We start from the raw sequence: 71,137 nt of genomic DNA, 5'->3' as shown, positions 1-71,137 counted from the left end.
CAACCTATTTAATAAACACATTATATAGTTATGTCATGTCATCTTGTTTACATAGTCTCATATTTTGAACTATGTCTTTCCATCTTTTTTAGTTAGCCATCATAATGTGAAATTGTGTCATGCTATCCTGTTTAGTTAGCCATCATATATGTGAAATTGTGTCATGCTATCCTGTTTGGTTAGACAACATAAATATGAATTATTTCATGGCCTCTTTTATTCCCCACTATCCATTGCACCTGTCTATCATACAATGTCCATACTTTCAATTACTTTTCTTGTTTATCAGCCATTTGAATTGGAGAGCGTGATGGAAGTATCTAAGGGAGTAACAACACGGTCTTCAGAAAATATAGTGCTACCAGTTGATGCAGATAGAACCACGGTTGTACTTTCCCAAGGACCAGATCCACCACACATAACCCAGACTCTCGCAGATTGTACCCCTACCCAGTTGGACAGAGAACCAGCTACACCCCTTCTAACCCCAACCCCGGCAGATAGTAACCCAGTTCCAGTTGACACAGCACCGTCTCCACCACAGAGCACCCAAACACGAGCAGTTAGTAAGGGAACTGCAGTTCCCAAAGCACGAGGACCACCACTCCGAATCCCAACTCAACGCTTAAAGGAGAAGAAGATTTGTTCTCAGGTCAGGTTCTGTAGCTATGGTTCATACTCCTTTGCTCTTGCATTACTGTATTTACTCATAACAACTATTTTCAAATTTGAAGGATGGAATTGAAACTCCAATGGCGCAACAGGTATGTTTTAAACCTGTTTCTTTAACTGGTTTGCTGTTATAACCTGCTCTATGTTGATTTCAGTTTCAATTGAATAAACAGTTATGTTCTCATGTCATGCACATTACAAGTGTTATTATTGCTCTATAGTTACCCACACTTATATTCTGTCTATTCTGCTTTGTCTTGAACAAATATTATTTGAACTGTGTCTCTATCTTGATTTGGCAACAAAAACTAGAATGATATAGACCATAAAGTGACCATGGTACATATATATATGTTTGTTTCATGCTGTTATCCTGTCCACTTTACTACTGAACTCATTTACCAAAATGAGTTTCATATACAACATGGTAAACATGTGATGTGTCTGCTTGTTTCTCTTTTAGAATGCGGACACAATATTGGAGAACAGTACCGCGTTATCCAATGGTAAAGGAAGTAATGCAGATAAGGTTCAAGATAGTGAGACATCCCTGTTGGTCTCCAAGAAAGCTGATAAAAACTATCTTGACGACAGTGAGGGAACCCAAAAGTCCTGTCTTGATGTACTGTTCGAGTTACTGGCCACTACTGCTGGCACAAGCTCTTCGAACTCGCAGCCTGAATCAGTTCATCTTCTTGAGTCTCAACTTCAAGTTGAAAGACATTGATCAGATGTGCTGCGACAGGAAGCTGAAGGACTGAGGAAGTCCCTGCAGAATTCAGATGCATATTTTCTGGTGCAACAGCAAGCGTTGGAGGATTTAAGCGCCAAACAAGAAAAAGTTAATAAGCTTGCTAAGCATCTTGCCAGCATTATGGGTACCCAGGATATTGTTTCTTGAGATCTTCTGAAGTGGTTTCAGTTCTGGATTTGTTTTGCTGCGGCGTTTATTTGCGCTGGTCGCCAACTTTGACAACCAGTGTATATGATATGCTACTTTGTTCCCTATATTTGCACTGGTGGCGAACTTCGATGCCCAGTGGATGTAATATGTGTAATAGCCGTGATAGCCTAGCGTTAGTTACTTGCTTATTTATTTCCTTGTTGTCTTGTTTATTTGTTTGCTTGTAGTCATTGCAGTTCTTTTTCCGCGGTTAGCTAGTGGCTGCAATAACCTATTTTTTAAAACTAGGCCACAATAACCATGGGCTAATATTTACTGTAGTGACACTGGGCCTCCTACTGGTCGTAGAAACAGTGGGCCTTCTACGGGCCGTAGAAACAATGGGCCTTCTACGGGCCATAGAAACAATGGGCCTTCTGCGGGCCGTATCATCAATGGGCCTTATACGGGCCGTATGATCGATTGGCCAAACATGGGCCAAACAGACCGCATTATGGTCGTAAACGGGCTAGAGTTGGAATCGTCCGTTCATGGGCCGGCCATAACGGGCCATCGTTAATAGCCGTATTTGGTGATGCTATGAAAATGGCCCAACAGACTAACGGTCCACAAACGGGCCGATTGTAACGACGGGCTGAATTTGGCCCACAAGCAGAAAATGGTAGTAACGGGCCGTAAGTAACCGAATGCTGCAAATGAGCCCAAGAATAAATGGGCCCTCAGAAGGCCGAAAGTTAACTTGGGCTGGAAACGCCCAACGAAATAATGGGCCGTTAATGGGTATAAAGTGATACACTGTTCATTACGAGCCAGTTTCACCACGGGCCGTTAATGGGTGTAAAGTAATACACTATTCATTACGGGCCAGTTTCAGCACGGGCCGCTAATGGGCCAAGAGTTACAAAGGGCCTCATATGGGCCGAAAGACGTCATGGGCTATACATGGGCCAGAAGTGAAAACAGGCTGGAATCATATTGGATGGCCCAGATGACGCTACTGGGCCTAATTCGGATAGGGCGTAACGGGGCTTGGGTTAGCGGGTTGTAAATGGGCTATATGCGAACAGGTCGTTAACAGGCTTTCTATGGGCCGGCCCGCCAGCTTTTGACCAAGTCAAACGGGCCGGCCTTTTCACAGGAATGGGCCACTGTTGGGCCGTGCCACGTGTCGACGTATCATAGGTGCCTTCTGTCCAGTGAGTGGATGACATCTGTCCCAATGATGAGCCGACACATGTTTCCTCTAGCCAATGATGATTTTACACGTGGAAAATCCCCATTGGTCGGGGCTGTTAACGGGTTATCGGATCCAAACCCGACCCGATAGCTTAACGGCGTTCCGTTACGGTGGATGCCACGTGTCGGTCACCCTTGACGAAAGCACTTCTGTGACGCGCGATTTATCGTCATGGAAGTGGACACTTCCGTGATGATAATTTTGGTAATGTCATGGAACACTTCTACGACAGCACAAGTATGACTATCTTGATTCTGTCATAAATTTGTCATGGATGTACATGCATGACAAAAAACGCGACCTACTGTGACAAACACGTATCATCACGGAAGTGTATTTTTTTGTAGTGTATGCATGTGAGGTGTTCGATGAAATGCCCGAGCCACACTAGTTAAGCTTTCTCCTCTTGAAGCTCGACCTCCGAGCTCCATTTTTTTCCGAGATTTGTCTAGGTTTAGCGGTCCGTCACGCTCCGTCCTCGTCTTCACCGCCGTCGATCGCCCGCGCCGATCTCGTCGCCGGCACCACCGTGGTGAGCCTCTTGTTCTTATCTTCTTTCTGAAAGAAAAAAAATCTTACTTTAGATAGATACTTGTCTAATTTTATTACTTTTGACACACATAATTATATATAATTCACGCAGATGAACCGGCAATGGATGTACGGTGACAGACACACCTCTGAGTACATTAAGGGTGTGCATAATTTTCTCGAAGTGGCTGAGGCAAACAAGCAGAATGGTTTTATGTGTTGTCCATGCCCTAATTGTGGGAATACGAGGTCTTACTCTGACAAGAAAATCCTTCACACCCACCTGCTTTATAAGGGTTTCATGCCACACTATAATGTTTGGACGAAGCACGGAGAAATAGGGGTTATGCTGGAAGACAGCGAAGAAGAAGAGGACGATGACAACTATGTGCCCCCTGAATACGGTGATGCTGCAACGGGGGAAGCTGAAGATCAAGAGGAAGCTGAAGATCCAGAGGAACCACACGATCTGCCCGATGATGATCTCCGCCGGGTCATTGTTGATGCAAGGGAAAAGTGCGAAAGTGAAAAGGAGAAGCTGAAGTTCGATCGCATGTTAGAGGATCACAAAAAAGGGTTGTACCCCAATTGCGAAGATGGCAACACAAAGCTCGGTACCATACTGGAATTGCTACAGTGGAAGGCACAGAATGTTGTGCCTGACAAAGGATTTGAGAAGCTACTGGAAATATTGAAGAAGAAGCTTCCAAAGGATAACAAATTGCCCGACAGTACGTAAGCAGCAAAGAAGGTCGTATGCCCTCTAGGATTGGAGGTGGAGAAGATACATGCATGCCCTAATGACTGCATCCTCTACCGCGGTGCGTACAAGGATTTGAACGCATGCCCGGTATGCGGTGCATTGCGGTATAAGATCAGACGAGATGACCCTGGTGATGTTGAGGGCGAGCCCCACAGGAAGAGGGTCCCTGCGAAGGTGATGTGGTATGCTCCTATAATACCACGGTTGAAACGACTGTTCAGAAACAAAGAGCATGACAAGTTGATGCGATGGCACAGTGAGTGTGACGCCCCTGATTCAACCGTACACTAATCATACACGCAAACTTGTACGATCAAGATCAGGGACTCACGGGAAGATATCACAACACAACTCTAAAAATAAAAAAAGTCATACAAGCATTATAATACAAGCCAGGGGCCTCGTGGGATCCAATACAAGTGCTCGATCATAGACGAGTCAGCGGAAGCAACAATATCTGAGTGCAGACATAAGTTAAACAAGTTTGCCTTAAGAAGGCTAGCACAAACTGGGATACAAATCGAAAGAGGCGCAGGCCTCCTGCCTGGGATCCTCCTAAACTACTCCTGGTCGTCGTCAGCGGCCTGCACGTAGTAGTAGGCACCTCCGGTGTAGTAGGAGTCATCGTCGATGATGGCGTCTGGCTCCTGGGCTCCGTCATCTGGTCGCGACAACCAGGTAGAAGGGAAAGGGGGAAAAGAGGGAGAAAAGCAACTGTGAGTACTCATCCAAAGTACTCGCAAGCAAGGAGCTACACTACATATGCATGGGTATATGTGTAAAGGGCCATATCGGTGACTGAACTGCAGAATGCCAGAATAAAAGGGGGATAGCTAATCCTGTCGAAGACTACGCTTCAGGCCACCTCCATCTTGTAGCATGTAGAAGAGAGTAGATGGTAAGTTCGCCAAGTAGCATCGCATAGCATAAAACCTACCCGGCAATCCCCTCCTCGTCGCCCTGTTAGAGAGCGATCACTGGGTTATATCTGGCACTTGGAAGGGTGTGTTTTATTAAGTATCCGGTTCTAGTTGTCATAAGGTCAAGGTACAACTCCAAGTCGTCCTGTTACCGAAGATCACGGCTATTCGAATAGATAAACTTCCCTGCAGGGGTGCACCACATAACCCAACACGCTCAATCCCATTTGGCCGGACACACTTTCCTAGGTCATGCCCGGCCTCGGAAGATCAACATGTCGCAGCCCTACCTAGGCACAACAGAGAGGTTAGCATGCCAGTCTAAATCCTATGGCGCAGGGGTCTGGGCCCATCGCCCATTGCACACCTGCACGTTGCGAGGGCGGCCGGAAGCAGACCTAGCCTAGCAAGCGTTCCAGTCCAATCCGGCGCGCGTCGCTCAGTCGCTGAAGTCATGAAGGCTTTGGTTGATATCACGACGTCGAGTGCCCATAACTGTTCCCGCGTAGTTGGTTAGTGCGTATAGACCAAATGGTCAGACTCGGATCAAATACCAAGAACTCGTTAAGCGTGTTATTTTGAAGTAACCGCGGACGCCGACCAGGGCCAGGGCCAGGCCCACCTCTCACCTAGGTGGTCTCAACCTGCCCTGTCGCTCCGCCACAAAGTAACAGTCGGGGGCCGTCGGGGACCCAGGCCCACCTCTACCGGGATGGAGTCACCTGCCCCTTCGGCCCCCATCTCCGAACAGTATCATAAGTAATGTAATAGTAATGATGGTGACATGGCAGCATTAGCAGGGGATTACTGTAGCTTAATTATCCGGGCTTCACAGTGAGGACCGTAAGAAAGACGGGAAGTTGAGAGCACCCGCTGACGGGTCGCAGTGGAGAAAAATCGAGAGAAAGTTCTGGGCTGAGTTTGCAAGTGACCCAAGGAACATATGGTTTGCTTTAAGCGCGGATGGCATTAATCCTTTCGGGGAGCAGAGCAGCAATCACAACACCTGGCCCATGACTCTATGTATGTATAACCTTCCTCCTTGGATGTGCATGAAGCGGAAGTTCATTATGATGCCAATTCTCATCCAAGGCCCTAAGCAACCCGGCAACAACATTGATGTGTACCTAAGGCCATTAGTTGAAGAACTCTTACAGCTGTGGAATGGAACAGGTGTACGTGCGTGGGATGAGCACATAGGGGAAGAATTTGACCTAAAGGCGTTGCTGTTCGTGACCATCAATGATTGGCCCTCTCTCAGTTCAGGACAGACAAACAAGGGATACCACGCATGCACGCACTGTTTAGCTGACACCGAAAGTATATACCAGGACAGATGCAGGAAGAATGTGTACATGGGCCATCGTCGATTTCTCCTGACCAACCATCAATGTCGAAAGAAAGGCAAGCATTTCAAAGGCGAGGCAGATCACCGGAAGAAGCCTGCCATGCGTACCGGTGATCACGTACTTGCTATGGTCTCTAATTTACACGTAATATTTGGAAAGGGTCCCGGCGGACTAGCTGTTCCGAATGACGCTGAGGGACGCGCACCCATGTGGAAGAAGAAATCTATATTTTGGGACCTACCCTACTGGAAAGAGCTAGAGGTACGCTCTTCAATCGACGTGGCACGTGACGAAGAACCTTTGCGTGAACCTGGTAGGCTTCTTGGGCATGTATGGGAAGACAAAAGATACACCTGAGGCACGGGAGGACCTGCAACGTTTGCACGAAAAAGACGGCATGCCTCCAAAGCAGTATGAAGGTCTTGCCAGCTACGCTCTTACCAAAGAAGAGAAGGAAATCTTTTTTGAATGCATGCTCAGTATGAAGGTCCCGACTGGCTTCTCATCGAATATAAAGGGAATAATAAATATTCCAGAGAAAAAGTTCCAGAACCTAAAGTCTCATGACTGCCACGTGATTATGACGCAACTGCTTTCGGTTGCATTGAGGGAGCTTCTACCGAAAAACGTCCGATTAGCCATTGTAAAGCTATGTGCATTCCTCAATGCAATCTCTCAGAAGGTGATCGATCCAGAAATCATACCAAGGCTAAGGAGTGATGTGGCGCAATGTCTTGTCAGTTTTGAGCTGGTTTTCCCACCATCCTTCTTCAATATCATGACGCGCATCCTAGTTCATCTAGTTGACGAGATTGTCATTCTGGGCCCCGTATTTCTACACAATATGTTCCCCTTTGAGAGGTTCATGGGAGTCCTAAAGAAATATGTCTGTAACCATGCTAGGCCAGAAGGAAGCATCTCCATGGGCCATCAAACAGAGGATGTCATTAGGTTTTGTGTTGACTTCATTCCTGGCCTTAAGAAGATAGGTCTCCCTAACTCGCGGTATGATGGGAGACTGACTGGAAAAGGCACGCTAGGAGCAGACTCAATAATATGCAGGGACGGGCATTCTTGGTCTCAAGCACACTACACAGTTCTACAGAACTCTACCTTGGTGACCCCATATGTCGATGAACACAAGAACAGTCTGCGCTCCAAACACCCGGAGCAGTGTGACGACTGGATTACGTATGAACACATCAGGACTTTCAGCAGTTGGTTGGAAACACGTCTCAGAGGTGACAACACTGTTTGTGATGAGTTGTACTCGTTGTCCAGGGGACCATCTTCGACTGTATTGACTTACAAAGGATACGAGATAAATGAGAATACATTTTACACGATCGCCCAAGATCAAAAGAGCACCAACCAAAACAGCGGTGTCCGCTTTGATGCAGTAACCGAGAGGGGAAAGGACACATATTATGGTTACATAATGGACATATGGGAACTTGACTATGGACATGATTTTAAGGTCCCTTTATTTAAGTGCAAATGGGTCAATCTGTCAGGAGGCGGGGTACAGGTAGACCCACAGTACGGAATGACAACAGTGGATCTGAACAATCTTGGGTACACTGACGAACCGTTCGTCCTAGCCAATGATGTGGCACAGGTTATCTATGTGAAGGACATGTCTACCAAACCGAGAAAAAGAAAAGATAAGGAAGCGAATACATCATACTATGAGCCAAAGCGCCACATAGTTCTTTCAGGAAAAAGGGACATCGTGGGAGTGGAGGGCAAGACAGACATGTCTTCAGATTATGAAAAGTTTCATGAAATTCCTCCCTTCAAAGTCAAGGCGGACCCAAGCATCCTGATAAACGATGAAGATTATCCATGGTTATGGCGCAATAAGCAATTCACACAAGCGAAAAAAAAGTGAAGACTTTCTCTCCACAACTATTATGATGATACCATGCCAACTTTCAACCTTTTCGTAGTTCATTTGAAACGCCTGTTGTAACAGACGAGTTTTCGTATGAAATCCTGATACTTTGAAACAGATTGTCCGTTTTGTACACGAAGTGCATCCAGTTTTTGCCGTAACCCTCCCTACTTTCTTGCACATGCTATGTGGGTGAAATGATGATACCATGCCAACTTTCAACCTTTTCAGAGTTCATTTGTAGTGCTTTTCAATTTCATGGTCTTATAGCTCAAAATAATCAGTAAATGCATGGAAAATAACAAATGAAGTCAGAAAGGGTTGAAAATTGATGATGTGGCTTTGAATGGTGCATTTTGAACACAGAAAAACTATGGAGTTCAAATAAGTTCAAAAAAATGAAATCCCTTTGTAACAGACGAGCTTTCGTCCGAAACCCTGATACTTCGAAAGTGATTGTCCGTTTTGTACACGAAGTGCATCTAGTTTTTGCCGTAACCCTCTCTACTTTCTTGCACATGCTATGTGGGTGAAATGATGATACCATGCCAACTTTCAACCTTTTCAGAGTTCATTTGTAGTGCTTTTCAATTTCAGGGTCTTATAGCTCAAAATAATCAGTAAATGCATGGAAAATAACAAATATCATAAAATAAAATAAATAAGTAATTAGAAATAGAATAAAATAAACTTTAATAAAATATATAAGTAGAAACAAAATAAAATAAACTTTAATAACACAAATAAAATTTATGAAACTAAAATTATCAACGTATTTTCTGTTCAAAACATTATAAGCAACCTCTAGTATTATTGAAACTAAAATTATATAAAATTGATGCAACTAAAATTATCAAAGTTTTTTCTGTTCAAAATCATTTAAAGGAAAAAGAATTTTCATAAAGAACTTTTTTTGTTAGAAACTTTAATAGCAAAAAGAATTATCATAAAATAAAATAAATAAGTAATTAGAAACAAAATAAAATAAAATAAATAAGTATTTTGTTGTAAGTAGAAACAAAATAAAATAAATAAAGCAAAAAAGAAAAGAAATAAACTGGGAAAATATAATAAAAAACCACCTACTGGGCCACCACGGCCTGAATACGACTAGAAACCCACCCATGGGCCAGGATTCAGGCCCGTAGAAGGCCCAATACAGATACAGTGTGTTTAGGCCCGAAAGCCTGCATTTGAGAGGAGCTCGAGAGGGCAGCAGGAGTGGGGCTTATAAACCACTCTCGAGCTCCCTCAACTAGCGAGGTGGGACTAAACTTTTGTGCCGCGACGCGGGCAGCACAAGGCCTTTAGTCTCGGTTGATGGCACCAACCGGGACTAAAGGTATGCATTGGTACCGGTTCATGGTACCAACCGGAACCAATGCCCACCCTTTAGTCCCGGTTGGTGCCACCAACCGGGACCAAAGGCGTCTGCTTCCCGCCCTTTGGGCTGCTGAAAAGAGACCTTTGGTCCCGGTTGGTGGCACCAACCGGGACTAAAGGTGGGCATTGGTCCCGGTTTGAGGCATGAACCGGGACCAATGCTCTGTCTATATAATCAACACTTGTGAAAATTTCCGTTCAGTTCTTCGATCCCGCCCCTCTGCCTCGCCGTCACCATCGTCGCCGCGCGCCATCCCACGCCCCTCCGACGCTGTCCCGCGCCGCCCCGACGCCGTCGCCGCCCCGCGCCACCCCTGCCCCGACGTGGCCGCCCTCTGCCCCGACCTCGCCGTCGACGCCCTCTGCCCCGACCTCGCCGTCGCCGCCCTCTGCCGCGCCTCGTCGTCGCCGCCCAGTGAGCCCCTTCCCTTCCCCCGCGTCGCCGCCCCTGCCTGCTCTACTTGCCGCGCGCCGCCGCCACCGCCCCGGCCTGCTCTGCTTTGCCGCGCGCCGCCGCCGCCGCCCCGGCCTGCTCTCTGGTTTTTTTTCATACACCTTTTTGTTCATTGATGTATGTATATATATATGGATGTTGTATGTATATGTATATATATGCAGATGTATGTATGATCCATGGATGTGTATGCATTGATATATGATTTTTTTTTCTTCATAGATTTTTTTTGTCAATTTATGTATATATATGTGCATATTTAGAAAAAAAATTGTGTTGCAAAAGTTACATTTAAGGTTAGTTGATTTAGTGCATTTTTGGTTATTAGTTCTACTGTTAGTGCATTTTAGGATAGTAGATTCTAGGTTAGTGGATCGGAGAGGAGAGGAAAAAGGAAAATAAGAAGACGAAGAAGGAGAAGAAGAAGGAGAAGAAGAGGAGAGGAAGAAGTGGAGAAATAAATAAGAAGAGGAAAAAAGAAGAAAAAAATGAGGACAAGAAGAAAGGAATAGGACAAGACTCTATTCCTTTCTTCTTCTCCTCTTTTTTTTCTTCTTTTTTTTCTTCAATCTTCTCCTCTGTTCCTTTCTTCTTCTCCTCTTTTTCTTCTTCTTCTTCCTCTTCTTACTTTTTATCGGGTATGTCGTTGTCGATATACCCCCTCCCCGATAACTTCGACATGAGGGGGGGGGGGTCGATAAATAATAGAACTAGATAAACTAGTTTATTTTTAGTAAGTACTACTTTATTTTATTTATAGTAAGTGCTTAGTAGTTGAACTAGTTGATTTAATAAAAACTACTTTATTTTACTATAGAAGTAGTTTATTTTTAGAAAGTACTACTTTATTTTATTTATAGTAAGTGCTTAGTAGTTGAACTAGTTGATTTAATAAAACTACTTTATTTTACTATATATATAAGTGGTTTATTTTTAGTAAGTACTACTTTCTTTTATTTATAGTAAGTGCTTAATTAGTAGTTGAACTAGTTGATTTAATAAAACTACTTTATTTTACTATAGAAGTAGTTTATTTTTAGCAAGACAATTAATAGAACTAGTTTATTTTTTTAGTTCAAGCAATTATTCCCGCATCGACGTCGACGATGCCTATCCCGCATCCTCGTCGTCGACTCGGCGGAGGAGGCCGGCTTGATCAAAGGGGCCATGTCCGGGACTGGGCTCCGCCGGGCTGGTATTGGGAGGTGCTGTTGAAAATATGCCCTAGAGACAATAATAAATGGTTATTATTATATTTCCTTGTTCATGATAATTGTCTATTGTTCATGCTTTAATTGTGTTATCCGGAAATCATAATACATGTGTGAATACATAGACCATAACATGTCCCTAGTGAGCCTCTAGTTGACTAGCTCGTTGATCAATAGATGGTTACGGTTTCCTGACCATGGACATTGGATGTCATTGATAACGGGATCACATCATTAGGAGAATGATGTGATGGACAAGACCCAATCCTAAGCATAACACTAGATCGTGTAGTTTGTTTGCTAAAGCTTTTCTAATGTCAAGTATCATTTCCTTAGACCATGAGATCGTGCAACTCCCGGATACCGTAGGAATGCTTTGGGTGTACCAAACGTCACAACGTAACTGGGTGGCTATAAAGGTGCACTACAGGTATCTCCGAAAGTGTCTGTTGGGTTGGCTCGGATCGAGACTGGGATTTGTCACTCCGTATGACGGAGAGGTATCTCTGGGCCCACTCGGTATTGCATCATCATAATGAGCTCAATGTGACTAAGTAGTTAGTCACGGGATCATGCATTACGGAATGAGTAAAGTGACTTGCCGGTAATGAGATTGAACGAGGTATTGGGATACCGACGATCGAATCTCGGGCAAGTAAAGTACCGATTGACAAAGGGAATTGTATACGAGATTGCTTGAATCCTCGACATCGTGGTTAATCCGATGAGATCATCGTGGAACATGTGGGAGCCAACATGGGTATCCAGATCCCGCTGTTGGTTATTGGCTAGAGAGGTGTCTCGGTCATGTCTGCATGATTCCCGAACCTGTAGGGTCTACACACTTAAGGTTCGATGACGCTAGGGTTATAAGGAAGGTTTGTATGTGATTACCGAATGTTGTTCGGAGTCCCGGATGAGATCCCAGACGTCATGAGGAGTTCCGGAATGGTCCGGAGGTAAAGATTTATATATGGGAAGTCACCATACGGTCATCGGAAATATTCGGGGGTATACCGGTATTGTACCGGGACCACCAGAGGGGTTCCGGGGGTCCACCGGGAGGGTCCACCTGCCCAGGAGGGCCTTATGGGCTGTAGGTGGAAGGGAACCAGCCCTTAGTGGGCTGGGCGCCAACCCCCCTAGGGCCCATGCACCTAGGGTTTGGGGGAACCCTAAAGGTGGGGCGCCCCCCTTGCTTGGGGGGCAAGCTCCCTCCCCCCTTGGCCGCCGCCCCCCCTCTAGATCTCATCTAGAGGGGCCGGCCCCCTTCCCCCTTCTCCCTATAAATAGAGGGGTGAGGGGAGGGCTGCATCACCACATCCAAGGCGCAGCCCCTCCCCTCCCCAACACCTCTCCTCCTCCGCGTGTGCTTGGCGAAGCCCTGCCGGAGAACTGTCACTCCACCACCACCACGCCGTCGTGCTGCTGTTGGAGCCTTCTTCCTCAACCTCTCCCTCCTCCTTGCTGGATCAAGGCGTGGGAGACGTCACCGCTCCGTACGTGTGTTGAACGCGGAGGTGCCGTCCGTTCGGCGCTTGGATCATCGGTGATTTGGATCACGACGAGTACGACTCCATCAACCCCGTTCTCTTGAACGCTTCCGCTCGCGATCTACAAGGGTATGTAGATGCACTCCTCCCCTCTCGTTGCTAGTAAACTCCATAGATTGATCTTGGTGATGCGTAGAAATTTTTTAATTTTTGCAACGATCATCAACACTGGTATCAGAGCCAGGTTTATGCGTAGTTTCTATGCACGAGTAGAACACAAGTTGTTGTGGGCGTCGATTTTGTCAATTTACTTGCCGTTACTAGTCTTATCTTGATTCGGCGGCATCATGGGATGAAGCGGCCCGGACCGACCTTACACGTACGCTTACGTGAGACAGGTTCCACCGACTGACATGCACTAGTTGCATAAGGTGGCTAGCGGGTGTCTGTCTCTCCCACTTTAGTCGGATCGGATTCGATGAAAAGGGTCCTTATGAAGGGTAAATAGAAATTGGCATATCACGTTGTGGTTTTGGCATAGGTAAGAATCGTTCTTGCTAGAAACCTATAGCAGCCACGTAAAAGTTTGCAACAACAATTAGAGGACGTCTAACTTGTTTTTGCAGCAAGTGTCATGTGATGTGATATGGCCAGAAGGATGTGATGAATGATATATGTGATGTATGAGATTGATCATGTTCTTGTAATAGGAATCACGACTTGCATGTCGATGAGTATGACAACCGGCAGGAGCCCTAGGAGTTGTCTTAATTTATTTATGACCTGCGTGTCAACTGGAACGTCATGTAATTACTTTACTTTATTGCTAACCGTTAGCCATAGTAGTAGAAGTAATAGTTGGCGAGACAACTTCATGAAGACACGATGATGGAGATCATGATGATGGAGATCATGGTGTCATGCCGGTGACGATGATGAACATGGCGCCCCGAAGATGGAGATCAAAAGGAGCAAAATGATATTGGCCATATCATGTCACTATTTGATTGCATGTGATGTTTATCATGTTTTATATCTTATTTGCTTAGAACGACGGTAGCATAAATAAGATGATCCCTCGCTAAAATTTTAAGAAAGTGTTCCCCCTAACTGTGCACTGTTGCGAAGGTTCGTTGTTTCGAAGCACCACGTGATGATCGAGTGTGATAGGTTCTAACGTTCGCATACAACGGGTGTAAGCCAGATTTACACACGCAATACACTTAGGTTGACTTGACGAGCCTAGCATGTACAGACATGGCCTCGGAACACAAGAGACCGAAAGGTCGAGCATGAGTCGTATAGCAGATACGATCAACATGAAGATGTTCACCCATGATGACTAGTCCGTCTCACGTGATGATCAGACACGGCCTAGTTGACTCGGATCATGTATCACTTAGATGACTAGAGGGATGTCTGTATGAGTGGGAGTTCATTAATAATTTGATTAGATGAACTTAATTATCATGAACTTAGTCTAAAATCTTTACAATATGTCTTGTAGATCAAATGGCCCACGCTAATGTTGCCCTCAACTTCAACGCGTTCCTAGAGAAAACCAAGCTGAAAGACGATGGTAGCAACTACACGGACTGGGTCCGTAACCTGAGGATTATCCTCATAGCTACCAAGAAAGCATATGTCCTTGAAGCACCGCTAGGTGATGCACCTATTTTCCCAGCAACTCAAGACGTTCTGAACGCCTGGCAGTCACGTAGTGATGATTACTCCCTGGTTCAGTGCGGCATGCTTTACAGGTTAGAACCGGGGCTCCAAAAGCGTTTTGAGCAGCACGTAGCATATGAGATGTTCCAAGAGCTGAAAATGGTTTTCCAAGCTCATGCCCGGGTCGAGAGATATGAAGTCTCCGACAAGTTCTACAGTTGTAAGATGGAGGAGAATAGTTCCGTCAGCGAACACATACTCAAAATGTCTGGGTTGCACAACTGCTTGTCTCAGCTGGGAGTTAATCTCCCGGACGACGCGGTCGTTGACAGAATCCTTCAGTCGCTCCCACCTAGCTACAAGAGCTTTGTGATGAACTTCAATATGCAGGGGATGGAAAAGACCATTCCTGAGGTATATTCAATGCTGAAATCAGCGGAGGTGGAGATCAAAAAGGAACATCAAGTGTTGATGGTGAATAAGACCACTAAGTTCAAGAAAGACAAGGGTAAGAAGAACTTCAAGAAAGACGGCAAGGGAGTTGCCGCGCCCGGTAAGCAAGCTGCCGGGAAGAAGACAAAGAATGGACCCAAGCCTGAGACTGAGTGCTTTTATTGCAAGGGAAACGGTCACTGGAAGCGGAACTGCCCCAAGTACTTAGCGGATAAGAAGGCCGGCAATACCAAAGGTATATGTGATATACATGTTATTGATGTGTACCTAACCAGCGCTTGTAGTAGCTCCTGGGTATTTGATACCGGTGCGGTTGCTCATATTTGTAACTCAAAGCAGGAGCTGCGGAATAAGCGGAGACTGGCAAAGGACGAGGTGACGATGCGCGTCGGGAATGGTTCCAAGGTCGATGTGATCGCCGTCGGCACGCTACCTCTACATTTACCTACGGGATTAGTTTTAAACCTCAATAATTGTTATTTAGTGCCAGCTTTGAGCATGAACATTGTATCTGGATCTCGTTTAATGCGAGGTGGCTACTCATTTAAATCCGAGAATAATGGTTGTTCTATTTATATGAGAGATATGTTTTATGGTCATGCCCCGCTGGTCAATGGTTTATTCTTAATGAATCTCGAACGTGATGTTACACATATTCATAGTGTGAATGCCAAGAAATGTAAGGTTCATAATGATAGTCCCACATACTTGTGGCACTGCCGCCTTGGTCACATTGGTGTCAAACGCATGAAGAAACTCCATGCAGATGGACTTTTGCAGTCTCTTGATTATGAATCATTTGACACGTGCGAACCATGCCTCATGGGCAAAATGACAAAGACTCCGTTCTCCGGAACAATGGAGCGAGCAACCAACTTATTGGAAATCATACATACTGATGTGTGCGGTCCAATGAGCGTTGAGGCTCGCGGTGGCTATCGTTATGTTCTCACCCTCACTGATGACTTGAGTAGATATGGGTATGTCTACATAATGAAACACAAGTCTGAGACCTTTGAAAAGTTCAAGGAATTTCAGAGTGAGGTTGAGAATCAACGTGACAGGAAAATAAAGTTCTTACGATCAGATCGTGGAGGGGAATATTTGAGTCACGAATTTGGCACACACTTAAGGAAATGTGGAATTGTTTCACAACTCACGCCGCCTAGAACACCTTAGCGTAATGGTGTGTCCGAACGTCGTAATCGCACTCTATTGGATATGGTGCGATCTATGATGTCTCTTACCGATCTACCGCTATCATTCTGGGGTTATGCTTTAGAGACTGCCGCATTCACTTTAAATAGGGCTCCGTCAAAATCCGTTGAGACGACACCGTATGAATTATGGTTTGGAAAGAAACCTAAGCTGTCGTTTCTTAAAGTTTGGGGATGCGATGCTTATGTCAAGAAACTTCAACCTGAAAAGCTCGAACCCAAGTCAGAAAAATGCGTCTTCATAGGATACCCTAAGGAAACCATTGGGTATACCTTCTACCTCAGATCCGAAGGCAAGATCTTCGTTGCCAAGAACGGGTCCTTTCTGGAGAAAGAGTTTCTCTCGAAAGAAGTAAGTGGGAGGAAAGTGGAACTTGATGAGATGACCCCTCTCGAACCAGAAAGTAGCGCAGCACAAGAAAATGTTTCTGTGGTGCCTGCACCGACTAGAGAGGAAGTTAATGATGATGATCATCATCAAGTTACCACTGAACTTCGTAGGTCCACAAGGACACGTTCCGCACCAGAGTGGTACGGCAACCCTGTCCTGGAAATCATGTTGTTGGACAACAGTGAACCTTCGAACTATGAAGAAGCAATGGCGGGTCCAGATTCCAACAAATGGCTTGAAGCCATGCAATCCGAGATAGGATCCATGTATGAAAACAAAGTATGGACTTTGACAGACTTGCCCGATGATCGGTGAGCGATAGAAAATAAATGGATCTTTAAGAAGAAGACGGACGCGGATGGAAATGTTACCATCTATAAAGCTCGACTTGTCGCTAAGGGTTATCGACAAGTTCAAGGAGTTGACTACGATGAGACCTTCTCACCCGTAGCGAAGCTGAAGTCCGTCCGAATCATGTTAGCAATTGCCGCATTCTACGATTATGAAATATGGCAAATGGACATCAAAACGGCATTCCTTAACGGCTTCCTTAAGGAAGAATTGTATATGATGCAGCCGGAAGGTTTTGTCGATCCTAAGAATGCTGACAAAGTATGCAAGCTCCAGCGCTCAATCTATGGGCTAGTGCAGGCATCTCGGAGTTGGAACATTCGCTTTGATGAGATGATCAAAGCGTTTGGGTTTACACAGACTTATGGAGAAGCCTGTGTTTACAAGAAAGTGAGTGGGAGCTCTGTAGCATTTCTCGTATTATATGTGGATGACATACTATTGATGGAAAATGATATAGAATTCTTGGAAAGTATAAAGGCCTACTTGAATAAGTGTTTTTCAATGAAGGACCTTGGAGAAGCTGCTTACATATTAGGCATCAAGATCTATAGAGATAGATCGAGATGCCTCATAGGTCTTTCACAAAGCACATACCTTGACAAGATATTGAAGAAGTTCAATATGGATCGGTCCAAGAAGGGGTTCTTGCCTGTATTGCAAGGTGTGAGATTGAGCACGGCTCAATGCCCAACCACGGCAGAAGATAGAGAAAAGATGAGTGTCGTCCCCTATGCCTCGGCCATAGGGTCTATTATGTATGCCATGCTTTGTACCAGACCTGATGTAAACCTTGCCGTAAGTTTGGTAGGAAGGTACCAAAGTAATCCCGGCATGGAACACTGGACAGCGGTCAAGAACATCCTGAAGTACCTGAAAAGGACTAAGGATATGTTTCTCGTTTATGGAGGTGACGAAGAGCTCGTCGTAAAGGGTTACGTCGATGCTAGCTTCGACACAGATCTGGATGACTCTAAGTCACAAACCGGATACGTGTACATTTTGAATGGTGGGGCAGTCAGCTGGTGCAGTTGCAAGCAAAGCGTCGTGGCGGGATCTACATGTGAAGCAGAGTACATGGCAGCCTCGGAGGCAGCACATGAAGCAATCTGGATGAAGGAGTTCCTTGCCGACCTAGGAGTTATTCCCAATCCATCGGGGCCGATGACTCTCTTCTGTGACAACACAGGAGCTATTGCCCTTGCCAAGGAGCCCAGGTTTCACAAGAAGACCAGGCACATCAAGCGTCGCTTCAACTCCATTCGTGAAAATGTTCAAAATGGAGACATAGATATTTGTAAAGTGCATACGGATTTGAATGTCGCAGATCCGTTGACTAAACCTCTTCCACGAGCAAAACATGATCAACACCAGAACTCTATGGGTGTACGATTCATCACAATGTAACTAGATTATTGACTCTAGTGCAAGTGGGAGACTGTTGGAAATATGCCCTAGCGGCAATAATAAAATGGTTATTATTATATTTCCTTGTTCATGATAATTGTCTATTGTTCATGCTTTAATTGTGTTATCCGGAAATCGTAATACATGTGTGAATACATAGACCATAACGTGTCCCTAGTGATCCTCTAGTTGACTAGCTCGTTGATCAATAGATGGTTACGGTTTCCTGACCATGGACATTGGATGTCATTGATAACGGGATCACATCATTAGGAGAATGATGTGATGGACAAGACCCAATCCTAAGCATAGCACTAGATCGTGTAGCTCGTTTGCTAAAGCTTTTCTAATGTCAAGTATCATTTCCTTAGACCATGAGATCGTGCAACTCCCGGATACCGTAGGAATGCTTTGGGTGTACCAAACGTCACAACGTAACTGGGTGGCTATAAAGGTGCACTACAGGTATCTCCGAAAGTGTCTGTTGGGTTGGCTCGGATCGAGACTGGGATTTGTCACTCCGTATGACGGAGAGGTATCTCTGGGCCCACTCGGTATTGCATCATCATAATGAGCTCAATGTGACTAAGTAGTTAGTCACGGGATCATGCATTACGGAACGAGTAAAGTGACTTGCCGGTAACGAGATTGAACGAGGTATTGGGATACCGACGATCGAATCTTGGGCAAGTAAAGTACCGATTGACAAAGGGAATTGTATACGGGATTGCTTGAATCCTCGACATCGTGGTTCATCCGATGAGATCATCGTGGAACATGTGGGAGCCAACATGGGTATCCAGATCCCGCTGTTGGTTATTGGCTAGAGAGGTGTCTCGGTCATGTCTGCATGATTCCCGAACCCGTAGGGTCTACACACTTAAGGTTCGATGACGCTAGGGTTATAAGGAAGGTTTGTATGTGATTACTGAATGTTGTTCGGAGTCCCGAATGAGATCCCGGACGTCACGAGGAGTTCCGGAATGGTCCGGAGGTAAAGATTTATATATGGGAAGTCACCATACGGTCACCGGAAATATTCGGGGGTATACCGGTATTGTACCGGGACCACCGGAGGGGTTCCGGGGGTCCACCGGGAGGGTCCACCTGCCCCGGAGGGCCTTATGGGCTGTAGGTGGAAGGGAACCAGCCCTTAGTGGGCTGGGCGCCAACCCCCCTAGGGCCCATGCGCCTAGGGTTTGGGGGGAACCCTAAAGGGGGGGGCGCCCCCCCTTGCTTGGGGGGCAAGCTCCCTCCCCCTTGGCCGCCGCCCTTCCCCCCCCCCCTCTAGATCTCATCTAGATGGGCTGGCCCCCTTCCCCCTTCTCCCTATAAATAGAGGGGTGAGGGGAGGGCTGCAGCACCACATCCAAGGCGCAGCCCCTCCCCTCCCCAACACCTCTCCTCCTCCGCATGTGCTTGGCGAAGCCCTGCCGGAGAACTGTCACTCCACCACCACCACGCCGTCGTGCTGCTGTTGGATCCTTCTTCCTCAACCTCTCCCTCCTCCTTGCTGGATCAAGGCGTGGGAGACGTCACCGCTCCGTACGTGTGATGAACGCGGAGGTGCCATCCGTTCGGCGCTTGGATCATCGGTGATTTGGATCACGACGAGTACGACTCCATCAACCCCGTTCTCTTGAATGCTTCCGCTCGCGATCTACAAGGGTATGTAATGCACTCCTCCCCTCTCATTGCTAGTAAACTCCATAGATGATCTTGGTGATGCGTAGAAATTTTTAATTTCTGCAACGATCCCCAACAGTGCTACCTTCCGAGGGGCGTAGGTTTGGTGAGGAGCCAGCCCGTCGTTGACCCGATCCTTGTTTGTGGCGGTCGCGTGGGCCAGTGACGGTGCCTAGGCGTTCCGGACACCGCGGAGGTGGTACGTCACTGTGTCAGCGAGGAGGACGAGCAGCGTCCGTCGCTACATGGTTGTGTGGAGGCAGGTTCGAACAATACCTGGCAGGTTCTTCAGGGATCCTCACTGGAGCTATGATCCTGTGAGGTTCCTTCGCCTTTGGCGTGTCCACCGCCCCGCGCCGATACCCGTCGGCGCTACGGTTCTAACTGTACTAGCGATGCTATATATATGTATGATAGTATTACGAGGGTGTTATTTAGTTGATATATTCGACGATGTAGCGGACGAGAGATGATTAGTAGTTTTGCTTATAATTGAATGCATGCTAATTTGAATACTACCCTTTACTTTACGATTTTGGTTTTGCTTATTTGAATGCTCAAATTGGAAACTTTACCTCCCCTTACTTTGGGGAATGCTAAATTGGAGAGCACTATGCAAGGTGTATGCATATGATTAGTTGATAGCTTATAGGGTTTTTGTTGTCACAGAACTCTAGGAGCCCCCTCCATTCATACCCCGCCGTCGTCCCCGTTACCGACCCCCTCCGACCTCGAGGTGAGACCAGCCAAATCCTTTTTTAGAAAGATAATTAAACGATATTTCGGGTTGACTTTAAGTCTGTCGAGTCTCCACCATATATGAGAGGACGAAGAATCCCGACTGTTGTCGTGGGGTAGCTTCTCCTTTGTTCCTGTGTGCTAGACAATTTGGTGTAATGCACTCTGGAACGAAAGGAGGAGCTACCATCACCGACGGTCACAAATGTCAGAGAGGAATCAGTGAGGGAGAGTTCCGCCATATATATATGAGAGGACGAAGAATCCCGACTGTTGTCGTGGGGGTCGCTTCTCCTTCGTTCCCGTGTGCTAGACATTTTGGTGTAATGCACTCGGGGACGAATGGAGGAGCGACCATCACCAACGGTCGAATGTATACACCACGTGAGCTGAGAGTTTTCAAGAAAAGACTCGACAGACCGATAGTCAACCCGTGATGAATAATAATGATCTAATTTATTTTTTGTAGTACATATATTTAATTGTACAAGTTTAATCTTTGAATTATGAATGTAGGAAATGTCGTCATCGGACGATGAAAGTCTCTCGGGGGAGTGCGGCTGGTGCCACGACGATCGAGGTTTGTGCGACAGGCCTCACCTGGACGATGATCGGCGCTTCAGCATTAAGCTCGAGGAGACCTTCGATGTTGAAACGGTACGCAACGGCGACAAGTGTTTTTTCGTAATTAAGCATGACTTCAACTATTTCAACGTGTAATTTTCATCTTTTACAATTCGAGTATAGCTTATCCCATGCCATGCAAGACACTATGTCTTGGAGAGGATGGATTTTGAAGACCATGAAAATTTTGAAACGAAGAAAATTCACCTAAGGACCCATCATGATGTGGATTTTGAAGTAAATCTGTATAATGCTGAGAGCGTAACCCATTTTGGTTGCAAAAATTGGGAAGCATTTTGCAAGATGTATGATTTTGATGAGGGTATGCTTGTCACCATGGATCTTGGTGATCCTGACATCGACCAAGACAATATGGACATTTGGGTCCTTGTTGATACGCCTTCAGTTCTACCGCTATGTGAGTTTCTCAAACATAGTTAATTATTAACTAATTTATATTGTTTATTTCAAAATAGTTGACAGCTTATTTCCAATGACAGCTTATTTTGATTGTTCAAACAATGTGCGGAACATGGTAGACAAAACCCACTACACCGATGGCTCCGAGTTAACTTATCAGGAGAAAATTCATCTGGTCGGATTTTGTACTGATCTTGAGAATTACAATATCTACAATCAAACTCCTCAACATTATGGTCAATACGTGCCACTAGTGCACGTGTTGAACTACGGTAATTACCATGGAGATACCCTGGTAAGATTTTTTACTATTACGACATCCGTGCATCTTTTGCATACTTCTAAAACAAGTACATCATTGCTAACTATGAAGTTATTACTATGTTTTTCAACAGAGAATCCCAGATGATTGTGTGCCTCATTTGATGTATCAGAATGGCAGCCTTCGTGTTTTGAACATATATCCAGGTCATCCTACGAATCTCAACTGTCCATACCGGATTTCTAAAAGAAGTGGAGACATGCTAATCAGAGAATGGAAAAAATGTATGGACAGTCGTAAGGAGGTTCTTGGAAGCAAAAGGAATCGCCGCGCAAGAATTGGAGACAGGATGATCTCCATTCTCCATAATGGAGAGTCGGGGTCTATATTGTTTTATGCTATTTTACCTTAAATAGGGTATTTAGGTCCTGCATAATACTGATGATCATGTGCTAAGAACAATTAAGTAGGGTTGGTTCGATGACTATCAGGATGATGATCGTATGATTTGTTATTAATAACGAGTAGAAGTTGTATGATGATGATTAGTAGGACTTGTTATTATGATGATGCATGATGCAAGCATGAAGAGTTATTATATATCTGTGGGTGAAATGAACATGGATTGGATTGAAGTGAAGGCAACATGCATGTGGTGCATGTCGAAAGTAGTACAATCCAAACTTGATCAAGTTAGGATTAGTATTATTTTCGACATGCACCACATGTTGCCTCACTTCAATCTAAGTCATGTTTAGGCATAGCAGTAGCAGTAGCACGGAGATAAGAGAGGGCACATCGCTCTATTAGCTACCTATAAGAACCTAATTAACCCCCAAAACCCAAAACCATCTCCTTTCAAAAAAAAACAGCCCCTGAAATGCTGACGCGTGGAAGCTTATTGGTCCCGGTTGGTGCTACCAACCGGGACCAAAGGCCCTCCTGCCTGGGCTCGCCGGAGCGGCCACGTGGAGGCACATCTGTCCCGGTTGGTATAAGAACCGGGACTAAAGGCCTAGGGCATTAGTAACGACCTTTTAGTCCCGGTTCCCCAACCGGGACAGATGGGCCTTATGAACCGGGACAAATGGCCCTTTTTCTACTAGTGCATGTTCACCTTTTCCTTTTTGTTTCACCCTAAGTTCATGGAAATTATACGCCGTCATGGTCACCCAAGGTAAAAAGTAAAATTGCATGCACGATGGAGGGGACATCAACCTAACACTTGGTGCGCCCGAACGTCCGGATAGATGAATAGAGCTTCTCCCTTCTTTTTTTTGGAATAGAGCTTTTCTTTTGCAAGAGTGATCACTTAAAGCTTTGCCTTCAAGAAAAGCAGTGTCGACGATGTAGATGAAAGGCACAGTCATTGGAATAGGCGACCACACACCCTTCCATGGCCCAATGAGGGGGGAATTCCAATTGTTGATCACGATCGAGAGCGATGATGTCATGAGCTCCTTTGGGACCTCAATAAAGCTCGGAAACATTGCCCATGACAACATGGAGCACGTGGAGCATGAGATTATTTAAGAGCACACACCACAGAAGCCTGTGTATAATTCTCGGTCGTTGCTGGCCCTAAGAATAGGTTAGGCTTGATGCCCTTGAAAATTCCAAACCGACCAAGTCATTATGATAATGGTCTCCATCTTTCACTGTTGGTTCGTCGCTGGCCGTATATATAGTTAATGGTATCGCCTGCAAAGCTGGTTCGTCATTCGGCATATATACAATGTTATCACCTGCAAATTATGTTGGCGTAGCGGCATGTCACAATAACGGCGGCCGGCCGTATCTTTGGCCACAAGCGGTGAAATACATTCATCGTCGGAGATGTTGACAGCTTAATTTGTTGAATTCTTTTGCGTGACAGCTTAATGGGTTCCTGTCCTAGCTATAAAATGGATCTACCTAGCTGTCCGTGGCAACAACCAACAGACGATTCTCTCATTTGAGCGAGCGACAGAGCTAAGGGCCGGACGAGATGGCTGCTGACTGCGGGAGCAGGGAGGAGATGTGGAGCCTGGCCGGCGCCACCGCGCTCGTCACCGGCGGCAGCAAAGGGATAGGGTATATCATATGTTCACACATGCACGCATGCCTTTCTTCTGCTATTCATTCTACAAATGCAATTAGTAGTCTTCTTTTTTTTTGACCGCAACAATTAGTAGTCTTCTTTACATGTTACTCCGGCCCTCATCTTACGTTATCCTCGAATAGACATGCCATCGTGGAGGAGCTTGCTAGGTTTGGGGCGAGGGTGCACACCTGCTCCCGGAACACGGAGGAGCTGGAGGAGTGCCGCCGGCGATGGGAGGAGAAGAACCTCCAGGTCACCGTCTCTGTCTGTGATGTGTCCATAGGTGCCGACAGGGAGAGGCTTATGGAAACGGTCCGACAAACCTTCGACTCCAAGCTCGACATACTAGTAAGTTACGTTCTATATATGGAAGTTAAACATGCCATGTAGTTTGCAAAACGATCTTATGTTATGAGACGGAGGGAGTAAGTTCTATATTTGACGCCTCGACGCGACATTATGATGAGTTAGTAAAATCTCCCTTCATCCAATTAATATAGGTTAACAATGCGGCACAATTGTTCTACAAGCCGACTGTTGGATGTACAGCGGAGGAATACTCGAATCTGATGACCACCAACTTGGAGTCAACCTTCCATCTCAGCCAACTCGCACACCCTCTTCTCCTACACGCTTCTATTGCCGGAGGAGGCACCATCATCAACATGTCCTCTATTGGAGGCTCAATCGGCTTTGCAGGCTACACAATTTATGCTACCACCAAAGGTATCTACATGTGTACTGAATTGCCAAATATACAATAATGACATTTGTTTTCATACAATCATCCGAACAAAGTGCGTCCATCGTTTTATGAATTTTAAAATATTACTTGGTACCTAAAATTAAGTCGAATCTTCTTTTTGGATGGTTGTATTTCTCCTTTATTATTTAGGTGCAATACACCAGCTTACGAGGAGTTTGGCCACTGAGTGGGGCCCCGACAAGATTCGTGTGAATGCCATCGCCCCAGGTTTTATCACAACCGATATGATTAAAGATGTAAGTAGCCCCTAGCATGCATTTTCCTTGTTTAAACAACAATAAATGAAATTTAAACCATATTTCATAGATATTTTATGAGATAATAAGTCGCTTTATATTGGGAGGGAAAAATTAAAATATTTCAAACGATGTATTATTTGCACCAAAATAGCCATCTCTTAATAGACCGAAACAAGTGCTAGCGCTGTTTTCACTATGATACAAGATTAAGAGCTTGTCAGATTTATATTGCAAATCGCTAATTCACAGACAAAAAAACTGTATAGCATAGCTTGTTCTGTAGTCTCTCCAACCAAGAAATTAGAAGCCTTTTTTTCAAACTGCTAGCAATTTTTACATCCTTTTAAAATTAAATGTGGATAACAATTGGTTATTGTCGATTCATAGATTGATACCGAGTTTATGAAGAAAGAGCACTTGAAGACCCCGCTGGGACGGAGCGGCAAGCCGGTGGAGATCGCCACAGCAGTGTCATTCCTATGCATGCCGGCAGCTTCTTTTATCACCGGCCAAGTCATTTGCATCGATGGTGGTCGAACTATTAGTTCTTAACTATCAATTCCCCCGAATCAGGACTGGACCGCTTTATAAGCTCTTGATTACTTGGAAAATACATCCATAGGAGAGTGGAGCAAAAATAAAAACTAAGTAAATTATGCCAACTAATAAGTGGCATCATTGTGGACACCTTGGCACATTTCACGGGACAAAGTACGTATGAATGTGCAAATTTGGGCCTCATTTGTACTGAATATATGAGTCATGCTGGTTTTGGTACGAATATGGATGGGGGGCTACTATTCAGTTAGAGTTGTAAAATATATTATTATAAGCTTAAGATGAGAGCATCCTTCGCTTAAAACCTTGAAAGGGTCATATAATATTCTAATAAGCAATTCGACCACCCAATATTTTTTCCGTGACCGAATTGAACCACCCAACGTACGGGCAGCATATACCTACACACCCAAATGTGATAAGATATTGGATCATGCAAGCACGTGGGCCTTGTTCCTCAGCTTAACGCCCCTTCAAAAGGGTTTTTGTTTGCTATGTGAATGTCTTGCTAGAAGATATAATTTTCTGAAATTGAGTTTTAATATCTTTTAGGTGTTTACGAAACTCATCCATAAATTTATTTATCTGTACAATTTCTAACGAATCGAGATATCCTCTTGTTCCGGTATAAATAGTAGCTATTTTCTCTTCCACCGAGAGAGGATTTGCCCAAGACTATTTAAGCAATTCCCTTAATCATCGAGCCCCTGCCAATTGATTCTATCTTGTTTTATCAAGAGCAGAGGCGAATTGTGCAAAGGCTTGTAACTCTACGAATTGAGCTAGTTCCAATTAAGATTTGTCAGCTGCTTGTGTCATGGCTTTAATCTGAGCCGTGGATCCTATAGTTGAAACAAAAATACCCACATTAATAGCGGGTCGAATTCCAGCGATGAATAGATCCGCAGATAAGAATATTTGTTCATCTATAGATTACATTAGTAGGAATATAGACAGATATGTTTGCAGATTGAGTCTCAACTATTAGTAAAGCGGTCATACTTCCTTCGTCTAAGAGAGAATTTAATTTAGCGGTTCCTTTTAAAAGATGTGAATGCAAATAAAAAAACATTCTCTGGATAAGCCTCACGACCGGGAGGTCTTCTTAATAAAAGGGACATTTGCCGATAAGGTTGTGCCTCCTTGGAGAGATCATCATAAATTATTAAAGTACATCGTTCGTGGTACATAAATTACTCAAGCAGGCTAGTCCTGTATAAGGAGTGATATTGTAATGTAGTAGCTGAACCCACCGGAAATCCGTTGATGCTCCCGGGAGCGCGCACTCCTGCACGCGAAAAAATATATTTTAAAGTGTGAAAAAATTCCTAACAAAAAATTGGCGTATACATCTCGACATTATATGTGTGCTAGTCAAGTTTCAGAGAAGACCTGCATCTTTTATGGCTTGTGTAAAAAGACAAAAGGATGTCTTGTGAAAAGCATTTTTTAGCACCGGATTTTGTCTTTTTCACACGCGACACATAATCCTTTGACAATACCTACATAAGCACATATTAAACCTTGCCCTTTTTTATTGAGAATTGTATTTGTAGCTATTGCTGTTTTAGAGCGGCCATTGATTGAAGCTGGACTGATTACTTGTGTACTGTGAACAGCGAGATCAGCGGTGTATTTAAGGACGACAGAGTTTGGTTTTTGTGCACCTAGGGACATTGCACCCCCGGTGCACCCATGATCAAAACTTAGCAAAACATTTACAAAAAATCTGAAACTTTCTGTATGTGATTATGACCAAATGTTTTAGGTGCTTGCAAAATTTGGTGGGGAAATGGGATCAGGGGAGCTTTGTAAAAAAAAAATTGTGCTGAAAACATGTGAACAGTAACTTCGGTGCAGAGCAAACTTTGACGTTTTTGGTGACCAAACTTTGCCAGCTCCTAAAACATTTGCTCATAATCACCGCTGTTTCAATTTTTATTTTTTTATTTTTTTCAAATTTACTGTTTGTTGTGTGGGTGCACCCAAGTTGGGTGCAGGGTGCAGCCACTACTTTTCCTGCACGACAAGTATAGTGCTCGGGGCAAGCAGGTAAAGATTTGCACAACCCAGCGACTCGACTAGGCCAACCCTCACACAAAATTTAGTATATAGTTAAACTTGTCGATCATGATCAATAATAGCTCCCGCAAAAAAAAAGATCAATAATAGCTTCTTTTGTTTTTGCATGGATCAACTAATAATTAATGATCAAGGCATCGAGAGCATTATATGGCAGTACTGCGCAGGTAGCGAACCGTGACCTCAGGGAGACATTCCACAATAGTGCCTACATAGCGGACGCGGAGTTTCTGCTCTCGGGCTCATCTGCACCTCCTCTCAGAAAAAAAATCAAAACAAATACTAGAAAAAACCAAAATATTCTAATTTTTTTGGGTGGTAGATAATTTGATGCGTGAGGTCCGCTCCAAATTTCAACGCATTTGAACATCTGAGCAGCTCTCGGCAAAAAAGACAAAATCGGGGTCGGTAAAAATGTTTACTGTTCATGCACTGTTCTGACCTGATTTGTCTTTTTTGCCGAGAGTTGCTCAGATGTCCGAATGAGTTGAAATTTAGAGCGGACCTCACGCATCAAATTATCTACCACCCACAAAAAAAATTGGATTTTTTGAATTTTTCTAGTATTTATTTTGATATTTTTTCTGAGTGGGAGCAGATGAGCCTCGACACCGAGTTGGATTTCCGCTACATAGCTGCATATTCTTGCATATCTTTTAAATTTAACAAAACGTCCATACGAACGTACTTCAAGTTGGAAATAACACTACTCATTCGGCAATATGATATAGGAATGCAAATTGGCAATTATTTTCTGAAATACAACAAGAACAAAGCTAGGCTGCGCTGCCACATGCATCTCAGTCGCACACCTCCGACACGAAGGACAGCTTCCCGCGGGGGACGTCGAACGTGAACCGCGTATTCACCTGCTGCGCCGCGCCAATCACCGTCCGGCGGTACCCACGGCCCGCGACCATGAACCGTGCATTCATGCCGTGCACCTCAAACAGCCGATCCGATATGAACCACAGCTCGGCCCCGCCCTCAAAGTGAAACGCCATGTTGGGCATGGGGATTGTGCACGGTGGGCATGGGGAGGCAGTAGGAGAACCTCCCGCCGGCGTGCCCACCAAGTTGTGTCAGGAGCGAGAGCGGCAGGTGGCTCAAGGACAGCACCCCGCCAAGGGTGTTGTCATTGTGGAACCCGGTCGACGAGTGTGCGCAACCGAACACAACACGAGGAATAGACTCCCTGACCGCGCCCGCTCGGCCGGTGCGGAGGTGGAAGGTGTCGCGCGAGAGGTACCCGGTGATCGAAGAGAAGTGGAAGGAGCAGCCGTGAGCCGTCTTCCGGTAGGGTGTGATGCAAACCGGATCGTTGTTGTGGACGCCATGGAATGTGGGCGACGCGCTTGGTGAGAAGAGGTTGCCGACCTGCGGCGGCGACGGGTGGCACGGCTCGCACATCACCCACGATGTGCTGATTTCGGTGTCGAGGCCGAGGACCTTCAGCCTGGTGCCTTCCCCGGTGCCGAGCAACACGAACACGCCGTAAGTATACCGGGCCGATGTTGAAATCGGCAGACGCACGTCCTCGGTGGTGTAGGCCGAGCCATTGCTGGCATGCCCGTCAGGGGCCGCCCGACTAAGGGCGACTATTTGGAAGCTTAGGCCCGTCGTGTTGCTCGGATTCGCCCATGCGATGGCAAAGCTCAGGAAGAAAACTGGGAGAACAAGTGTTGAAAGTAATTTGAACATGGTTGCTTATTTTTGTGCTTCTTATTCCTGGATGGATTGACACCCTTTTATATTGGATGTTCTTGTATAGATTTTCTGCTTGGATGCCACTCCATTAAATGGGACAAATTGTTCTAAAGGATTTTGTTAGTATCCTCAACATGGATTCGTTTCATTTATGGGCTAGAATGCCTTTTGTTGGTCTGTAAATTTAATGTGATCTTCGCATTCCTGAATATGGATTTGTTTCATCTATGGGCTAGAATGCCTTTTGTTGGTCTATAAATTTAATGTTATCTTCGCATTCCTGAATATGGATTCGTTTCATTTATGGGCTAGGATGCCTTTTGTTGGTATATAAATTTAATGTGATCTTCGCATTAATGGAGTGATATCCAAGAAGGAACTAGTGACTTCAATCCAAAAAATACATCTATCATTGCGAACAACAAAAAAGGACATTCATCAAGGATATCAGTTATCTGTATATGGTTGTTGCAGTCTTAAAGTGTACAGATCGACTTTTATTCTGTTTTTCTTAGTGATTGATTTGACTTTTTTATTTAAGCGTGAGGTTTTTTGCGTTCTTATATTCTTACTTATATTTAAAATATAGATATGTATATGGGAAATGCTCTAAAAAAGTTTACCGTGTATTATAAAAATAGTATGGGTGTGTTAACATTCTTTTTCTCACGGTCATTGAAAATGTTTGTACATTTAAAAAAAAATGTGTGTAACATTTTCAAAACTGTACATTTGTTTAAGAATCATGAAACCTTAAAAATTGTTCATAACAAAAAAAATCTTTACACAATTCCAAAAATGTTTATGCAATATTAAAAAATTCACGTACTTTAAAAATAATATCTCTTACCATTTATAAAATATTCGTGACATTTAAAAATATGATTTACTCCCTCCGTCCCATAATATAAGAACGTCTTTAACACCACACTAGTGTTAAAAACGTTCTTATATTATGGGACAGAGGGAGTAACTCTTAACAAATGTTTGAACGTTTTAAAATAATGTTGAAAGCATTTATGAAAAATGTGGAATGTGTGTAAAAAATGTTCACCATGTATTTGAATAGTGTTCAATGTGCATTTTGAAAAAATATTCAACGTGTAGTTTTAAAAAATAATATGTATACGAAAATTGTTCAATGTCTTGAAACAAGTCTGCATCTATTTGGAAAATAAAAATCAGAAAAAAAAAAGGCGAGCAAAAAAACAAAGAAAAAAATGTAAAAAGAACCTGACAAAACTGATACAGAAAAACAAAAAGAAAAAAAAAGCCATGTGGAAGCTTATAAAACTGGTCCGAACTGATTCCCAAAACAGCTCCCAGAAGCTATGGGAACACATGTTATGGGCCAGCCTGCGCTCACGCCAGAGGCGAGATAAGCTTCCGTCTTGCAGTAGGCACGACATAGCTCCTGTGAACAGAGGAAAACAGGCCACATGCAGCTAGGTCGACAAATTGGGCCTAGGAGATAACCCATGATCTTACACAAACATTTCCTTCACATGCTCTAGAGATAGTTCACAAAAAAAGAAACACATGCTCTATAGATAAACACCAAACATGCTATTTAATACTCCCTTCAATCCAAAAATAAGTGTTGCAATATTGAACTAAGGTTATTTCAAAACAACGACACTTATTTTGGATCAGAGGGAGTAGATGTTTCTTGTGGGGAACTATTTAATATGTTAGCACAAGCTAGAAATAAGTAGTTCTAGTACCTACTCCCCTGGTCTCATACTTGTCGCAGAAATTGACAGAAATGGATGTATCTAGAACATTCCAGACGGAGGGAGTATATTATTGGGATTATTCATGTGCATTTCATGAGAAATTCAAATGCATGGTAGGTTGACAAGTTCAGGTTATTAGACCACATAATTTTTAACAACTCAATTTTGGTTTGCAAAATGTAAGTTGTAATTCTCCTGAAATATTTGTCCTTGTGCTACGGTTGTCAATTGACTTCATCTCATGGCTGGCTGGGCATGGTTGTAGTTTTACCTTTAGCTATTTAGGGCAGAGCTATTCAGGCATGGAAGATATAATCATCCTTATGGTGACGATCACAATGTTTTTAATTACCAAGTGTCTCGTGCGGTTCGTAATCACCTTAGTTAACTGCATTAACACTTTCTTGATTCTTTAAAAATATTGACGCATGATCTTTCTAACCACGTTATTTAACTGCAATAACATTTCCCATGCCCTGAGTGGTTGTGGGTATCCCAGCCGCCCAGCTAGGGATAGCTTGTAATGTACTTCACATGTTCTGGAGATAAACATATGTTGCTTAATAGATTTATGACATTTGATCTTATGACCTGCATGAAACATCTCCTTCACACTTGCTAAATATTGATGCATGATCTTTCTAACCACATTACTGAATTGCAATAATGTTTCCCCTATCCGGTAAATTGAAATTACACATATTCCAAGCCAGTACCTACAGGTTGTGATTTCATACTGAATGACAATATAGGGGGGGGGGGGGGGGGGGGGGGGTAAATGATGCATGTATACAGCACCTCAAAGGCCCTCGCAACAAAATGCATTTGGAAGGACAATATCAACAATAGGCGAAGTGGCCCTATAAAGAGAGATTGTCCGTAGAATATAGTGGTCTATGTGTAGTTTTATGTGCACATCTCAGCCTCACAGGAAACAGAGCATCCACTAACCAAGCACTTTACTTTACTTTACGAAGCCTTTTATCCCAAACAAGTTGGGGTAGGCTAGATATGAAACCCTTTCACGAGGACTTCTCAGGAGGTCACCCATCCTAGTACTACTCTCGCCCAAATGAGTTTCATACCCAAAAGACTGGATAGTTTTTACGTTGGCTCGCCAAACCTATCACAACCCTTAGATATGAAACCCTTTCACGAGGACTTCCCAGGAGGTCACCCATCCTAGTACTACTCTCGCTCAAATGGGTTTCATACCTATGGGACTGGCTAGTTTTTATGTTGGCTCGCCAAGCCTATCACAACCCTCCTCCTTTACCCGGGCTTGGGACCGGCTATGCCTAGAAGACATAGGCGGAGTTATCCACTAACCAAGAAGTGAAGCAAATAATTGCCATGCATTGCTTAGCACACAAATCATATCAATTATGAAGGACTATGAAAGCGTGAGATAGTGAAGTGAAGGATTCTAGATACATTAACAACAAGGAACATGAGCAATTCAGCAACAAAAAGCAACATCGATAAGTCAACCGCCTGTGCTGGTTGTGATTGTCAACTCAGATATGTGCAGTGAAACCAGCAATGACCAAGTTATTTCCCTGTGGAATAACACTACATAAAAAACTGACAACTTGGAGCTTTACTTTCTACATATCTACTTGTCATCTAACCAGCAGTGGTATCAGGTTAACGGTGTGCTGTTTCAATATCTGCACTGAATGGTGGACTGGTGTGGTGTTCCAAAGTTCACATCTAGCAGATCACGTCGTCAAAAGAGATCATATATATGCAAACAACAGGATCACATTTCATATGTATGCAAGCAACAGGAGCAAATTCAGCATATTCCAGATCATATACAAGTCTGCGTGCATCTGGGAAATATGTGCTCTCTTGAGAATGAGATGTTGGCCTTGACATGAAACTGCATAGTTACAGGAGAAAACTTGTATGCAGCATACGTCTTACATCACTTGCAAATTGCATATACAGATTATCGATATGGATAGCCTGTAGACACATCTGGAACCTCTCCGACATTAAACCCTCGGCACCCTAAGACCTAACACAAGAGGATAAAAAGAACAGGAAAACAATCTGAACACGATAGACAGCAGAGCAAAGCAAGGGGGAAAAGCCAATACCAAGCAAATATGAACAGCAGCAAGATGACCAAAAAAGTATGTCTTCCGCCAAACTCGAGAATGCCTAAATAAATAGGACATCATAGCAGATAGGCCCGGTGGGGGACGCCGGTAGCAGACGGCCGTGCACCAGACAAGATCATAGTACATATAGACAAGAGAAGTAATGCAAGGAGATGTTACAGTATCCCAATTGAGGTTCAGTACTGACAGCAGAATGTTCTCATGGATTTCACTCCAGGTTCCAGCAGACAATAATAACTCCAGTAAGAATTGCTACATACAGTCCATCTAATGGAAGAGACGAAAAAATATCTGTGTGGAGGAAAGTAATTTTGCAAGTTGAGGAGTGCAGGAGCAAACAATATGCAGGTTCAGATCTACTCCCTCCTGCCCAAAATAACTAAATCAAAGACACTTATTTTGGGATGGAGGGAGTATGTGCTAACAAGTGCCACTGTTGACGCAGATCGTTATATTAGATGCAAGTGCAACCAAGATACTCAGGTGAGAGCACAAATTCTACAGGCAGCATACAACACATGCATAATAGCTTGATAGTCACACATCATGCATTTCAGTTGTAAAACTGCGATCTCCTTCACATGCTCTGGAGATAACATGTTGCTTAATAGATTTATGATCCGTGAACTTATGATTTGCATAAACATCTCCTTCACACGTTCTCCTTCACACTTGCTTAATATTGATGCATGATCTTTCTAACCACATTACTGAACTGCAATAACAATCCCCCGGCCATGTAAAACTGTAATTACACGTATTCCACGCCGGTGCCTACAGGTTGTAATTTCATACTGAATGGCAATATGATAGCTATCATGTCAGTCTTATAAAGTATTCACCTCTGCTAGTAGACAACAGAGCATTTCAAAGGCATGTAAAGAGCATTTCAAAGGCCTCGCAAAAGAAAAAACAGCATTTGGAAGGAGAATATCAACAACAGGCGAAATGGCCGTATAAAGAGTGATTGTCTAGCAGTAGAGTGTATAGGGTGGTCTATGTGCAGTTTCATGTGCACATCTCAGCCTCACCGGAAACAGAGCATCCACTATAACTAAGAGGTGAAGCACCTAATTGCCATGTATTGCGTAGCACACAAGCCCTATCAATTATGACAGGAAGGGCTATCCTAGTGTGAGACGGTGAGACTAGCCACAATGGGTAGTAACATAGAGTAGTAACATGCAAATGTTACTACCTCTATAGTGGGGAGTAACATATGTGTGGTAACATGCAACACTTCATTTATTAGGCTATAGACTCATCTTGTCTTGATATGTGTGATGTTACTCATACTAGTAGTAACTAGCTATGTTACTACATGTCTCTCTTTCTTCATTTATTGCTTGCCACATCATCTATTTTATCTAGATATGTGTGATATTACTACCTATGTTACTCCCACTGTGGAGGATTCTAACACACATAAGCAGACCAGGAACATGAGCAATTCAACAACAAAAGGCATCATCAATCAATCAATCGGCTGTGCTGGTTGCGACAACGGTAGGTCAGCTCAGATATGTGCCAGTGAAACCAGCAATAATCAATTCATTTGCATGTAAAATAACACTACATAAAAAACTGACAACTTGGGGCTTTATTTTCTATACTTTGCATATCTCACATACTGGTTGTCATCTACTCCCTCTGTTCACTTTTTTAAGACGCTGTAGCCATTTCAGACAGCAGTCAAAGTTGTACTGTTTCAAAATCTGCAATGCGTGGTGGTCAAAGTTGCAGATCATGTTGTCAAAAGAGATCATATATATGCAGGCAACAGGATCATATTTCATTTGTATGCAAGCAACAGGATCATATTTCGTTTGTATGCAAGCAACAGGAGAAAATTCAGCATATAGCACATCATATACAAGCGTGCATGCATCATAGAAATATATGCTCTTCTGAGACAACAAATCTTGGCATTGCCCTGAAATTGCAGTTACTTGTGAAAAATCTATATGCAGCATACATTATACATCACTTGCAAATTACATATACAGATTATCAATATGGATAGCCTCTAGACATATCAGGAATCTCTACAACACTAAACCCTCGGCACCCTCAGATCTAACATGAAAAATAATCTGAGCACGATAAACAGCAAAGTAAAGCAGGTAAAAACCGATGCCAAAAGAACTACAAAGACCAGTAAGATCACCAAACAAGAAGACACTTCATGCGATTTCTCACACACCATCTCAACAGACAAATAAGGAAAGACCAGATCAACTAAGACGAACCAAAAGTAAGAAAACATAAGCATGCCTAAATAGGACAGCACGCCGGTATCAGGCGGCCACACACCAGACGAAATCAATAGTACATATTTGATAATAGGAAAACTAATGCAAGAAGTGGTTACTGTATCCCAATCGAGGTTCAATGACAGCAAACATTATCATGGATTTCATTTCAGGTTTCAGAAGACAATCGTTCCAGTAAAAGCTACTGTACTACATACAGATCTCCAGTGGAAGAGATGAAAAATGATTTCCATGGAGGTTAATGCCTTCGTAGTGTGAGGAGTGCAAGAGCAAATAATATGCAAGTTAAGATCTATACGCTGAAAGGCAACAGGCAGCATTCGTCATTGAACGCAACTTAGCCAGGTCTCAAGTCAAGTGCAACATGTTTGTTTGTATGGCAGGATGCAAGAAGCTGGCCCTGTCACCTCAACTACCTTGAAAATTACTGCAGACAGGGTGTGGGGAGCATTTTGGAAGATCCATCCCTTCTCATCCAATTTTGGAAGTTCTGATTTTTTTTTTCGATAGATGCTGTTTTCATTGACTCTATGAATGTGAATTGGCAATTATTTTCCAGAATACAACACGAACAGACCTACGCTGCATCCCTACTGCACAGCTCCTCCGCGAAGGTCAGCCTCCCCGCAGCGACGTTGAAAATGAACCGTGCGTTCACCTGCTGCGCGGCGCCGATCACCGTCCGGTGGGAACCATGGCCCTCGACCAAGAACCGTGCTGTCGTGCCAATCACAAGAAACAGCTTCCCCGCCGTGAACCACATGTCACCGCCATCCGCGAAGTGGAACACCATGCTGGGGAGCCGTGTCCGCGCCGTCCTGGAAATCTTGTTGAAGACGAGCGGGCCGCCACGCGGCCCCTTCACCTGCTTTGATCCTAGCTCATTCATCTGCACCACCAGCTCTCTCGCCACGACAAGGTACGCTGGCTCCACGATCTTGGTGATGGTCTCGGCGGGGTTGATGCTGCAGCCGTGCCTGGTGAAGACATGTCTTTCGATGTCAAGGCGCTTGTTCCCTAGGCTGATGCCGATGAGGCTGAGGTGGTAGCCCGAGGCACTCGCGGTGAGGGTGGTCGTGTGGGCGTCCCGCGGCAGGCTTGGGACTTCTATGCCAAACTGGATGAAGCCGCTGGGGTTGCGCGAGGTGGTGGGATCGGGGAGGCAATAGGAGAACCTCCCGCCGGCGCGCGAACCAAACTGAGTCAAGAATGAGAGTGGCGTGGTGCTGAGGGAGAGCACCCCGCCGAGGATGTCCTCGTTGTAGAACCCAGTGGTGGTGTGCGCACAACCAAACGCCACACCGGAAATAGACTTCACAGCACTTCGCCCGCTATGACGCAGGTGGAAGGTGTCGCGTGCGAGATACCCGGTGGCGGAAGGGAAGGCGAAGGAGCACCCGTTGGCCGAGTGGAGGCGGTGGTAAGGTGGGACGCAGACAGGGTCATTGCTGTGGACACCACGGAACGTGGGTGACGCGGCCGGCGAGAAGAGTCTGCCAACTTGATGCAGTGGTGGGTGACACGGCTCACACATCACCCATGACGTGCTGGCGTTGGTGTCGAGCGCAAGGACCTTCCGCCTGCCGCCTTGTCCGATGCCGATTGACACGAACACGCCATGCACATAGTCGGACGGCATCAAGGCCAATGGGCGCAGGTCCTCGGCGGTGTAGGAAGAGCCATTGCCGGCGTCCCAGTCAGGTACCCGACTAAGGGCGACAAGCTGGAAGCTTAGGCCAGTCACATTGGCTGGCTGCGCCCATGACATTGCAAAACTCAAGAAGAACACTGGGAGAACTGCAAGTAACTTGAACATGGTGGCTCAGGAATTCAAGCATATAATAGCGGCTCTATGCTTCTTGTTCTTGTATGGATATATAGCAGATCGCACCCTTATATATACCAGGTATTCTTGAAGATGAATGCCATTGATTGACATGAAACTGATCTAATCTAAAGGATTTGGGTATCCTTCCAATGGGTTCCTTTCATTTATAAGCTAGACTAGAATCCCTTCTGTTGGCCCAAACATTTAACAGATGTTTGGAATAGCAGCAAGGCAGGAATTAGTGACTTCAATTTAAACAACACATTTATCATCCAAACAATAAATGCCGGTGCACTTGAGTATCACTGCCTCTTCAACACTTGAATACTGTTCTAAAGGATTTGGGTATCCTGACAATGGATTCCATTCATTTATAAAGCTAGAATCCCTTCTGGTGGTCCAAACATTTAACATGTTTTTGGCATAGCAACATATCTATCATTGAAACAATAAATGAAGACATTTATCGAAGATTTTGCAAGTTCTCTGTACGTGGTTGTTACAAACTTACATTGTACAACATCATTCTTATTTTTGACAGAAATACAGATTGGTGATACTTCATGAGATACATATACAAGGCGACAGCAAAATCCTCAGGATTGTATATGAATTTCGATATTATCGATCAATCTAACCTTTCCAAACCATGCGGCGACACAAATGACAACAGGGCGGTCGATCGTCTCCACAGGTACCAAACTTTCCTGCTCCACAATCTGCGTTGGCATCACAGATTCATTCAATACAAATCAGAAATTTATTATGATCAGTAAAAACATGTTGCTGAGAAGCTGAGATGCCCCACTTAGTTTTTTTCTTTTTACCAAAATCAGCGGTATGCTGTTCTAAGAAATAAAACAACTAATTATGCTGAATTGGACTGTCTGGTGCTACAAATTATACAAGTATACCATGTTGGTTTCAAAGGTTCTCCAGGAAACAACCAGGACCATTGTTACAACATAAAGGGACCATAAAAAGTTATACTACTTGAGATGCTCAGTATAGCATTATTTGTTTTTGAAATAACCAAAACTCGAACGGTTTATCTAAACAGTGGTACATTGTTCCAGAAGAAATGTGTAAATTATTATGCTGATATTAGGATCTCTGGTGCAGCAAATGCAAACAATAGCTAACATCATGGAGATTTCAAAGGTTCTCTAGGACACAACCAGCATCAGCATCACAACAGGAAAGGAAGTGAATCACAGTGAGCTACTCCCTCTGTCTCAAAATGTAAGACGTTTTTTGACACTATGATAGTGTCTATTTGAGAAGTCAATCACTAGATAAATTGATTTACAGAAAACACTAAGGACACTTGAATAAAAAAAAGGTTTCAACATTACCTCAACATAATCAACCCGACCGCCAGCTTCAGTCAGCGTCTGCACTATCTGATCCTTTATATGTTCGCTAGCACTGTTGCTATTATTCAACGCAGCAGTTCTAGCATTTAACAGTGATCTACTAATGGATAATGCCTACAAAAAAAACGATTATCAAAGACAGATTATATATCATCATATATAGGAGCATCATAATTGTTTGTTCCATGACATGTATCAACTGCTTAGTCTTGTCTTTGTGGATTACCCAAAACAATAATAATACAAAGACAATCATAAAGGTAAGGCATTGTGAGAAATTTTAAATTTTGCTGTCTTTTGTAAATGCACCCTTCGAAAGTCAGAATACAAGTGTGCAAAAGCAGTGTCAGTTTGTGCAGAAGACAAACCTTCTCCCTTTCCTCAGGCGAGAGGTGGACGTTGCGAGAGCTCATGGCAAGACCATCTGCTTCTCGCACTATTTCTGATCCTATTATCTCTACGGCAAAATCAAGGTCACGAACCTGAAAACAGCATGAGCATATCTCACAATCTCAGTAACTGAAGCAATTGAAATACTCTGAGCTGATGGAATTAGCATTTGGAAAACGGAACTGAAGGCATGAAGCATCGAAACAGAAACAGACTAAAATGAGTACTGAAATGGAGCAAAAACTGCTCCCCAATTCAACATTGTGTACATTATGCATTATGCACTACCCAAAAGAATGTGTCAGGTTATCAAAGATGATCAAGGACATCAAATGGGCCAAAAACTATGTGCTCGATATATGTAAATCAAGCTGACAGCTGCACTGAAGAAGCATATTCAGACTGCACATTGTCACTCATTTTGCACATCTGTTGCTACTTACCATTCGGCAGATGAGGCGCCACTGCTGGTAATCCTTCTTCCCGAACATGGCGACGTCGGGCTCAACGACGTTGAACAGCTTGGCGACGACGGTGGCCACCCCACGGAAGAACACTGGCCGGCTGGCCCCACAGAGGCCCTTCTCCAGCCGCTCCACCCGGATCCAAGTCTCGTGCCCGTCCCCGCCCGCCTCCAGGCAGGAAGAGGCAGCGGCGCCGGCGGGAGCCTCGGCGCGGCGGCCAGAGACAGCGGCGCCGCGGTGGTAGAGGTCTGGGGGGTTGAAGACGGCGTGGACGGCGCCGGTGGAGGCGAGCTTGCGGAGGTCCCCGGCGAGGTCGGAGGGGTAGGTGGCGAGGTCCTCGGTGGGGGCGAACTGGCTGGGGTTGACGTAGATGGAGACGACGACGGCGACGGGGCCGGGCACGGCCGCCGCGGCGGAGACGAGCGAGAGGTGGCCCTCGTGGAGGAAGCCCATGGTGGGCACGAGCACCACCGTCTTTCCCTCCGCCCGCTGGCGCCGCGACCACGCCCGCATCGCCGCCTTGTCCCGGATCACCTCCGGCTCGCCCGCCGCCGCCATGGGATCGGGAGCAGAGCAGTCAAATTGGTCAGATGAGTCCAAGCGGAAGCGGAAGTCAAAGTTTTGGAGGCGACGGGGAAGATGATAAGATTGCGGCGGCTTGCGGGGGAACCGAATCGAGCGAAAGAAGTGTTTTTTATTCAAAAAACAAGACAGCGAACCGTCACGTTGCTTCCGTTCCGTCGGTCGATGCCAATGCGCACCTGATCGCTGGGCCTTCCTCACCTCCGGTTAGGGCTCGAGCGACCGCGGGCGATGGGGGCCCGTCGCCGCCGCAACAGCAGGAGGTCGGCGGCGAGCGCGCCGGAGACCGCTGTGCTCGAGAGGGAGGCGCCGGAGGGGGGAGAGGTCCTGAGGAGGAAGAAGGAGATGACGGAGGCGCTGGCGGCCATAGGCCTTTCACCGGGCACGAAGTCGACGGCCGGGAAGAAGAAGGTGGTCAAGACGCGGCTAACGCAGGCGCTCATGGAGCATATGATCGCGAGCCCCTACAGGCCCATACCCATCCCCGACGACGAGCTGGCCAGGCGTCCCAGGTGGTCCCGTGAGTTCTACGCCGCGGCCATGGATGGAGCCGACAAGGTCGCGGCCTACCAGCGGGCCCTCGTCGACCAGTACGTGGCCAGGGGCTACGCCGAGGACGAAGAGGAGGCACCGACGACGAGTCGGAGGAGAACTAGCAGCAACCAAAGGGAAGGGGGTCATCCCAGATGTTCATCGGCTCGTGATGAATAATTCCGCCTACAGTACATGTTATTTACCACCCTGGTGTTATTATCACACCTTAATTGCTACTAGTGATTCCATTGCTATTTTGGCAGCAAGAAATTGACATGACCTTGCCTCATTTTGGGGCACCAAATAGCACACAGGAAATTGCAGCAAAAGCATCACCAGAACACACATGATGACTACTACTAGTTGTCTATGACAGCAAACGGCACATAATAATCATCATGTAGTTCAACAATCCAGATCCACATTTAACTAAAGCATAAAGTGAGTGACTAGTTACATAATAAACTCACCTGGTTCTGTGCTTTGCAGATTATGTAACAACACCACAGCAACAGTTCAGCCCAACAGCAACATCTTCTTTGGGGCCATCCTTTTGGCCACTTTACATTTCCTTGTAAGAGAAATACAGTAGCTGCCTGGCTCTGAGATGCTGCGGCTAGTTGCCTGCATATATAAACACTTGCATTTCTTAGGAAGATTAAAAGTAAGATTTAGTGGAGCAAAAAGGTTTAAAAAAAATACCTTCTAGTCACAGGCCCTGGGCTGGCTTTCAATGTTGTTGGTGTACACTGAAAAGCAGCAGCACCTTCTACACATGCCGGTTCATCTATTGCCAATGGACCATCTTTCAAAGATCCCTTCAGGTTATGTAACAACAGCACAGCAACATTCAACCCCAAGAGCAACATCCTCTTGGCCTTTTGCTCTTCCCTTTTCTCCCTGTGAATATCAGATCACAAATACAGTATTAGTAAATTTACATAGAAGTATAGAGCAGTATCTGGAAAAACAGGCCTGAATGCCATCTTTTGAGACCTTCTCATGCTTTATCTCTGAATTCATTGATTGCCAACAGACCCCAGTGAGATCTCCAGCACCCGCAGCAAAAGCGACAGCACCAAACATGCCTCCCACCAAAATCCCAGACAAGAAGCGGAATCTGATGGGTGTATATATCAGCACCAACACATACATCAATCAATAAATTCTGAAAAACAGTTCCAGATTTCTTGTGGTTCAGGAATTCAGGAGTTCCGTGCACACAGGGCTCTAGGTTGGCATTCCTCTTTTCTGTCAGGAAAGTACAATGTGGTATTTTATCAAATTAACCATCAGCGGAGGGACAAGCGTGTCGTCCAGCTTCTCATATATCTGTACTATGTGTCAAAGCATTGTGTGTGGGATGAAATGGGCCTGTTCATCAAAGAGATCGATTACCCTGGAAAAAAAATCAAAGAGATCGATCAGCGGGTGCAAGTTTGCAACTGCATTGATCAGCTCACACTGTTTCAGTCGGTCGATCCTTCTTCATCATCTGGGGGACAAGCGCGTCGTCCAGCATCTCATATATCTCTGCACACTGTGGATGCCCCTGATCCCTGGAAAAGAACATGTGGGTCCTCGCATCCACCACTATCTGGCTAACCCCGGGCGTCCTCCTCACCTTGCTCCCCTTCATAGCCTTCCACACACCTGCCATCTCCTCCCACCTCCCACCTGACCCAAACACATTGGCCAGAACCTTGTAGTAGCCATCTGAATCTGAACCAGAGGGGCCGTCAGACTTGGCAAGAGCCTCCCCCACTTCCCTTGCTGCATCCACCTCATTATGCATCATGCAGGCCCCCAGCAGCGTCCTCAGGACAGCATCGTCACGTGTATCCAATGGCATGGCGGCAACGATCTTCATTGCTTCCCTCACATGCCCTGCACGGCCGAGGATGTCAACAAGGCAGGTGTGGTGCTCGATTGTTGGCTCGAGCCCGTAGCGGTGAACTGATGCGAAGATTGCCCGGCCTTTGTCGACAAGACCGGCATGGCTGCAGGCTGACAGCACTGCGGTGAAGGTGGTTGAGCTGGGCTTATATCCATGTCGCAGCATCTGAGCAAAGGCCTGCAGCGCGTAGGAGGCACAGCCATGGTTGGCGAAGGCTTGCATCATCGATGTCCATGTGATGGCATCCTTCTCTTGTAACATCTTGAAAGCTTGCCAGGCAGAGCGCAGGTCGCCACTCCTTGAGTACATGGTGAGCAGAGCGTTTCCTAAGGAGGTGTCTGACAGGAGACCTCGTGTGGTAGCGAAGCCATGGATTTGCCCAACTTCAATTGTGCTATTGGCTGTAACCAAGACACTGATCAATGTGGTGATGTCAGGAGATACTGCTGACCGGAGCATGAGAAGAAATAAACCAATGATTTCATCCTTACGCTCGTCCTTGGCATAGCCATGGATCAGGGCATTCCAGCTCACCAGGTTCTTTGCGGGCATCGAATCAAACAATCTCTGAGCCTCGTTCATCTGGCCATCACTGGCATAAGCAGTGACCATCGCATTCCACGCCGCAATGTCCTTGTTTCTCGGCATTCTGTCGAAGAACTCTCTTGCCATCGAAACGCGACCGTTCTGCGCCAAGCCAGTGACCATCGTGGTCCAAGAAACCACATTCCTATCCGGCATCCTCTCGAACAGCCGAACCGCCTCATCCACTTTCCCAGCACGGAGGAAACCGGAGATCATGGCGCTCCAAGAATACGGGTTCCTCTGGGGCATCCTGTCGAACAGCTCCACGGCCTCCTGGAAGTGGCCGTGGTCGGCGTAGGCCTTCACCATGACCGTCCAGGTGACCACGTTCCTCTCCGGCATCTGGTCGAACAGCTCCCTCGCCCCCCTCAGCATCCCGCTGCGCGCGTACCCCTGCGCCATGGCCGTCCACGAGACGACGCTGCGGGCCGGCATCGCGTCGAACAGAGCGCGCGCCTCGTCGACGCGCCCGGCGCGGCAGTACCCGGAGACCAGGCAGGTCCACGCCGCCACGCTCTTGACCGCCATTCCGTCGAACAGCCTGCGGGCGCGGTCGACGTGGCCGGCCTTTACGTACCCGTCGAGCATCATGGCGTCCAGATGGGGGCCGCGGGCGGACGCGGGCGCCGGGCGGAAGAGCGCCTCCGCTGGCGGGAGGTGGGCCGTGGCTGCGTAGGCGACGGCGTCCCGGTGCGGCCTCTCGTCGAGCACCGCGCGTGCCTGGTCATCGGCGCTGTGGAGGTCGCGGCGGGCGGGGGCGGTGCGGTTCGCCAGGGCGCCATGGAGGCGGAGAAAGACGGTGTGGAGCGAGGGGCGGAGGAGCAGCCGCCGGCGCCGGCGCCGGCGAAGAAAGGCGCGGGACATGCTCGGCTCCGCCGTCTGACGGGAATAAAGGAAGTGAGAGTGGCAACGGCTCGATTTTCTGCAGTATCTCTGCACTTCTGACCTGTACTCAGAATTCAACATGTTTGTGCAACAGAGCAAAATCAAAATAAATACAGTAGTAAATAAATTTAAAAGATTCTGACTTTTTTTGTAGATGTTCATATTAGCGTAGCTAAGTGTGCTCGACAATTTTCATGTCATATGGGATAACAGTGCTTCATCGGTCTTCGGCTTGTTTCCTTTTCACGGGTCAAAATGCTTAAGTTTTCCCTCTGAAAATTTGCATGTACCATTCGAACAGGACAATAAATTAAAAGCATCCATTTTTTTAAAATGATATTTGTAAAATCCATTTTTGGCATGCAGGAGCATGTGCTCTGTGGTGGTGTGATACAACACGTTCCAAGCCTTTTATGCAGCTGTCTTTCACAAGTTTTCCTGAATGAAACCAAATATATCAGGAGAGAAAATTCAACAAATAAATTAAAAAATACTGCATATAATCCGCAAGGATTTCAGAACACTGGCCGTGTGAAATCACCAAGAGCAATGTATCGGTGTAACAATTTTCATGTGCCATTCGGACGGGACAATGAATTAAAAACATCCATTTTTTTAAAAAAAATTGACATTTGTAAAATCCATTTTTGGCATGCAGGAGCATGTGCTCCCTAGACCCAAAATGGATTTCCGCATTGAACACTTGCTACCTAAAACGTCTTATATTTGTTTGCTTTTGTGGTGGTGTGATACAACACATTCCAAGCCTTTATGCAGCTGCTCCTTCACAAGTTTCCCTGAATGAAACCAAATATTAGGAGACAAAATTCAACAAATAAATTAAAAAAATACTGCATAAAACGCGGCTCGTGTGAGGATTTCAGAATTCTGGCCGTGTGAACTCACCAAGAGCAATGTCTCGGTGTAACAATTTTCAGAATTGCATGTTCAGCAGAACAAAGCTTTGCCTGGATTCTGTACAAGAGAGCTTTCAAGGATATAAGATGATTCACATTGAGTGGCTGTGACTTGAGAGGAAAATCATTCTATGTAGCCGACGATCGAGATACATGACTTGCTCACACACACGCACGTAGATGGAATGATTTTCGCTCAAAAAATCATCTCTAGATGGAATGATAGAAGGAATCTCATATCTCTCTCTTTCTCCTTAGGTAAATAATAATTACGTGATCGATCGTGTTCCATATTTAGGACGGAGATTGATATCCTACCCATCTCCTCATCTCCTTGCCTCCTCAAGGATCGCTAGTCGCCGCCGCCGCCAACCCTCCAGCTGCTCACTGCCTCGCCGTCGCCACCGCTTGGACGCCATGGACCTTGGGGATAAGGACCACAGCTTTCGCATGGACAGTGACGGGGAGGAGATGCAGCTCACGCTGACGCGGACTAAGTCGGCGCAGCACCGTCGTTTTGTTTTCTATATAGATGGTGAGATGCATTCATAGATGGTACGTAGATGTATAGATGATGTGATGGTATGATGTATATATATAGGAGATGTGATGAATATGATTTGTTTTTGTATATACATGATACGTAGTGATGTTACAATGTATATATGAGCGTCGTGATTTCAGTGCTCACCATCCATACAAGCATTGATTTCTGCCTATACATGTTGTATATAGCTGTTGTGATGAGTAAGATCTTTTTTGTATATAGACAATACGTAGACATGTTATGATGTACGTATATATGAGCATTGTGTGATGTCCTTTATGATTATTTCTTACTTGAGCCATGCTTCGATAGACCACCCCCCCCCCCCCCCCAAACCGTATAAAAGCAGTATAGTCATTTGGTCATAAGGTATACACACCTCCGTACGTGGCAGAGCTGTATGTACATAGAACCACATAATAAGGTGAAAAAACATATAAAAAATTGTGCGCTGGGGCTGGGATTCGAACACAATACCTGGTGGAAGTAAGCGCAGTTTGCTAACCACCGCAGTTCTTGCGTTAGGCTTGCAATGCAACCCTTAAAGAAAGAGAAGAGGGCAGCAAAACTTAAAAGGCAGTTAGCAGAAATTCCCAAAACCCAAGTCTGTGCGGGGAATTGAACAAAGGACCTCTTGCAAGTTTTTTTCTCTCTAAAAAAGGACCTCTTGCTAGTAAAATGCATCGCTAGCCACTATAATTGCAGAGGTTTGGTGTCTAAAAAGGCAGCCCAGTGTATATGAACCATCAGCCGCAAACAGATTAAACTTGTTTAAATTCCAAACATGATTTTCTTTCTGAAAATAAATAAATATTTTTTTAACGCGAGCATTTCAAGTTTCTGAACAAAATATTGTAATGTCAAACATTTGTGAAATGCGAACATTTTTTTGGGAATCTCAAACATTTATGAAAAAGGAACAAATTTGAAAACAAGAACAATTTATGAAATAGTGAACAATTTTTTGAAAATGCAAATAATTTTTATGTACAGTAATAAATATTATAACACGAACATGTGGCAGAAATTTTCCAACACCAACACAAAAAACAAAAAAAAAATAGTTCTTTATGTTCGGTATTTGGTTTGTCGGTTGTTATGCCCACCCCTAGCTCCAAGGACAAAAAAGTCCGTGAAACTGAAAAAGTTCATCGATTTGAAAAAAAGTTTACGAATTTGGAAAAAAATAGAAAACTGAAAACGTTCATCGATTTGAAAAAAAATCCTACAGAAGTGCTTATTTTTTTTTCAATTTCCTGAACTTTTTGGCACATTTATGTACTTTTCTCAAATCGATAAACTTTTTTTCAATTTCATGGACTTTTTGTTCCATTCGTGTACTTCTATCATATCGATAAACTTATTTAAACTTGTGGACTTTTCTTTAAACTATGATTTTTTTAAAAATTTAAAACCGGCAACTAGGAGTGGGTGTTCGGTATAAACCAAAATTTTGGTTTTTACCATCTGGTTAATTTTTTAATTCAGTTAGACAAACAAAAACCAAAAATTGTAATTTAAAATAGATAACTGAAAATTCATTATGGTATAGTTTTCAGTAGTTGTGATTCAAATGCAGCAGCAACACCTTTTATATAGTTGGAAATCTTTGCGTCATCTCCTCTCACAGACGAGGTGGGACTATACCCGGGAGAAGTTGGCTGCGTGCGATACCCGCGCCTCCTGTTGGGCAATTATATACGCTGACTTGGACTGTTCAGTTAACCGGGCTGTTGTTGTCCCGCCGGGCCGCCGGATGGTTCATTGGCGACACGTAGGAGACGCAACTGACCTTGTTCTCCTTTGCGATCGCCCAGAGCTGCGCCTCAGCGGCGGTCGTTTCCTGGTAAGGATGACAATGAGTAGGGTATGGGGCGGGTAGAGCAATACCATATCCATACCTGTATAGTCAATAGGTACAAAAATTTACCCATACCCGTACCCATGGGTACGAAACTTTACCCGTACCCATACCCGATGGGTACCCATTTGCATTGGGTACCCAATGGGTAGATCAAACAGTATACAAGTTATTCACAATTTTATATTCATCTATAACACATTTGAGGAAAAAAACATTGATCTCAACTCAATAGTAGATAGATGGCTACATGACAATTATCTCAATTCAAAATGATAATTGGTGACAACTTTAACATAGGTTCACAATCTCACAACACAACTTTAAAATAGGTACACTTGTTTATCATGGGTAAGGTTCACATGTTTAGTATAAACGGGTAGGGTATGGGTATATCCATGGGTGAAATGCTATACCCGTGCCCTACCCATGACTTAACGGGTAGGGTATGGGTACTACCCGTGGGCACAAAATTATGCCCGTATCCTGCCATCCTTATTTTCTGGCGAGCAGTGGCTTGAGCGCGGACGACATCATAGATGGCACACTGCTCTGCGACGAAATTAGGGTTCATCACGGCTATGGCCGACACGGCCTTCTCGCCCCCGCACTCGTCGTAGAACTAGCCCTGCGCCAGCCGGTGCTGCTCTAGGAGGAACAGGTTGTATCGATGTCCCTCCCACGTGTTGGTACTCGTAGCATAATTTTAAAATTTTCCTACGCTCACCAAGATCCATCTATGGAGTATACTAGCAACGAGGGGAAAGGAGTGCATCTACATACCCTTGTAGATCGCGAGCGGAAGCGTTCCAATGAACGTGGATGACGGAGTCGTACTCGCCGTGATTCAAATCACCGATGACCGAGTGCCGAACGGACGGCACCTCCGCGTTCAACACACGTACGGTGCAGCGACGTCTCCTCCTTCTTGATCCAGCAAGGGGAAGGAGAGGTTGATGGAGATCCAGCAGCACGATGGCGTGGTGGTGGATGTAGCGGGTCTCGGCAGGGCTTCGTCGAGCTTCTGCGAGAGGGAGAGGTGTAGCAGGGGAGGAGGGAGGCGCCCAAGGCTGTAATAATGCTGCCCTCCCTCCCCCCCTTTATATAGGCCCCCTGGGAGGGGGGCGCCGGCCAGGATCCCATCTGGATGGGGGGCGGCGGCCAGGGGGGAAGACTTGCCCCCCAAGGCAAGTGGGGCGCCCCCCACCCTAGGGTTTCCAACCCTAGGCGCAGGGGGGAGCCCCATGGGGGGCGCCCCAGCCCACTAAGGGCTGGTTGCCATCCCACTTCAGCCCATAGGGCCCTCCGGGATAGGTGGCCCCACCCGGTGGACCCCCGGGACCCTTCCGGTGGTCCCGGTACAATACCGATAACCCCTGAAACTTTCCCGGTGGCCGAAACTTGACTTCCTATATATAATTCTTCACCTCCGGACCATTCCGGAACTCCTCGTGACGTCCGGGATCTCATCCGGGACTCCGAACAACTTTCGGGTTTCCGCATACTCATATCTCTACAACCCTAGCGTCACCGAACCTTAAGTGTGTAGACCCTACGGGTTCGGGAGACATGCAGACATGACCGAGACGCCTCTCCGGTCAATAACCAACAGCGGGATCTGGATACCCATGTTGGCTCCCACATGTTCCACGATGATCTCATCGGATGAACCACGATGTCGAGGATTCAATCAATCCCGTATACAATTCCCTTTGTCAATCGGTATGTTACTTGCCCGAGATTCGATCGTCGGTATCCCAATACCTTGTTCAATCTCGTTACCGGCAAGTCTCTTTACTCGTACCGCAATGCATGATCCCGTGACTAACGCCTTAGTCACATTGAGCTCATTATGATGATGCATTACCGAGTGGGCCCAGAGATACCTCTCCGTCACACGGAGTGACAAATCCCAGTCTCGATCCGTGCCAACCCAACAGACACTTTCGGAGATACCCGTAGTGCACCTTTATAGTCACCCAGTTACGTTGTGACGTTTGGCACACCCAAAGCACTCCTACGGTATCCGGGAGTTGCACGATCTCATGGTCTAAGGAAAAGATACTTGACATTGGAAAAGCTCTAGCAAACGAAACTACACGATCTTTTATGCTATGCTTAGGATTGGGTCTTGTCCATCACATCATTCTCCTAATGATGTGATCCCGTTATCAATGACATCCAATGTCCATAGTCAGGAAACCATGACTATCTGTTGATCAACGAGCTAGTCAACTAGAGGCTTACTAGGGACACGTTGTGGTCTATGTATTCACACATGTATTACGATTTCCGGATAACACAATTATAGCATGAACAATAGACAATTACCATGAACAAAGAAATATAATAATAACCATTTATTATTGCCTCTAGGGCATATTTCCAACAGTCTCCCACTTGCACTAGAGTCAATAATCTAGTTACATTGTGATGAATCGAACACCCATTGCGTCCTGGTGTTGATCATGTTTTGCCCTAGGGAGAGGTTTAGTCAACGGATCTGCTACATTCAGGTCCGTATGTACTTTACAAATATCTATGTCTCCATTTTGAACACTTTCACGAATGGAGTTGAAGCGACGCTTGATATGCCTGGTCTTCCTGTGAAACCTGGGCTCCTTCGCAAGGGCAATAGCTCCAGTGTTGTCACAGAAGAGAGTCATCGGGCCCGACGCATTGGGAATCACCCCTAGGTCGGTAATGAACTCCTTCATCCAGACTGCTTCCTGTGCTGCCTCCGAGGCTGCCATGTACTCCGCTTCACATGTAGATCCCGCCACGACGCTTTGCTTGCAACTGCACCAGCTTACTGCTCCTCCATTCAAAATATACACGTATCCGGTTTGTGACTTCGAGTCATCCAGATCTGTGTCGAAGCTAGCGTCGACGTAACCCTTTACGACGAGCTCTTCGTCACCTCCATAAACGAGAAACATATCCTTAGTCCTCTTCAGGTACTTCAGGATATTCTTGACCGCTGTCCAGTGTTCCATGCCGGGATTACTTTGGTACCTTCCTACCAAACTTACGGCAAGGTTTACATCAGGTCTGGTACACAGCATGGCATACATAATAGACCCTATGGCCGAGGCATAGGGGATGACACTCATCTTTTCTATATCTTCTGCCGTGGTCGGGCATTGAGCCGTGCTCAATTGCACACCTTGCAATACAGGCAAGAACCCCTTCTTGGACTGATCCATATTGAACTTCTTCAATATCTTGTCAAGGTATGTACTCTGTGAAAGACCAATGAGGCGTCTTGATCTATCTCTATAGATCTTGATGCCTAATATATAAGCAGCTTCTCCAAGGTCCTTCATTGAAAAACACTTATTCAAATAGGCCTTTATACTTTCCAAGAATTCTATATCATTTCCCATCAATAATATGTCATCCACATATAATATGAGAAATGCTACAGAGCTCCCACTCACTTTCTTGTAAACACAGGCTTCTCCATAAGTCTGTGTAAACCCAAACGCTTTGATCATCTCATCAAAGCGAATGTTCCAACTCCGAGATGCTTGCACCAGCCCATAGATTGAGCGCTGGAGCTTGCATACTTTGTTAGCATTCTTAGGATCGACAAAACCTTCCGGCTGCATCATATACAACTCTTCCTTAAGGAAGCCGTTAAGGAATGCCGTTTTGACGTCCATCTGCCATATCTCATAATCATAGTATGCGGCAATTGCTAACATGATTCGGACGGACTTCAGCTTCGCTACGGGTGAGAAAGTCTCATCGTAGTCAACCCCTTGAACTTGTCGATAACCCTTAGCGACAAGTCGAGCCTTATAGATGGTCACATTACCATCCGCGTCTGTCTTCTTCTTAAAGATCCATTTGTTTTCTATGGCTCGCCGATCATCGGGCAAGTCAGTCAAAGTCCATACTTCGTTTTCATACATGGATCCTATCTCGGATTTCATGGCTTCTAGCCATTTGTCGGAATCCGGGCCCGCCATCGCTTCTTCATAGTTCGAAGGTTCACCGTTGTCTAACAACATGATTTCCAGGACAGGGTTGCCGTACCACTCTGGTGCGGAACGTGTCCTTGTGGACCTACGAAGTTCAGTAGTAACTTGATCCGAAGCTTCATGATCATCATCATTAACTTCCTCCCCAGTCGGTGTAGGCACCACAGGAACATTTTCCCGCGCTGCGCTACTTTCCGGTTCGGAAGGGGTGACTATCACCTCATCAAGTTCCACTTTCCTCCCACTCAATTCTTTCGAGAGAAACTCCTTCTCCAGAAAGGACCCGTTCTTGGCAACGAAGATCTTGCCTTCGGATCTGAGGTAGAAGGTATACCCAATAGTTTCCTTAGGGTATCCTATGAAGACGCATTTCTCCGACTTGGGTTCGAGCTTTTCAGGTTGAAGTTTCTTGACATAAGCATCGCATCCCCAAACTTTTAGAAACGACAGCTTAGGTTTCTTCCCAAACCATAATTCATACGGTGTCGTCTCAACGGATTTCGACGGAGCCCTATTTAAAGTGAATGCGGCAGTCTCTAAAGCATAGCCCCAAAATGAGAGCGGTAAATCGGTAAGAGACATCATAGATCGCACCATATCCAATAGAGTGCGATTACGACGTTCGGACACACCGTTTCTCTGAGGTGTTCCAGGCGGCGTGAGTTGTGAAACTATTCCACATTTCCTTAAGTGTGTACCAAACTCGTGACTTAAATATTCTCCACCACGATCTGATCGTAAGAATTTTATTTTCCTGTCACGTTGATTCTCAACCTCACTCTGAAATTCCTTGAACTTTTCAAAGGTTTCAGACTTGTGTTTCATTAGGTAGACATACCCATATCTACTTAAGTCATCAGTGAGAGTGAGAACATAACGATATCCTCCGCGAGCCTCAACACTCATTGGACCGCACACATCGGTATGTATGATTTCCAATAAGTTGGTTGCTCGCTCCATTGTTCCGGAGAACGGAGTCTTGGTCATCTTACCCATGAGGCATGGTTCGCACGTGTCAAATGATTCGTAATCAAGAGACTCCAAAAGTCCATCTGCATGGAGCTTCTTCATGCGCTTGACACCAATGTGACCAAGGCGGCAGTGCCACAAGTATGTGGGACTATCGTTATCAACTTTACATCTTTTGGTATTCACACTATGAATATGTGTAACATCACGTTCGAGATTCATCAAGAATAAACCATTAACCAGCGGGGCATGACCATAAAACATATCTCTCATATAAATAGAACAACCATTATTCTCGGATTTAAATGAGTAGCCATCTCGAATTAAACGAGATCCAGATACAATGTTCATGCTCAAAGCTGGCACTAAATAACAATTATTGAGGTTTAAAACTAATCCCGTAGGTAGATGCAGAGGTAGCGTGCCGACGGCGATCACATCGACCTTGGAACCATTCCCGACGCGCATCGTCACCTCGTCCTTCGCCAGTCTCCGTTTATTCCGTAGTTCCTGTTTTGAGTTACAAATATGAGCAACCGCACCGGTATCAAATACCCAGGAGCTACTACGAGTACTGGTAAGGTACACATCAATTACATGTATATCACATATACCTTTGGTGTTGCCGGCCTTCTTGTCCGCTAAGTATTTGGGGCAGTTCCGCTTCCAGTGACCACTTCCCTTGCAATAAAAGCACTCAGTCTCAGGCTTGGGTCCATTCTTGACTTCTTCCCGGCAACTGGCTTACCGGGCGCGGCAACTCCCTTGCCGTCCTTCTTGAAGTTCTTCTTACCCTTGCCCTTCTTGAACTTAGTGGTTTTATTCACCATCAACACTTGATGTTCTTTTCTGATCTCCACCTCCGCTGATTTCAGCATTGAATATACCTCAGGAATGGTCTTTTCCATCCCCTGCATATTGAAGTTCATCACAAAGCTCTTGTAGCTTGGTGGAAGCGACTGAAGGATTCTGTCAATGACCGCGTCATCCGGGAGATTAACTCCCAGCTGAGACAAGCGGTTGTGCAACCCAGACATTCTGAGTATGTGCTCACTAACAGAACTATTCTCCTCCATTTTACAGCTGAAGAACTTGTCGGAGACTTCATATCTCTCGACCCGGGCATGAGCTTGGAAAACCATTTTCAGCTCCTCGAACATCTCATATGCTCCATGTTTCTCAAAACGCTTTTGGAGACCCGGTTCTAAGCTGTAAAGCATGCCGCACTGAACGAGGGAGTAATCATCAGCACGCTGCTGCCAAGCGTTCATAACGTCTTGGTTCTCTGGGATTGGTGCTTCACCTAGCGGTGCTTCTAAGACATAATCTTTCTTGGCTGCTATGAGGATGATCCTCAGGTTCCGGACCCAGTCCGTATAGTTGCTGCCATCATCTTTCAGCTTGGTTTTCTCTAGGAACGCGTTGAAATTGAGGACAACGTGGGCCATTTGATCTACAAGACATAGTGTAAAGATTTTAGACTAAGTTCATGATAATTAAGTTCATCTAATCAAATTACTCAATGAACTCCCACTCAGATAGACATCCCTCTAGTCATCTAAGTGAAACATGATCCGAGTTAACTAGGCCGTGTCCGATCATCACGTGAGACGGACTAGTCAAGATCGGTGAACATCTCCATGTTGATCGTATCTTCTATACGACTCATGCTCGACCTTTCGGTCCTCCGTGTTCCGAGGCCATGTCTGTACATGCTAGGCTCGTCAAGTCAACCTAAGTGTATTGCGTGTGTTCCGAGGCCATGTCTGTACATGCTAGGCTCGTCAACACCCGTTGTATGCGAACGTTAGAATCTATCACACCCGATCATCACGTGGTGCTTCGAAACAACGAACCTTCGCAACGGTGCACAGTTAGGGGGAACACTTTCTTGAAATTATTATAAGGGATCATCTTACTTACTACCGTCGTTCTAAGCAAATAAGATGCAAAACATGATAAACATCACATGCAATCAAATAGTGACATGATATGGCCAATATCATTATGCTCCTTTGATCTCCATCTTCGGGGCACCATGATCATCTTCGTCACCGGCATGACACCATGATCTCCATCATCATGATCTCCATCATTGTGTCTTCATGAAGTCGTCACGCCAACGATTACTTCTACTTCTATGGCTAACGCGTTTAGCAACAAAGTAAAGTAATTTACATGGCGTTATTCAATGACACGCAGGTCATACAAAATAATAAAGACAACTCCTATGGCTCCTGCCGGTTGTCATACTCATCGACATGCAAGTCGTGATTCCTATTACAAGAATATGATCAATCTCATACATCACATATATCATTCATCACATCTTCTGGCCATATCACATCACATAGCACTTGCTGCAAAAACAAGTTAGACGTCCTCTAATTGTTGTTGCAAGTTTTTACGTGGCTTGTATAGGTTTCTAGCAAGAACGTTTCTTACCTACGTAAAACCACAACGTGATTTGCCAATTTCTATTTACCCTTCATAAGGACCCTTTTCATCGAATCCGTTCCGACTAAAGTAGGAGAGACAGACACCCGCTAGCCACCTTATGCAACTAGTGCATGTCAGTCGGTGGAACCTGTCTCACGTAAGCGTACGTGTAAGGTCGGTCCGGGCCGCTTCATCCTACAATACCGCCGAAACAAGATACGACTAGTAGCGGCAAGAAGAATTGGCAACATCAACGCCCACAACTGCTTTGTGTTCTACTCGTGCATAGTAACTACGCATAGGCCTGGCTCATGATGCCACTGTTGGTTATCGTAGCATAATTTTAAAATTTTCCTACGCTCACCAAGATCCATCTATGGAATATACTAGCAACGAGGGGAAAGGAGTGCATCTACATACCCTTGTAGATCGCGAGCGGAAGCGTTCCAATGAATGTGGATGACGGAGTCGTACTCGCCGTGATTCAAATCACCGATGACCGAGTGCCGAACGGACGGCACCTCCGCGTTCAACACACGTACGGTGCAGCGACGTCTCCTCCTTCTTGATCCAGCAAGGGGAAGGAGAGGTTGATGGAGATCCAGCAGCACGACGGCGTGGTGGTGGATGTAGCGGGTCTCGGCAGGGCTTCGCCGAGCTTCTGCGAGAGGGAGAGGTGTAGCAGGGGAGGAGGGAGGCGCCCAAGGCTGTAATAATGCTGCCCTCCCTCCCCCCTTTATATAGGCCCCCTGGGAGGGGGGCGCCAGCCAGGATCCCATCTGGATGGGGGGGCGGCGGCCAGGGGGGAAGACTTGCCCCCCAAGGCAAGTGGGGCGCCCCCCCCACCCTAGGGTTTCCAACCCTAGGCGCAGGGGGAGGCCCATGGGGGGCGCCCCAGCCCACTAAGGGCTGGTTGCCCTCCCACTTCAGCCCATGGGGCCCTCCGGGATAGGTGGCCCCACCCGGTGGACCCCCGGGACCCTTCCGGTGGTCCCGGTACAATACGGATAACCCCCGAAACTTTCCCGGTGGCCGAAACTTGACTTCCTATATATAATTCTTCACCTCCGGACCATTCCGGAACTCCTCGTGACGTCCGGGATCTCATCCGGGACTCCGAACAACTTTCGGGTTTCCGCATACTCATATCTCTACAACCCTAGCGTCACCGAACCTTAAGTGTGTAGACCCTACGGGTTCGGGAGACATGCAGACATGACCGAGACGCCTCTCCGGTCAATAACCAACAGCGGGATCTGGATACCCATGTTGGCTCCCACATGTTCCACGATGATCTCATCGGATGAACCACGATGTCGAGGATTCAATCAATCCCGTATACAATTCCCTTTGTCAATCGGTATGTTACTTGCCCGAGATTCGATCGTCGGTATCCCAATACCTTGTTCAATCTCGTTACCGGCAAGTCTCTTTACTCGTACCGCAATGCATGATCCCGTGACTAACGCCTTAGTCACATTGAGCTCATTATGATGATGCATTACCGAGTGGGCCCAGAGATACCTCTCCGTCACACGGAGTGACAAATCCCAGTCTCGATCCGTGCCAACCCAACAGACACTTTCGGAGATACCCGTAGTGCACCTTTATAGTCACCCAGTTACGTTGTGACGTTTGGCACACCCAAAGCACTCCTACGGTATCCGGGAGTTGCACGATCTCATGGTCTAAGGAAAAGATACTTGACATTGGAAAAGCTCTAGCAAACGAAACTACACGATCTTTTATGCTATGCTTAGGATTGGGTCTTGTCCATCACATCATTCTCCTAATGATGTGATCCCGTTATCAACGACATCCAATGTCCATAGTCAGGAAACCATGACTATCTATTGATCAACGAGCTAGTCAACTAGAGGCTTACTAGGGACACGTTGTGGTCTATGTATTCACACATGTATTACGATTTCCGGATAACACAATTATAGCATGAACAATAGACAATTACCATGAACAAAGAAATATAATAATAACCATTTATTATTGCCTCTAGGGCATATTTCCAACACCATGCCTGTTGGAACACTGACAAAGGCGCTGGCCCAGGCTGCACCTCCGCCATGGCGGCGTTGTACTGCGCTTGCGCCTGCTCCATGGTGAAGCCGACGTGCAATGAGGCGCGGGAGCCGGGACGATGTCGTCGGAGCCTGTCTCCATCGTGGAGTTGTCCTCTTGTCGGAGACCTTGGGCGAACTGGCCGGCAAGCCAGCCTCATTTCGCCTGGCATGGCGGCTCTGCCACGCAACGGCAAGGGCGGCCACCGCATGCTTCATCTCCAGTGACAGACTGTCCATAGATTGTGTTGGAAATATGAGCAATTTACCATATGATTTTATTAACGGAAATACTAGATAAAGCATGACTAAAGTAGCAGAGATAAAGCAAGTCATGCGATCTGACAAAGAGAAGGTAGATAACATCTGCAAATATAAACTAGAACCGAACATCTCTAGAGTAGACAGTAGACCAAGTAGCATATATGAAGTAGAACTTATCATGTGTAGGGCAAGGACTAGAACAAGGAACTGTGGCAGAACCTCTAACCGGAAAAACAAGAACACGTACGGGACAGCAGCTGCAACAGTAGCACTGGACTTGGGGTCGGTGTCCTCGGTAGCCATGTCGTGGAGGAGGTTGTCGATGTCGGGGAAGTAGTCGTCGTCGGGGAAGTAGTCGTCGGAGTCCGGGGTGTCCGTGACGAAGAAGTCAGTAGTCGCGCAGAGCGCTCCCCAAAAACCTTATCACCCTTCTCCCGTACAGGACTCAAAGAGGTGCGGTTTCGGAGGCCTACTGTCCCGACCTGCGGTGCACGCCGCAAGCCGGGATGAGGAAGATCGTAGCAGCAACGCAGTGTTCAGGAACCGGTGGCGAGAGGAAGAATGAGTTCTGATGCGTCTCTCTGAGAGGAGCGACCTCCCTTTTATAGGCGCAAGAGAAGGAGGCGAGAGGTTGCGCCGGAAGCTGAAGGGAACGCGGGAGATGAAACGAACGGGCAGCAGCCAAAGGGTGCAGCGTTCGTATTCAATATCCACTACAGCAAAAACTTTCCAGCTCCCGAGTGGCCTTTCGTATACCCGTAGTGCGTGGCAAAAATTTAGACATCGGCTCATTCCCGCAACCCGCGGCGAGGCGGGCGGCGGAGGAGGAGCGCGCGTGGATGTCCCTCTTGTTCTCATGCTCATACAAGTGGGGAAAGAACCTCCCTTATAAGGAGGTCCAACTCCCACTAAACTAGCAATGTGGGACTAAACTTTAGTAGTATCCCTTGCCTTGCACAAATGGGCTAAGTGGGCCTCTAGGATTTATTAGGAATTTCTGAAATAGTTATTGGGCTACCCAAAATAGACTAAATTCCAGCAATCCCCCACCAGATCCCAGAGGCACACAGAAATTTGCCTTTGGTTCCAAAACACTGTTTTATATACCGGTACTGCAGTGGAGACTATTAAGTTGAACTTCCACCTAGAACTCTATGCTACACTAGTAAGCAACTTGAACAGTGGACTGGGCCTTGAACTGCAAGTTTTCTGCGAATCTAGCTTCACATAAAGCCTTGACCGATACGTGGCTACCGTGGGTCTTCCCCGCGGGTGGAGCTTATGCGTCATACTCCGAGACCTTTCATGAGTTTACTAGAGAGAACCCTACTCTCATAGATTGCGACGTTTAACAAGCAGACTCATATAGGTGTGTTCTTCAAAAGATGTTCTGCAGGACAACATCTCTACTTAAATGAGCCACTTAGAACACATTAAGATATACATCAACCTGCCATACAGTTTTAGGAGAGTATTGCATCTTCATGGAGTGGTATTGTTAATAGTAAGGATACTCTCCTCTCAGTTGATCAACAGCTTGTCTTCCACATCTAATTCACGGGATCTCCGATCACAAAGAATAGGTTACCACTGTGAACAACTCATATTGTGGGTCTCATACCCATCTCCCTTGATGCATTATCTATCACATTACGTGATAGACCCTTAGTAAAAGGATCTGCCAAATTTTTAGACGTTTGGATATAATCCAATGCAATAACTCCGGAGTTTCTCATTTTCCTGACAGACTTTAACCTTCTCTGAACGTGTCTTGATGACTTCATGTTATCCTTTGAGCTGCTCACTTTCGTGATCACAGTTTGATTGTCGCAGTTCATAAGGATACCCGGTACAGGTTTCTCAACAACCGGCAAGTCATTCAAGAGCCGGCAAAGCCAATCTGCTTCGACCGTAGCTGTATCTAGTGCCGTGAGTTCTGCTTCCATTGTTGACCTCGTTAAGATGGTCTGCTTGCAAGACTTCCAAGAAACAGCGCCACCTCCATGAGTGAATACATAACCGCTCGTGGCCTTTATCTCATCAGCATCTGAGATCCAGTTTGAGTCACTATACCCTTCAAGCACCTTTGGGTGCCCAGTGTAGTGAATTTCATAATTCGCAGTGCCTTTCAAATAACGCAAAACTCTCTCTAGAGCTTTCCAATGCACATCTCCTGGTTTTGAGACAAACCGACTCAGTTTGCTAACAGCAAAAGAGATGTCAGGTCTTGTAGCACTGGCTAAGTACATAAGCGAGCCAATAATCTGAGAATATTTCAATTGATCTCTAGCAATTCTTCAATTCTTTCGGAGTAACACACTCGCATCATATGGTGTTGGAGAGGGCTTGCAGTCACTATAGCCAAAGCGACTCAAGATATTTTCCACATAGTGAGATTGAAGGAATGTAATCCCACCATCATCGTCTCTCAACAACTTGATGTTCAAAATGACATCAGCCACTCCTAAATCCTTCATCTCAAAACAACGAGATAGGAAATCCTTGACCTCCTTAATAACATTCAGATTTGTTCCGAAAAGCAGTATGTCATCAACATACAAGCAAAGAATAACTCCTTCGCCCCCACCATGGCGATAGTACACACATTTATCAGCTTCGTTTACAACGAAGCCTGCTGCGGTTAAAGTTCTTTCAAACTTCTCATGCCACTGTTTGGGTGCTTGCTTGAGTCCATACAAAGACTTCAGCAACTTGCACACTTTTCCTTTCTGACCATCTAGTACAAACCCATCTGGTTGTTCCATATAAATTTCCTCGTCCAACTCTCCATTTAGGAAAGCAGTCTTAACATCCATTTGATGAACAAGAAGACCATGTGAGGCAGCTAGTGAAAGTAGAACTCGAATAATGGTCAGTCGAGCCACAGGTGAGTAAGTATCAAAGAAGTCTTCACCTTCCTTTTGGGTATAACCCTTAGCCACGAGCCGAGCCTTGTACTTTTCAATAGTGCCATCAGGCCTAAGCTTCTTCTTGAATACCCATTTGCATCCTATAGGTTTGCACCCATAAGGATGATCAGTTATCTCCCAAGTTTCATTCGCCAAGATGGAATCTATCTCGCTACGAACCGCTTCCTTCCAGTAGTCAGCATCTTCAGATGCATAGGCCTCTGAAATAGAACTGGGAGTATCATCTATGAGATACACAAGAAAATCATCACCAAAGGACTTTGCAATCCTCTGTCTCTTGCTCCTAGTAGGAACTTCATTGTTCTCCTCCACAGAATTTTCAAAGTGTTCCATCGAAATGGCAGGTTCGGTAATTGTAACTAGTTCCTAATTCGATGAACTAGGCATCTCCTGATTAGACGAGGTAGACATATCCTTTATGGGAAAGATATATTCAAAGAAAGTCGCATCATTCGACTCCATGATCGTACCGACATGCATGTCAGGTACCTCAGATTTTACAACCAAGAATCTATAGCCAATGCTATGAAAAGCATATCCCAGGAAAACACAATCCACAGTCTTTGGTCCAAGCTTCCGCTTCTTTGGAATTGGAACATTGACTTTCGCCAAACAACCCCATGTTCGCAGATAAGAGAGTTTTAACCTTTTCTTCTCCCATTCCTCGAATGGAGTTATCTCTTTGTTCTTTGTGGGGACTCGGTTTAGGACATGACATGCCGTCAATATCGCCTCCCCCCACCATGCCTTGGAGAGACCCGATGTGTCTAACATGGAGTTAACCAAATCAGTTAGAGTACAATTCTTTCTTTCGGCCACCCCATTTGACTGAGGTGAGTAGGGAGGCGTCCTCTCATGGATTATACCATGTTCCGCACAAAAAGCATCAAATTCATTGGAAAAATACTCTCCACCACGGTCGGACCTAAACCTCTTGATTTTTCGATCAAGTTGGTTTTCCACTTCAGCTTTATAGATCTTGAAAAAGTTCAAAGCCTCATCCTTATAAGGAGGTCCAACTCCCACTAAACTAGCAATGTGGGACTAAACTTTAGTAGTATCCCTTGCCTTGCACAAATGGGCTAAGTGGGCCTCTAGGATTTATTAGGAATTTCTGAAATAGTTATTGGGCTGCCCAGAATAGACTAAATTCCAGCAGATTGTTCCCGCTCGCGGTCATGGCGGTTGTCTGCCCGTCCCGTCATCTCTCAGATGGCGAGCCTGCTTAATGACGGCATACAGACGAACAGGCAATAGAACCACCGTGGTACACCAGAGACGCTCTCGGGCGGCGCCATCGACCGACGCGCCGCTTCAATGGCGGAGGCAACGAGAGGTCGCGTCCGTCCTGAGTCGTGTTCAATGTGGAGCGACACGCTCTACATCGGCATGAATGCGGGTAGCTGGCGCGGGCTAAGAACACGGGCGCGAGACGAGGGGTTTGTGTGGGCCAGGGTGGTCAGAAGTGGGCTTGGGAGCGATCCGGACACGAGCAAAGAGTTCGGTAAATTACTAAATTGAAAAAAGTTCACAAATTTGACAAAAGAGTTTGGTAAATTACTAAATTGAAAAAAGTTCACAAATTTGACAAAAGAGTTCGGGAAATTACTAAATTGAAAAAAAATCACAAATTTGACAAAATAGTTTGGAAAAAAGTTCACGAATTTAAGAAAATATTCACGAATTTGAAAAGTTCACAGATTTAAGAAAATGTTCAAGATTTAAAAATAGTTTGTGAATTTTGAAAAATAGAAAATAAATTAAAATTTTAAAAAGCAGGAGAAACAAAAATAAAAATAAAAATACGGCATTTCAAAATTGCTCCTGCTTTGTTCAATAAAAGTTTGAACCTTTTTTTAGAAAATATTTCATATGTATGAATGCTGTCGTGTTTTCTTATTTATTTGGCGCCACAAATTTCCACAAGGAGTGGTGGGTGAATTGGTTAGCAACACGTGCGCTTAACTGTGAGGTCTTGAGTTTCATGAGTTCACCTTTTTATTCTATATTTACCTCGCTTTTATTGTTAGGAGGGGAATGGCTTAGTGGGCTGGCCCGTTCATGTCTGTGTAATCCGTATACGAGGACTCACGGCGTACTTTTACAAAGACCATCTTGCCCTCTATTATGAAGAGGTATGGGACAATCTCAGCCCTTGATGTATTTAGGGGGGTCTACCGAAGCATAAGTATTCTTACTTAGGTTGATGTGTGCACACATGGGTATTTTTACCCGTGGATACCCATTTACCCTGCCGGGTGATGGGTATGGAAAAAAATTATATCCATTGACGGGTATGGGTACGGGTAATGGGTAAGCTCAAGGGGATGGGTAAGGGTATGGGGTAACTCCACCCATACCCAAACCCTGCGGGTGCCATCCCTACCTAAAACGTCTTATAGAAGTTACAGATGTATGTAGTGCTATTTTGTCCAATCAAGGATGTAAAATAAATCAGCTCAGCAAATGTATGCAAGCAAACACGCCCCGTAAACTTCGCTTTTAGTAGAGGAAAATAGCTCAGCTCGTCGGATTTATGCAACTGAATCACACCATCGAGTCAAGATAAAGAGAATACAAAATCCACGCAGTGATTTGCTTGATAATAACATTTCAAATGTTTCTCAGGATCATAGATCCAAAGATTACAGGCTGCCTGCATGAGAAATGAAATGAGACTACAGAATCAAAGCTTCGATTGCCTGCCTGAAGCTTCAACAGCAGAAAAAATTACAGCATTCAGATGGAGCTTCAAAATTCAGACCATAGCTGCGGCCGCTAAGTCGCCATGGCGATTGGCAGCACCCCGACCGCCAACCACCGTCGCATGAGAGCAGCACCACGGCCGCTGAACCTCCGTCCCGTGGCCACCAAGTCGCCGCCACGTCGGGGCAGCTGCTGCGGGCGCCGATGCCAAGATAAGGGGGTATGTGTAAAACAGTGCGTAAGTGGCTTGTTGGTAATTCCACTATTGATCTCTGCCATCCAGTATATCGATCTAATGGGCCACGGTGTTAGCTTTCAGATTTGCGCTGAATGTTAGTTTTCACCGGATACGTCGCCCTTCTTGATTTGCCAAAGCTAGTTGCCTGCAAATATAAACACATGGATTCCTTAGGAAGATTAAAAATAAAATTCAATCAATGGAGTAAAAAGATGGTGATTTATTACCTTTAGTCACAGGCCCTGGGATGGCTTGCAATGTTGCCACACTTGTGGTAGTAGCCTTTGTTGTTGGTGTACAAGTGATATTACATACAGCAGTAACTGATAGAGGTTTGAGTGCCTTGTTTTAACTCCATTGCTTGGACAGGGCCAGTTAGTTACGCATTTTTAAACCTATTCTCGCTGCCCATGCGAGTCTCCTTCACTGGTGGTTTCACTCTTGGACCTATATGTCAGTGGCTCTATCTCCTTGATAAGCAGCGCTAAACTTCTCCGACGGGAAAAGGTAAATAGTTAGGGTCTGTGTGGACAATGAGAGAGATCTTCTCATGCTTTGTCTGAGTTCATTGATTGCCAACAAACCACAGTGAGGTCTCCAGCACCTCCACCAAAAGTGTTCCCAGCACCAAGCATCCCATCATTCAATATGCAAGACAGCAAAGATCCAGTACCACTAGAGATAGCCATCAACAAATTCTGGAAGACAGTTCCAGATTTCTTGAGGTTCAGGAGTTCAGTAGCTAAAGAAACTCATGAACACAGGTTGGCGTTCCTCTTTTCTACTCCCCCCGTTCCTAAATATAAGTCATTTTAGAGATTCCAATATGAACTACATATGGAGCAAAATGAGTGAATCCACACTCTAAAATATGTCTATATACATCCGTATGTAGTCCATATAGAAATCTCTAAAAGGACTTGTATTTAGGATCTGAAGGAGTATAAGGAAAGTAGAATATGGTATTTTGTTAAATTCACCTTCACCAGAGGGACAAGTGCGTCGTCCAGCATCTCATATATCTGTACTGTGTGTCAAAGCATTGTGTGTGGGACGTAATAAGCTTGACATCAAAGAGATCGATTACCCTAAAAGTTCAAAGAGATCAGTCAGCTGATGCAAGTTTGCAACTGCATCAACCAGCTCACACTGTTACAATCCCACTTCATCATCTGGGGGACAAGCGTGTCGTCCAGCATCTCGTATATCGCTTCCCACTGCGGATGCATCTTATCCTTGAGAAGAGTGTGCGGGTCCTTTGCATCCGCCATTATCTGGCTAACCCCGGGTGTCCTCCACACCTGGCTCCCCTTCATGGCCTTATACGCACCTGCCATCTCCTCCCACATCCCACCTGACGCAAACAAGTTGACCAGAACCATGTAGTAGCCTCCCGAACCTGAACCAGAGGGACCATCACACTTTGGAAGAGCTTCGCCCACCATTGTTTTTAAAGCGTCCCACCTTGGACGCTTAGGCGGCAATGCGCCCTGGAGGCACGGCCTTTGTCGACGAGACCGGCGATAAAGGTGGTCGAGCTGGGCTTGTATCCATGTTGCAACATCTGAGCAAAGGCCTGCAGCGCGTAGGAGGCACGGCCATGGTTGGCAAAGGCCCGCATCATCAATGTCCATGTGATGGGATCCTTCTCTTGTAACATTTTGAAAACTTGCCAGGCGGAGTGCAGGTCACCGCTCCTTGAATACATGATGAGCAGAGCATTTCCTAAGGAGGTGTCTGACAGGAGACCTCGTGTGGCAGCCAAGCCATGGATTTGCCCAACTTCAACTGTGCTCTCGGATGTAACCAAGACACTGATCAATGTAAATCTGTCAGGGGATACTGCTGACCGGAGCATGAGACGAAATAAACCCATGACTTCGCCCTTGTGCTTGTTTTTGGCATAGCCATGGATTATAGCACTCCAGCTCACCAGGTCCTTTGCGGGCATAGAATCGAACAATCTCCGAGCCTTGTTCATCTGGCCATTGTTGGCATAAGCAGTAATCATCGCATTCCATGCCGCGGCGTCCCTGTTTTCTGGCATTCTGTCAAAGAACTCTCGTGCCATCAAAACACGGCCGTTCTGCGCTAAGCCTGTGACCATCGTGGTCCAAGAAACAGCATTCCTATCTGGCATCCTCTCGAACAGCCGAACCGCCTCGTCCACGTTCCCAGCGCGGAAGAAACCAGAGATCATTATGTTCCAGGAATACAGGTTCCTCTGAGGCATCCTGTCGAACAGCTCCACGGCCTCCTGGAAGTGGCCGTGGTCGGCGTAGGCCTTCACCATGACCGTCCAGGTGACCACGTTCCTCTCCGGCATCTGGTCGAACAGCTCCCTCGCCTCCCTCAGCATCCCGCTGCGCACGTACCCCTGTAACATCGCCGTCCATGAGACAAAGTCGCGGGCCGGCATCGCGTCGAACAGCCCGTGCGCCTCCCTCATCATCCCGCTGCGCGCGTACCCCTGCAACATCGCCGTCCACGAGACGACGTCGCGGGCCGGCATCACCTCAAACAGCCCGCGCGCCTCTTCGACGCGCCCGGCACGGCAGTACCCTGAGACCATGCGGGTCCACGCGCCGACGCTCTTGACCGCCATTCCGTCGAACAGCCTGCGGGCGTGGTCGACGCGGCCGGCCTTGAAGTACCCATCAAGCATCACGGTGTCCAGACGGAGGCCGCGGGCGGCCGTGGGCGCCGCGCGGAAGAGCGCCTCCGCGCGCGGGAGGTCGCCGCAGCTCAGGTGGAGGTCGATCAGGTTGGCGTAGGCGACGGCGTCCTCGTGCGGCGTTTCGTCGAACACCGCGCGGGCAGAGCGGCGGCCGCGGTGGGCGGGAAGGGCTGTGTACGGGCTGGGGTGGTTTGCCAGGGCGCCGTGGCGGCGGAGGAATGTGGTCTGGGGGAGCAGCGGCCGGCGCCGCCGGCGAAGCGGCTGGAAGACGCGACCGAGGATCATGCTGTAAGGCGAAGCTCTAATGGCGACGGTTTGTTTTGCAGATGACACCGGAATTTTATGCACGTTTAGAAGAATGGCCAACGCTCAGCGCCGGTCGACCGGCAGGTTCGTCGGATCGGTTCCCTCGTGGGCCGTTAGATGGTCTCGCGCGCAGCCGTTGGATCAGCATCACTCCCTCTTCCACTAGTTCTTCCTCCTCTCATGTGCCTCTCGTCGCAAAGCCCTCCCCGCGTTGTGCTTGTGTGCCCTCGCCCGGCCGTGTTGGTGCAGCACGTTCCTTGGCTCGTCACACTCGCAGAAGCCACCGGCCAGCTTGTGGCATGTCGCTTGGCTTATGCATCTTGTCGTCTCACCGGTTTGTAGCATCAGGTGTCGGCGTGGCCTGGTTGCAGCATCGGTGGACCCTGGTTCTATCACCTCGCGTCGCCGATTGCAGCATCGCACGTCGTCACTTGTAGCATCTGAGCGAGGTTCAAGCTTGAAGACCAAGGTTGGTGTTTTGTTGCAATGCAGCCATTTGGCGAGGTTCCTAACATATAAAAAGTCAAAAATGTATACTTCTTTTCTTGATGAATGCACTCTGAGCTGAGGAGACGAGGTTATTCATGTGGGGGGCGAGGCGAGAGGCCAACATCTTGGCATGATTTTAGCAATGGCATAAATGAGGCTTATTGGTCCGTAGTTTGAGATATCTTCAGCCCATCTTTCTTTGGGATGAGAGCAGTATTGATGGATCTGAACCAATGAAAATTGTCCACATGCAAGTTTGAGAAGCAGCTTGACAATATCCTAGCACGCCTTAAAGAAAGCATTAATGAACCCATCAAGGTTCGACGCCTTCTCTCCCGAAAGGTCAAAAACATCAGACTTTGCTTCCTCCTCGGAGAAAGCAATCTCAGGTCAAAGATCACAAATTAGCTTGGGAATACAATCCCAATTAAAATCCTTTTGCCTAGGCACCTCTTTTTTCATGATGGTTGACAAATGCTTTTGGACGACAACCTCCTTGTGCTCATGTATAGTAACCCACCCAGGGCCATGCTTGAGGCGGTGGATATTTTTCTGTTCTTCTTCTTCTATGGTTGATTCAGATGTCAAAATATTTACATATCCCTCGTTCAGATTGGTAATTCTGGAGCATTGCCCCTTGCAAGCACTCTTGAAAGTGGTTAAACCAAGCACTCTTCTTTTGAGTTTTTTCTTGAGATCCCACTTATCAGCAAAAAACACTCTATTTTTTTGGGCCACATCAAGGCGAAGGATGGCCTCGAGAGCCATGTGCACCTAAACCATGGTGTTGGAGAAGATGGTTTTGCTCCAAGCGCGATGCCGCTGGCTAGTCTCTTGAGCTTGTGAAAAAGAAGCCCAGAAGGACCGGAGTGGGTGGAAGCTTCATTCCAAGCTTTTTGCACCACAAGCTTGAATTGAGGCTTCTTGGTCCAAAGATTCTCAAAGTAGATAGCTATAAGTGTAAGCTGCATCTCATAGCCGGTTTATGTCCTATATAAGGACATATACTCGAATATTACCATAGTTTAGATTTTGTTACTAAACTTTAAAAAATCTTGTCTATAATCGTAATGATCTCATAGCCGGTTTATGTCCTATATAAGGACATATACTCGAATATTACCATAGTTTAGATTTTGTTACTAAACTTTAAAAAATCTTGTCTATAATTGTAATGATTTTTTACGAAATAGACTTTCATCTCGCTTTACATTATTATTAATAAAGTAACCGCTGTCCAAAGATATAAGGCTCGCCGCAATCGTATAGACTTCGCCACATAAACCATCTGGATGGTATTAGATGACACAACATATAGTGGTTTCACAGGCATCATGATTGCTAAATCAGTTAAAAAATGTCAGAGAAACAAAAGGTAAGATGCAAGCACAGAAATACGCTTACGAAATAAACCACGAAGATGGTAAATACCGAACATTCGGATTTTAAGCATGGCAACACGAACGTTTTTCATGGCAACTTTAGTTTGACGCGAGGTGGCAGCCCAAGATAAATTATGGAACATAAATTTTATTTCTTTATTCACGAAGCAAAACTTTGAAACGACCAGCAAAATGCAAAATCGATAATAAACAATCCAGAAACCAGATAAATTCTACCCACACTCAATAGATACAGATCGATGAAATATGAATTACAGCCGAAGAGAGAGCCTTTTTTTCTTCCATGGAAAATATTATAATAAGCATAATCTGAAATAATAATAAAATTAAGCAAACTGAAGGCAAGATCGACTGATGGCATGGCGATGGCGATGGCGATGGCGACGGCGACGGCGTCTAGACGTATGCGTGCTTCTCCAGCAGCTTGAGCACCTCCTCCTGGCTGTTGAGCCTCGCCACGTCGATGGCCGTCTTCCCGTCCAGGTTCTGCAGCGTCCTGCATTTCCACCATGATCGAGCTCCATCGTCAGTACGTACTTAGATTACTACGTCAGCGAGCAAGCAGGTGATGCGATCATGCATGGCGGCGGCGCGGGAGATGAGATGCGACGGCTACTCACACGGAGGCGCCGTGGTCGACGAGCAGCGCGACGCACTCCTTGCGGCCGTAGCCGGCGGCGTAGTGGAGCGCGGTGTTCTTGTTCTTGTCCACGGCGTCCGCGGCGGCGCCGGCCTCCAGCAGCGCCTGCGCGCACCCGAGCTCGCCGTAGCCGCACGCGAAGTGCAGCCCCCGCCGCCCCTCCGAGTCCTCCTCGTCCTTGTCCACGCCATCGGCCAGCGCCTTCTTCAGCCCCTCCACGTCGCCCACGCTCGCCGTCTGGTGGATGATAGATTCCTCCTCGTACTCCCCTTCCTCGCCGGCAACAACTTCTTCCTCCTCCTCTGCTTCGGTTCCGGCTCCGGCGGCGGCGCCCGACGGGCCCACGCCCATCGCGCGGCCGAACTTCTGCAGCGCCTCCGGGTCGTTCCAGTACCTGAATTCAGAAAGATCGACCGGTCGCCGTTAATGTCGTCGCCGGAGGAATGAAATGAAGATGTTCAGGAGCGTACTTCATCATGGCGGCGGGGCCGCCGGACTCGATCTCGTCGAGGATGGGCTTGAGGGAGGGGTCGTCCTTCATGCGGGCGACGCGGGCCTCGAGCTGCTCCTTCTGGGCGGGGTTGGTGAGGCCACCGAGGACGGAGGACATGGCCGGGTCCTGCATCAGCGCGCTGCCCAGCCGCTCCGCCATGGCCACGAACTGCGGGTTCTGCATCAGCTGCTGCATCGTCGACACGTACTTCTGCGGGTCCAGCGCCGCCGCCACCTCCTGCGGCGACCGGGCCGTCGCCGACGACGCCGGCGCCGGCGCCACCGTCTTCTGCAGCTGCTCCGCCATCTCGCTGAATGACGGGTCCTTGGCGATCTGCTCCGCCATCTCCTTGATGCTCGGGTCCTACAGTGCACGGCACGCCACAAAATTCAGGATTCAAGTTTCTTCCGTGAAATCGAAGCAAATTAACAACCGATTCAAATTTGCATACATAAATCTTCCAAAGAAATCTCATACTATTTGAAACGAACAGAGCAAAACAGAGTATTGCTAATTTTGCAGAAACTGCAAATGCTTCAGAATTCAGTGTAGCTTGATTACGTTGAGCAAGTTCATCATGGTGGAGAAGTCGAAGGGGCTGGCCGGAGCACCCGCCCTGCGCGCCGCCGTAGCCGCAGGCGGCCGCCGCTGCCCCTCCGCCGCCGCAGCCGCCGGAGAAGGCTCCTCCTCGGCCTTAACGCTTGTTTTCTCCTCTGCCGGCGCCGCCGCCGCCGGGGAAGGCTCCTCCTCCGCCTTGACGACGCTCGTCTTCTCCTCTGCCGGGGCCGCCGACGTGGGGGAAGGCTGCTCCACGGCCTCGACGACGCTCGTCTTCTCCGCCTCTGCCCAAACAATCCACAAGCAAGCAAGATTTCTCCATCATCTCCCCAATTCTTCCCGCCACAAGAAACCCAAGAAGGAAGCAGGAGAATATGCGGCTCCTAACCTTGAGTAGTGGCCATGTCGAGCGACGACGCCGGCGTTGGTGCTGTGCTCACGCAGACGGTGGTGGTGAGGATGACGATGATGGGGAAGATGATAAGGTGGTGGCGATGGATGGAGAGGAGGGAGTGCGACCAACCAACCAAAGCCAACCAGACGGTCTCCTTTTCCCGGTGTATTTTTCCTCCCGGCGGTTTATATAGCAACGCTTGGCCGACTAAAATTTTGACACATCACTTTGATTTACAACAACAGTAGATCTTTCTGGAAGGTGCCAGGTGTGAGACCTCAAGCTAAGAATGTTCATTTACCACAGGAAAATAAGTTGTTTCCATGCATTCTATGAGATCATAAAGAAAACTCCGCTTTCATATTTGCCGCATAAACCAAACCGGGCTTTCATATTGCCTAGGAGAAAACGAATGGTTTTCTTGTTTCTCAAGCGACACAAAAAAAACCTAAAAACGTCTTATAAAAATTTATAAAGGAGGTATTTAAAAATTATGGCAGACAAGACAGCACAAAAATGGAATTTTCCTTTCCCTTGAGCTAAGGCGGCTAGGGCAAAGTTGTGCTCCCCTCATAGCTCCATCGGGCCACCTCTTGGATTCTCCTCCCCTCTGCCTGCCACTCCGGCGGCTGGGTTAGGTTGTCTCGCCATATGTGCGCGGCGGCGAGAGCTGGTTGAGGCACTTTGTACTTTGTACTTTCGTTGAACTTTGATAGTAGATCTGGGTATTTTCATTAAAAAAAGACTACATAAAATGGATAAGGAGTTTTTGGTATGATGAATATGAAACTTACAGGTCGACTAAGCCCTAGTCACCCCTTGAGAATACACATGGGCTTAGTCTTATAAGCCGATCGAGGAGGTTGATTTAAGTTAAGCTACACCAATAAGATTGAGCTGCATTCAGAAGAAAAACATCCCATTTAACACAGAGTACCGTCATCTTTAGTACTAGTTTCAGTTTAAATTAAGTGTTGAATTTTGATGCCATGCTGGAGAAGCCTCTAGAATTTTGGTTGCTTGCTTGCTGTGTGGTGCATCCGTATCCGTGCATGGTACCTTTAGCAACAGCTTTGTTCATGGTGGTGGGGGCAAGACCCACA

The 71,137-nt window shown here is 46.1% G+C and overlaps 6 protein-coding genes and 1 pseudogene across 6 annotated transcripts; 1 reads left to right on the top strand and 6 right to left on the bottom strand.

The window, feature by feature from the left end:
* Positions 1-23,968: 23,968 nt before the first annotated feature.
* LOC123126218 (noroxomaritidine/norcraugsodine reductase-like) lies at positions 23,969-25,879 on the top strand. The gene is made up of 5 exons (XM_044546596.1): positions 23,969-24,101; positions 24,252-24,459; positions 24,612-24,837; positions 25,007-25,113; positions 25,504-25,879. Exons 1-5 carry the CDS (start codon positions 24,016-24,018, stop codon positions 25,666-25,668), a joined length of 792 nt encoding a protein of 263 aa, XP_044402531.1. The 5' UTR covers positions 23,969-24,015; the 3' UTR covers positions 25,669-25,879.
* Positions 25,880-26,466: 587 nt separating this feature from the next.
* LOC123121223 (aspartyl protease 25-like) lies at positions 26,467-29,457 on the bottom strand (annotated as a pseudogene).
* A 6,604-nt stretch (positions 29,458-36,061) lies between these two features.
* On the bottom strand, positions 36,062-37,694 carry LOC123123867 (aspartyl protease AED1-like). The gene has a single exon (XM_044544511.1). The coding sequence runs from the start codon at positions 37,415-37,417 to the stop codon at positions 36,179-36,181; it is 1,239 nt and encodes a 412-aa protein (XP_044400446.1). The 5' UTR covers positions 37,418-37,694; the 3' UTR covers positions 36,062-36,178.
* Positions 37,695-37,870: 176 nt separating this feature from the next.
* On the bottom strand, positions 37,871-40,402 carry LOC123123868 (pantoate--beta-alanine ligase). Its single transcript, XM_044544512.1, has 4 exons — positions 39,639-40,402; positions 39,174-39,287; positions 38,785-38,919; positions 37,871-38,148 (listed from the first exon to the last, which is right to left on the bottom strand). Exons 1-4 carry the CDS (start codon positions 40,215-40,217, stop codon positions 38,026-38,028), a joined length of 951 nt encoding a protein of 316 aa, XP_044400447.1. The 5' UTR covers positions 40,218-40,402; the 3' UTR covers positions 37,871-38,025.
* Positions 40,403-41,776: 1,374 nt separating this feature from the next.
* Positions 41,777-44,180, bottom strand: LOC123123866 (pentatricopeptide repeat-containing protein At2g35030, mitochondrial). Its single transcript, XM_044544510.1, has one exon. It carries the CDS (start codon positions 44,119-44,121, stop codon positions 42,235-42,237), a length of 1,887 nt encoding a protein of 628 aa, XP_044400445.1. The 5' UTR covers positions 44,122-44,180; the 3' UTR covers positions 41,777-42,234.
* A 19,847-nt stretch (positions 44,181-64,027) lies between these two features.
* On the bottom strand, positions 64,028-66,070 carry LOC123123865 (pentatricopeptide repeat-containing protein At2g35030, mitochondrial-like). The gene has a single exon (XM_044544509.1). It carries the CDS (start codon positions 66,034-66,036, stop codon positions 64,525-64,527), a length of 1,512 nt encoding a protein of 503 aa, XP_044400444.1. The 5' UTR covers positions 66,037-66,070; the 3' UTR covers positions 64,028-64,524.
* Positions 66,071-68,060: 1,990 nt separating this feature from the next.
* Positions 68,061-70,250, bottom strand: LOC123123864 (ankyrin repeat domain-containing protein 2A). Its single transcript, XM_044544508.1, has 5 exons — positions 70,029-70,250; positions 69,644-69,924; positions 69,060-69,445; positions 68,570-68,983; positions 68,061-68,445 (listed from the first exon to the last, which is right to left on the bottom strand). The coding sequence occupies exons 1-5, from the start codon at positions 70,042-70,044 to the stop codon at positions 68,346-68,348; spliced, it is 1,197 nt and encodes a 398-aa protein (XP_044400443.1). The 5' UTR covers positions 70,045-70,250; the 3' UTR covers positions 68,061-68,345.
* Between the last annotated feature and the right edge of the window lie 887 nt (positions 70,251-71,137).

Source organism: Triticum aestivum, chromosome 5D (assembly GCF_018294505.1).
Source record: "Triticum aestivum cultivar Chinese Spring chromosome 5D, IWGSC CS RefSeq v2.1, whole genome shotgun sequence".
NCBI classification, from domain to species: domain Eukaryota; kingdom Viridiplantae; phylum Streptophyta; class Magnoliopsida; order Poales; family Poaceae; genus Triticum; species Triticum aestivum.
This window is presented reverse-complemented; position numbering and strand designations above follow the sequence as displayed.

What these genes read in the sequence shown, in the direction of transcription:
- LOC123126218 (XM_044546596.1), top strand. Translation starts at nt 24,016, where the DNA reads ATGGCTGCTGACTGCGGGAGCAGGGAGGAGATGTGGAGCCTGGCCGGC. An exon ending in AATTTATGCTACCACCAAAG is followed by an intron (nt 24,838 to 25,006) that starts GTATCTACATGT and finishes TTTATTATTTAG; the next exon opens with GTGCAATACACCAGCTTACG. An exon ending in CAACCGATATGATTAAAGAT is followed by an intron (nt 25,114 to 25,503) that starts GTAAGTAGCCCC and finishes GTCGATTCATAG; the next exon opens with ATTGATACCGAGTTTATGAA.
- LOC123123867 (XM_044544511.1), bottom strand. Translation starts at nt 37,417, where the DNA reads ATGTTCAAGTTACTTGCAGTTCTCCCAGTGTTCTTCTTGAGTTTTGCA.
- LOC123123868 (XM_044544512.1), bottom strand. Translation starts at nt 40,217, where the DNA reads ATGGCGGCGGCGGGCGAGCCGGAGGTGATCCGGGACAAGGCGGCGATG. An exon ending in CGCCTGAGGAAAGGGAGAAG is followed by an intron (nt 38,920 to 39,173) that starts GTTTGTCTTCTG and finishes TTTTTTTTGTAG; the next exon opens with GCATTATCCATTAGTAGATC. An exon ending in GTCGGGTTGATTATGTTGAG is followed by an intron (nt 38,149 to 38,784) that starts GTAATGTTGAAA and finishes ATGCCAACGCAG; the next exon opens with ATTGTGGAGCAGGAAAGTTT.
- LOC123123866 (XM_044544510.1), bottom strand. Translation starts at nt 44,121, where the DNA reads ATGTCCCGCGCCTTTCTTCGCCGGCGCCGGCGCCGGCGGCTGCTCCTC.
- LOC123123865 (XM_044544509.1), bottom strand. Translation starts at nt 66,036, where the DNA reads ATGATCCTCGGTCGCGTCTTCCAGCCGCTTCGCCGGCGGCGCCGGCCG.
- LOC123123864 (XM_044544508.1), bottom strand. An exon ending in CCATGATGAACTTGCTCAAC is followed by an intron (nt 69,446 to 69,643) that starts GTAATCAAGCTA and finishes CGTGCACTGTAG; the next exon opens with GACCCGAGCATCAAGGAGAT. An exon ending in GTCGACCACGGCGCCTCCGT is followed by an intron (nt 68,446 to 68,569) that starts GTGAGTAGCCGT and finishes GTGGAAATGCAG; the next exon opens with GACGCTGCAGAACCTGGACG.